Here is a 72,089-nt window from a genome sequence, read left to right as displayed (position 1 = left end):
GACCCTCAAAGAAGGAGGGCTCTACACCTTCCCCAAGGAAGAGACACCCCTCCAAAGAGAAATTCACAGCACCCATCTTTCCCAAGAAGCTCTGCTCTGCATCCTAGCAATATTGAAAACGCCTCATTCTGTCTACAATAACAGGTGAAATTTTTTTTCCTTTTAATTCTGAGAGAGGTCAAAATTGTTTAGGAACTCAGGATGCAAAGAACAAGATAGAGCACTCAGAACCTTGGTGATTTGAATCATTATTGTTTTACGGTGACCAGGTTCTAAATGCTCTACACATTCCCCAATGGAAAGACAGGGCACTAAGGAGAGTTAGACAGCATCAGTCTATCCCAGGCATCTTCGGTTTGCATCTTAGCAGGGCTTAAACTTCCTCACACTGTCCCCATTAACCAGTCCAAATTTTTTCCTTGCAATTCTGGGATTGCTGAGCAGTGTTAGAGAGCTCAGGATGAAAACGACAAGATAGAGCCCTGAGAACTTGGGTAGCTTCAAAGAGAACTGTTTTTTGGCGCCGCAGTTGTGAATACTCTCCACCTTCCTTAATGTAGAGACCAGCCACCAAAGAGAAATAGACAGCATATTTCGGTCTCTAGTAGCTCCTATGTGCACTCTTTTATGGTTCACAGCCCCTCTCGGTATCACCAGCCATAGGTCAAATGTTTTGTTTGAAATATTGGGAGAGCTGAGGAGGTTTTGGGAGCACAGGATGCAAATAATAAGTTGTGAGTGCTCCACACCATCCCAAAAGGAGACAAAAGCCGCTAAATAGAAATAGACTGCATTTTTCTCGCCCAGGCAACTCCTGTCTGCATCCATCAGGGCTTAATGTCCCTCACACTGTCCACAGAGCCCAGTCCAATTTGTTTCATCCAATTCTGGGAGAGTGGACCTGTGTTAGCGAGCTCAGGATGCAAACGACCAGATAGAGCACTCAGAAATTGGTGACCTTCAAACAGTTTTAAGGTCCAAAAGTGAGGAGGCTCTACTCCTTCTCCAAGGGAGAGACAATCCTCCAAAGATATACGGACAGCACCAACCTTTTCCACTAATCCCTAATCTACATCCTAGCAAGACTGAAAGTTCCATATACTGTCAACACGAGCAGGTCCAATTATATTCCTTGCAATTCTGGGAAAGCTGAAAAGTGTTTGGAAGCACAAGGATGCAAACGACAAGATAGAGTAACACAAAATTCGGCGCCTTAAAACAAAATTGTTTTTCAGGGCTCAAGTTCTCAATGATCTTCACCTTTCCCAAAGGAGAGACAAGCCTCTAAATAGAAATAGACCGCATCTTTCTAACTCAGGTTACTCCAGTCTGCATCCTAGCATGGCTGAAAGCCCCTTATACTGTCCTTCCACAGTAACCAGTCCAATATTTTTTTTCCAGTTCTCGGGGAGCTGACCAGTGTTAGCGAGATCAGCATGCAAACGAAAGTTTGAGTAAAGCAGAGAAAGTCAGATAAGGTGATGTTAATGAAATGAACCCTAAGATATGTATTCAAATGATTTTTATTTGCTTTCAAGCGATTGTTTATGACACATTCATAAGATCATTTCTTTTTTACTTTGTAAGTCCCTCCCCCATTGTATAACCACTGCTTTCACTGTATTTCATGTCGGTATAATTTGTGGCGGGGAAGGAAAAAAACATTTCGTTTAAATGGGGATACAGTTGGACCCATTGCAAAAATGCGATGTACAAGTCGTTACGTCCAAAACGAACTTTACAACTTTGGTTTGTGAGTGGTGGGGGGGTTGGGAGCAGGGAAGACTGTTGGGGAGGGTAAAAGGAGGATGGAAAAAGATGAGAAGGGGAAACAAAGGAGGACCTTACAATACTTTTAAAAAAATGTACTCATTATCTTGCACATGTAATGGTAACCCTTCTCTACATTGTTTTCACAAAATAAATAAGTGAACAAATAACTAAATTTAAAAACAGGAAAAGATGGAGCACTTAGAACTTGGAGACCTTGAAACAGTGTTAAGGCCCCCAAGCAATGAGGGTTTACTCCTTCCCCAAAGGAGGGACACACCTCCATAGAGAAATTGACAGCACCAATCTTTCCAAGAAGCTCTGGTCTGCATCCTAGCAAGACAGAAAATGTCTCATCCTGGCTACAATCACGGTTTCCGTTTTTTTCCTTACCACTGGGAAGGCTGAATCGTTTTTGAGATCTCAGGATGTAAATGACAAGATAGACCACTCAGACCTTTGGTGAGGTAAACAATATTGTATGGTGCGCAAGTTCTGAAGGCTCTACTATTCCTCAAAGGAGATAAAAGCCACTGAAGAGAAATAGACCGCATGGTTCTATCACAGGCAACAGCGGTCTGCATCCTAGCAGGGCTTGCAGCCCCTTACACTGTCCACAGTAACAAGTCCTAATTTTTTCTTGCAATTCAGGGTGGGCTGACCAGAGTTAGGATGCTCAGCATGTAAACGACAAGATAAAGCACTGAGAATGTGGGGAACTTTAAACAAAATTGTTTTATGGTGCCAAGGTTCTGAATGCTCCATGCTTTCGAAAAAGAAAAGACCATCCCCAGAAGAGAAATAGACAACATCGTTCGGTTTCTAGCAGCCCCTGTGTGCATCCTGGCATGGTTCAAAGCCCCTCTTGGTGTCACCATCCGCAGGTCAATCTTTTTTCCTTGCAATTTTGGGAGGGCTGTGGAAGGTTTGGGAGCACAGGAGGCAAACAACGAGAGAGTTCTCAGAATTTGGGCACCATAAAGAAAATTGTTTTAAGGTCTCCAAGTTCTGAGTGCTCTCAACTTTTCCCAAAAGTGAGACAAGCCACTTAGGAGACAAAGAAAGCATTGTTCTGTCCCAGGAAACTGTGCTCTGAATCTTAGCAGGACTTAATGTCCTTTGCACTATCCACAGTAAACAGTCCAAACTTTTTTCTGCCATTTCTGGGAGAAGTGACCAGTGTTAGGGAGCCCAGACACAAACGAAAAGTTAGAGTCCTCAGAATATGGGGACCCTAGAACAGTCTAAAGGCCCCCAAGGAAGGAGGGCTCCACACCTTCCCCAAGGAAGAGACATCCCTCCAAAGAGAAATTTGCAGCACCCATCTTTCCCAAGAAGCTCTGCTCTGTATAATAACAATATTGAAAGTGCCTCATTCTGTCTACAATAACAGGTGAATTTTTTTTCCTTTTAATTCTGAGAGAAGTCAAAAGTGTTTAGGAACTCAGGATACAAAGAACAAGATAGGGCACTCAGAACCTCGGCGATTTAAAACATTATTGTTTTACGGTGACCAGGTTCTAAATGCTCTACACATTCCCCAAAGGAAAGACAGGGCACTAAGGAGAGTTAGACAACATCAGGTTATCCCAGGCATCTTCGGTCTGCATCCTAGCAGGGCTTAAATCTCCTCACACTGTCCCCATTAACCAGTCCCAATTTTTTCCTTGCAATTCTGGGATTGCTGAGCAGTGTTAGGGAGCTGAGGATGAAAACGACAAGATGGAGCCCTGAGAACTTGGGTACCTGAAAACAGAAATGTTTTTTAGCGCCTCAGTTGTGAATAGTCTCCACCTCCCATAATGAAGAGACAAGCCACCAAAGAGAAATGGACAGAATATTTCGGTGTCTACTAGCTCCTATGTGCATCCTGGCATGGTTCACAGCCCCTCTCTGTATCACCAGCCATAGGTCAAAAGTTTTCTTTGAAATATTGGGAGAGCTGAGGAGGTTTTGAGTGCACAGGATGCAAATAACAAGAAAGACCACTTACGACTTGAGGACCCCAAAGGAGAGAAAAGCCGCTAAATAGAAATAGACTGCATTTTTCTTGCCCAGGCAACTCTGGTCTGAATCCTTCAGGGCTTAATGCCCCTCAAACTGTCCACAGTGCCCAGGCCAGGGTTCATTTCATTAACATCACCTTATCTGACTTTCTCTGCTTTACTCAAACTTTCGTTTGCATGCTGAACTCGCTAACACTGGTCAGTTCTCCCAGAATTGGAAGAAAAATATTGGATTGGTTACTGTGGATGGACAGTATAAGGGGCTTTCAGCCATGCTAGGATGCAGACTGGAGTAACCTGGGTTAGAAAGATGCGGTCTATTTCTATTTAGAGGTTTGTCTCTGCTTTTGGGACGGTGTAGATCATTGAGAATTTGAGCCCTGAAAAAAAATTTTGTTTTAAGGCGCCGATTTTCTGTGTTGCTCTATCTCCTCGTTTGCATCCTGTGCTTCCAAACACTTTCCAGTTCTCCCAGAATTGCGAGGAATATAATTGGACCTGTTATTGTTGACAGTATATGGAACTTTCAGTCTTGCTAGGATGTAGATTAGGGCTTAGTGGGAAAGGTCGGTGCTGTCTACATATCTTTGGAGGCTTGTCTCTCCATTGGGGAAGTAGTAGAGCCTCCTCACTTTGGGACCCTAAAACTGTTTTATGTTCACCAATTTCTAAGTGCTCTATCTTGTCGTTTACATCCTGAGCTCGCTAACACAGGTCAGCTCTCCCAGAATTGGATGAAACAAATGGGACTGGGCTCTGTGGACAGTGTGAGGGGCATTAAGCCCTGACGGATGCAGACCAGAATTGCCTGGGCGAGAAAAATTCAGTCTATTTCTATTTAGCGGCTTTTCTCTACTTTGGGGACGGCGTAGAGCATTAAAACAATTGTTTTAAGGTCCCCAAGTTGTGAGTGCTCTTTCTTGTTATTTGCATCCTGTGCTCCCAAAACCTCCTCACCTCTCCCAATATTTCAAAGAAAACATTTGACCTATGGCTGGTTATACCGAGAGGGGCTGTGAACCATGCCAGGATGTACATAGGAGCTACTAGAGACCGAAATATGCTGTTTATTTCTCTTTGGTGGCTTGTCTCTTCTTTATGGAAGGTGGAGAGTATTCACAACTGAGGCACGAAAAACAGTTGTTTTAAGGTACCCAAGTTCTCACGGCTCTACATCCTGAGCTCCCTAACACTGCTCAGCAGTCCCAGAATTGCAAGAAAAAAATTGGGACTGGTTAATGGGGACAGTGTAAGGAGGTTTAAGCCCTGCTAGCATGCAGACTGAAGATACCTGGGATAGACCGATGCTGTCTAACTCCCCTTAGTGGCCTGTTTTTCCTTTGGGGAATGTGTAGAACATTTAGAACCTGGTCACTGTAAAATATTAATGTTTTAAATCGCCGAGGTTCTGAGTGCCCTATCTCGTTCTTTGCATCCTGAGTTCCTAAACACTTTTGACCTCTCTCAGAATTAAAAGGAAAAAAAATTTCACCTGTCATTGTAGACAGAAAGAAGCACTTTTAATATTGCTAGGATGCAGAGCAGAGCTTCTTGGGAAAGATGGGTGCTGTGAATTTCTCTTTGGAGGGGTGTCTCTTCCTTGGGGAAGGTGTAGAGCCCTCCTTCTTTGAGGGTCTTAAGACTGTTCTAGGGTCCCCATATTCTGAGTACTCTATCTTATCGTTTGTACCTGGGCTCCCTAACACTGGTCACTTCTCCCAGAACTGGAAGAACAAAGTTTGGACAGTTTACTGTGGATTGTGCAAGGGTCATTAAGCCCTGCTAAGATTCAGAGCAAAGTTGCCTGGGACAGAACAATGATTTCTATTTATCATACGTGGCTTGTCTCGCTTTTAGGAAAAGTTGAGAGCACTCAGAATTGGAGCCCTTAAAACAATTTTTTATGGTCCCCAAATTCTGAGAACTCTCTCTTGTTGTTTGCATCGTCTGCTCCCAAACCCTCCACAGCTCTCCCAAAATTGCAAGGAAAAAAGTTTGACCTTCGGATGGTGACACCAAGAGGGGCTTTGGACCATGCCAGGATGCACACAGGGGCTGCTAGAAACAGAAAGGTGTTGTCTATTTCTCTTCGGGAGCTGGTTTTTTCTTTTTCGAAGGTATAGAGCATTCAGAACCTTGGCACCATAAAACAATTTTGTTTCAAGTTCCCCACATTCACAGTGCTCTGAGCATCCAAACACTGGTCAGCCCACCTTGAATTGCAAGGAATATAATTGGACCTGTTATTGTGGAGAGTATATGGAACTTTTGGTCTTCCTAGGATGTCGATTAGGGGTTAGTGGGAAAGGTCGGTGCTGTCTATATATCTTTGGAGGCTTGTCTCTGCATTGGGGAAGGAGTAGAGGCTCGTCTCTTTGGAACCTTAAAACTGTTTTAAGGTCACCAATTTCTGAGTGCTCTATCTTGTCGTTTACATCCTGAGCTCGCTAACACAGGTCAGCTCTCCCAGAATTGGATGAAACAAATTGGACTGGGCTCTGTGGACAATGTGAGGGGCAGTAAGCCCTGATGGATGCAGACCAGAGTGGCCTGGGCGAGAAAAATGCAGTCTACTTCTATTTAGCAGCTTTTCTCTCCTTTGGGGAAGATGTAGAGTAGGAACTACTTGGGGACTTTAAGACAATTGTTTCTATTTAGAGGCTTGTCTCTCCTTTGGGGAAGGTGTAGATCATTTAGAATTTGAGCCCTGAAAAACAATTTTGTTTTAAGGCGCCGAATTTCTGTGTTGCTCTATGTTGTCGATTGCATCCTGTGCTTCCAAACACTTGTCAGCTCTCCCAGAATTGCAAGGAATATTATAGTTTTAAGGTCCCCAAATCATGAGTGCTCTTTCTTGTTATTTGCATCCTGTGCTCCCAAAACCTCCTCAGCTCTCCCAATATTTCAAAGAAAACTTTTGACCTATGGCTGGTGATACCGAGAGGGGCTGTAAACGATGCCAGGATGCACATAGGAGCTACTAGAGACCGAATTAAGCTGTCTATTTCTCTTTGGTGGCTTGTCTCTTCATTATGGAAGGGGAGAGTATTCACAACCGAGGCGCCAAAAATAGTTCTGTTTTAAGGTACCCAAGTTCTCAGGGCTCTATATTGTCATTTTCATCTTGAGCTCCCTAACACTGCTCAGCAATCCCAGAATTGCAAGGAAAAAATTGGGACTGGTTAATAGGGACTTTGTGAGGAAGTTTAAGCCCTGCTAGGATGCAGACCGAAGATGCCTGGGATAGACCAATGCTGTCTAACTCTCCTTAGTGCCCTGTCTTTCCTTTGGGTAATGTGTAGAGGATTTAGAAGCTGGTCACTGTAAAACAATAATGATTTAAATCGCCGAGGTTCTGAGTGCTCTATCTTGTTCTTTGCGTCCTGAGTCCCTAAACACTTTTGACCTCTTTCTGAATTAAAAGGAAAAAGAATTTCACCTGTTATAGTAGACAGAATGAGGCACTTTCAATATTGCTAGGATGCAGGGCAGAGATTCTTGGGAAAGATGGGTGCTGTGAATTTCTCTTTGGAGGGGTGTCTCTTCCTTGGGGATGGTTTAGAGCCCCCCTTCTTTGGGGCCCTAAGACTGTTCTAGGGTCCCCATATTCTGAGTACTCTATCTTATAGTTTCTACCTCGGCTCCCTAACACTGGTCACTTCTCCCAGAATTGGAAGAACAAAGTTTGGACTGTTTACTGTGGATAGTACAAGGGTCATTAAGCCCTGCTAAGATTCAGAGCACAGTTCCCTCGGACAGAACAATGATTTCTATTTCTCCTAAGTGGCTGGTCTCGCTTTTGGGAAAAGTTGAGAGCACTCAGAACTTGGAGACCTTAAAACAATTTTCTTTATGGTGCCCAAATTCTGAGAAATCTCTTGTTGTTTGCATCCTGTGCTCCCAAACCCCCCACAGCTCTCCCAAAATTGCAAGGAAAAAAGATTGACCTGCGGATGGTGACTCCAAGAGGGGCTTTGAACCATGCCAGGATGCACACAGGGGCTGCTAGAAACCGAAGGATGTTGTCTATTTCTCTTCGGGGGCTGGTCCTTTCTTTTTCGAAGGTATAGAGCATTCAGAACCTTGGCGCCATAAAACAATTTGATTTTAAGTTCCCCACATTCTCAGTGCTCTATCTTGTCGTTTTCATCCTGAGCATCCTAACACTGGTCAGCCCACCGTTAATTGCAGGGAAAAAATTCGGACTTGTTACTGTGGACAGTGTAAGGGGCTTAAAGCCCTGCTAGGATGCAGACCGCTGTTGCCTGTGAAAGAACCATGCTGTCTATTTCTCTTTAGTCCCTTGTATCTCCTTTGAAGAATTGTAGAGACTTCAGAAGTTGGGCACCATACAATATTGTTTACCTCACCGAAGGTCTGAGTGCTCTATCTTGTCGTTTACATCCTGAGATCTCAAAAACTTTCCAGCCCTACCAGTGGTAAGGAAAAAAACAGAACCTGTGATTGTAGACAGGATGAGACACTTTCTGCCTTGTGAGGATGCAGACCAGAGCTTCTTGGGAAGATTGGTGCTGTCAATTTCACTATGGAGGCGTTTCCCTCCTTTGGGGAAGGAGTAAACCCTCATTGCTTGGGGACCTTCAAACTGCTTCAAGGTCCCCAAGTTCTGAGTGCTCCATCTTTTCTTGTTTTTAAATTTATTTATTTATTTATTTGTTCATTTTTTGGTGAAAACAATGTACAGAGGGGTGACAAGTACCTATGCAAAATAATGAGTACATTTTTTATAAAGTATTGTAACGTCCTCCTTTGTTTCAGCTTCCCATCTTTTCCTATCCTCCTCCTGCCCTCCCCCACAGTCCTTCCCGCTCCCATAACTTCCACCACTCATAAACCAAAGTTTTAAAGTTCATTTTGGACATAACAACTTGTACATCGCTTTTTTGCAATGGGTCCAACTGTATACCTATTTAAACGAACTGTTTTTCCCCTTCCCCTCCACAAATTATACCGACATGAAATACAGTGAAAGCAGTGGTTATACAATGGGGGAGGGACTTACAAAATAAAAAAGAAATGATCTTACGAATGTGTCATAAACAATCGCTTGAAAGCAAATAAAAAACATTTGAATACATATCTTAGGATTCAATTCACTAACATCACCTTATCTGACTTTCTCTGTTTTACTCAAACTTTCATTTGCATGCTGAACTCGATAACACTGGTCAGCTCTCCTAGAATGGGAGGAAAATAATTGGACTCATTACTGTGGATAGACAGTATAAGGGGCTTTCAGCCATGCAAGGATGCAGACCGGAGAAACCTGGTATAGAAAGATGTGGTCTATTTCTATTTAGAGGCTTTTCTCTCCTTTGGGAAGGTGTAGGTCATTGAGAATTTGAGCCCTTCAAAAGAATTTTATTTTAAGGCGCCGAATTTCTGTGTTGCTCTATCTTGTCGTTTGCATTATGTGCTTCCAAACACTTTTCACCTCTCCCAGAATTGCAAGGGTATAAATGGACCTCTTATTGTTGACAGTATATGGAACTTTCAGTCTTGCTAGGATGTCGATTTGGGCTTATTGGGAAATGTCGTTGCTGTCCATATAACTTTGGAGGCTTGTCTCTCCATTGGGGAAGGAGTAGAGCCTCCTCACTTTGGGACCTTAAAACTGTTTTAAGGTCACCAATTTCTGAGTGCTCTATCTTGTCGTTTGCATCCTGAACTCGCTAACACAGGTCAGCTCACCCAGAATTGGATGAAACAAATTGGACTGGGCTCTGTGGACAGTGTGAGGGGCATTAAGCCCTGATGGATGCAGACCAGAGTGGCCTGGGAGAGAAAAATGCAGTCTATTTCTATTTAGCGGCTTTTGTCTCCTTTGGGGATGGTGCAGAGCACTCACCACTTGGGGACCTTAAAACAATTGTTTTAAGTAGTGAGTGCTCTTTCTTGTTATTTGCATCCAGTGCTCCCAAAACCTCCTCAGCTCTCCCAATATTTCAAAGAAAACTCTGGTCCTATGGCTGGTGATACCGAGACGGGCTGTGAACCATGCCAGGATGCACATAGGAGCTACTAGAGGCCGAAATATACTGTCTATTTCTCTTTGGTGGTTCCTCTCTTCATTATGGAAGGTGGAGATTATTCACAACTGAGGCGCCAAAAACCAGTTCTGTTTTAAGTTATGCAAGTTCTCAGGGCTCTATCTTGTCGTTTTCATCCTGAGCTCCCTAACACTGCTCAGCAATCCCAGAATTGCAAGGAAAAAATTGGGACTGGTTAATGGGGACAGTGCGAGGAGGTTTAAGCCCGGCTAGGATGCCATAAAACAATTTTGTTTTAAGTTCCCCACATTCTCAGTGCTCTATCTTGAAGTTTTCATCCTGAGCATCCCAACACTGGTCAGCCCACCTGAATTGCAAGGAAAAAATTCGGACTTGTTACTGTGGACAGTGTAAGGGGCTTCAAGCCCTGCTAGGATGCAGATCGCTGTTGCCTGTCGTAGAATCATGCTGTGTATTTTTCGTTAGTGGCTTGTATCTCCTTTGAGGAATTGTAGAGCCTTCAGAACTTGGGCCCAATACAATATTGTTTACCTCACCGAAGGTCTGAGTGCTCTATCTTGTGGTTTACATCCTGAGATCTCAAAAACTTTTCAGCCCTCCCAGTGGTAAGGAAAAAAACGGAACCTGTGATTGTAGACAGGATGAGACACTTTCTGTCTTGCTAGGATGCAGACCAGAGCTTCTTGGGAAGATTGGTGCTGTCAATTTCTCTATGGAGGCATGTCCCTCCTTTGGGGAAGGAGTAAACCCTCATTGCTTGGGGGCCTTCAAACTCTTTCAAGGTCTGCAATTTCTGAGTTTTCCATCTTTTCTTGTTTTTAAATTTATTTATTTATTTGTTCATTAATTTTTTTGTGAAAACCATGTACATAGGGGTTTCAATTACATGTGCCAGATAATGAGTACATTTTTATACAGTATTGTAATGTCCTCCTTTGTTCCCTCTTCCCATCTTTTCCCATCCTCCTCCTGCCCTCCCCCACAGTCCTCGCCGCTCCCATGCCCCCCACCACTCACAAACCAAAGTTGTAAAGTTCGTTTTGGACATAACGACTTGCACGTTGCATTTTTGCAATGGGTCCAACTCTATCCCTATTTAAACGAATTGTTTTTCCCCTTCCCCTCCACAAATTATACCATCGTGAAATAATGTGAAAGCAGTGGTTATGCAATGGGGGAGGGACTTACAAAGTAAAAAAAAATTGATCTTATGAATGTGTCATAAACAATCACTTGAAAGCAAATAAAAACATTTGAATACATATCTTAGGGTTCATTTCATTAACATCACCTTATCTGACTTTCTCTGCTTTATGCAAACTTTGGTTTGCATGCTGAACTCGCTAACACTGGTCAGCTCTCCCAGAATTGGAAGAAAAAAGTTGGACTGATAACTGTGGATGGACAGTATAAGGGGTTTTCAGCCATGCAAGGATGCAGACCTGAGTAACCTGGGTTAGAAAAATGTGGTCTATTTCTATTTAGAGGCTTGTCTCTCCATTGGGGAAGTTGTAGATCATTGAGAATTTGAGCCCTGAAAAAAAATTTTGTTTTAAGGCGCTGAATTTCTGTGTTGCTCTAAGTTGTCGTTTGCATCCTGTGCTTCCAAACACTTTTCAGTTCTCCCAGAATTGCAAGGAATATTATTGGACCTGTTATTGTTGACAGTATATGGAACTTTCAGTCTTGCTAGGATGTAGATTAGGGCTTAGTGGGAAAGGTCGGTGCTGTCCATATATCTTTGAAGGCTTGTCTCTCCATTGGGGAAGGAGTAGAGCCTCCTCACTTTGGGACCTTAAAACTGTTTTAAGGTCACCAATTTCTGAGTGTTCTATCTTGTCGTTTGCATCCTGAGCTCACTAATACAGATCAGCTCTACCAGAATTGGATGAAACAAATTGGACTGGGCTCTGTGGACAGTGTGAGGGGCATTAAGCCCTGATGTATGCAGACCAGAGTTGCCTGGGTGAGAAAAATGCAGTCTATTTCTATTTAGTGGCTTTTCTCTCCTTTGGGGAAGTTGTAGAGCACTTTAAAGGTCCCCAAATTGTGAGTGCTCTTTGTTGTTATTTGCATCCTGTGCTCCCAAAACCTCCTCAGCTCTCCCACTATTTCAAAGAAAACTTTTGACCTATGTCTGGTGATACCGAGAGGGGCTGTGTACCATGCCAGGATGCACATAGGAGCTACTAGAGGCCGAAATATGCTGTCTAATTCTCTTTGGTGGCTTGTCTCTTCATTATGGAAAGTGGAGAGTTTTCACAACTGAGGTGCCAAAAAACAGTTCTGTTTTTAGGTACCCAAGTTCTCACGGCTCTATCTTGTCGTTTTCATCCTGAGCTCCTTATCACTGCTCAGCAATCCCAGAATTGCAAAGAAAAAATTAGGACTGGTTAATGGGGACAGTTTGAGGAGGTTTATGCCCTGCTAGGATGCAGACTGATGATGCCTGGGATAGATGGATGCTGTCTAACTCTCCTTAGTGCCCTGTCTTTCCTTTGGGGAATGTGTAGAGCTTCGAGGAGTAACTTGAACTTTTACTTTTGGCACTGTGTTAAAGTTTTGAGAACCTCATCTCAGTTTTGTAGGACGCGACCAACATACATCCATTGCTATGGATGGCACTGGATAGATAAGGCTCTAAGTAGTCCACCGTTGTGTTCATGCGAATGACCTCTGCGGGGAATATGCAGAATCAGGTTCTGAGTCCTTGCAACAGAACAGCGTTTCACTACGTTCAAGTCTTCTTAAGAAGAATTCCATATTCTTGCAGCCAGGAGGCTGCCAGGTGTTCCGGGTGCTTATCTCCTTGTAAATCCTCAGTGGTTTCTTCTACAGGCCTGAGGTTTGGTAATGTTACTCAGTTTGTATTACTGCACAATTGCGCCTGCAGTGTTCTGCAGTGGTTGCAAGCACTCAGAAGTGGCAGCCATTTATGCTTGCCCCCTAGGATGCTGCCAGCTGACTAGAAATATCTGCTTACCGTTCTTCCCACCTGAGTGTTACTGATTAGAGATTTTACCACTACACTCTCTTCACCCTGAGGAGTAAGTAGAACCTCTACTTATGAAACTGAATTGAAGTTTTGGGAAGCAGACCTCAGTTGTTTGGCACGTGGCAACTGTCCATCCATGCCTACCTATGGACGTCACTGGATATATCAGCCTCTAATTAGTCCACGTTTGTGTTCAGCCAAATGACCTATGCCAGGAACACTCAGAATGAGGTTTTGAGTTATTGCAACAGGAGAGTGTTTCACTACTATCAAGGCTTCTTAGGAAGAATTCCATTATCTTGCTGCCAGCAGGACTCCAGGTGTTCTGGATTAATATCTCCTTGTAAATCCTCCGTGGTTTCTTCTACACCCGTGAAGTTTGGCAAGGCTACGCAGTTTGCATTGATGCACAATTGTGCCAGCATAGCTCTGCCGCTGTTGCAAACATTCATACATGGCAGCCAGATATGCTGGACCCCTGTCCCCGTAGGACACTGCCTTCTGAGTGAGAATGTCTGCTTCCCGTTCTTCTCACCTGAGTGCTACGGATTACAGCTTTTATGGCTACACTCTACTCAACATGAGGAGTAAATTGACCCTCGACTTATGGCACTCTGTTAATGTTTTGAGAACCAGACCTCAGTGGTTTGGGACGCGACCAACCTCCATTCATTGCTATGGATGGCACTGGATATATCAGGCTCTAAGTAGTCCACCGTTGGGTTCAGGCGAATGACCTCGGCCGGGAACATGCAGAATCAGGTTCCGAGTTCTTGCAACAGAGTAACGTTTCACTACTTTTAAGTCTTCTTAGGAAGAATTCCAGATTCTGGTACCCGGCAGTCTGCAGAAGTGTTCTGGGTACAGATCTCCTTGTAAATCCTCAGTGGTTTCTTCTAAAGGCCTGATGTTTTTTCATTGTTACTCAGTTTGCATTGCTGCACAATTGCACCTGCAGATTTCTGCAGTGGATGCAAGCACTCAGAAGTGGCATCCATTTGTGCTTGTCCATCTAGATTGCTGCCAGCTCACTGGGAAAACCTGCTTTCGGTTATTCCGACCTGAGTGTTACTGATTAGAGCTTTTACCACTACAAGCTCTTCACCCTGAGGATTAAGTAGAACCTCTACTTATGACAATTTGTTTAAATTTTGAGAAGCAGACCTCAATTGTTTGGGACTCGGCCACTATCCAGCCATTCCTATGGACGGCACTGGATATATCAGGTTCTAATTAGTCCACGGTTATGTTCAGCTGAATGACTTCTGCCGGGAATACTCAGAATGAGGTTCTGAGTTATTGCCACAGAAGGGCATTTCACTACATTCAAGGCTTCTTAGGAAGAATTCCAGAATCTTGCTGCCGGCAGGCCTCCAGGTGTTCTTGGTTAATATCTCCTTGTAAATCCTCTGTGGTTTCTTCTAAACCCGTGAAGTTTGGCAAGGTTACAATGTTTGCTATGCTGCACAATTGTGCCTGCAGATCTCTGCCGCGGTTCCAAACATTCAGACGTGGCAGCCAGATATGCTTGTCCCTTGTCCCCGCAGGACACTGCCAGCTGACTGGGAATAACTGCTTTCCGTTCTTCTCATCTGAGTGCTATTGATGACAGCTTTTACGGCTACACTCCACTGAAACTGAGGAGTAAGTTGAACCTCTACTGATGGCATTCTGTTAAGGTTTTGAGAACCAGACCTCAGTTGTGTGGGACACGAACATCGTCTCCATCCATTGCTATGGATGGCACTGGATATATAAGGTTCTAAGTAGTCCACCATTGTGTTTAGCTGAATGACCTCTGCCAGGAACATGACGAATCAGGTTCTGATTTCTTGCAACAGAACAGCGTTTCACTACTTTCAAGTCTTCCTAGGAAGAATTCCAGGTTCTGGCAGCCGGTAGGCTGCCAGGTGTTCCGGGTTCATATCTCCTTGTAAATCCTCATTGGTTTCTTCTACTCCCCTGAAGTTTGGCAAAGTTACTCAGTTTGCATTGCTGCACAATTGCACCTGCAGAGTTCTGCAGTGGTTGCAAGCACTCAGAAGTGGCATCCATTTGTGCTTGTCCCCCGAGGTTTCTGCCACCTGACTGGGAATATCTCCTTTCTGTTCTTCCCACCTGAGTGTTACTGATTAGAGCTTTTACCACTACACTCTCTTCACCCTGAGGAGTAAGTAGAACCTCTACTTATGACACTTTTTGGCAGTTTTGAGGAGCAGACCTCAGGTATTTTGGACACTGCCACACTCCATCCATTACTATGGATGGCACTGGATATATCAGGTTCTAATTAGTCCACGGTTGTGTTCAGCCGAATGACCTCTGCTGGGAACACTCAGAATGAGGTTCTGAGTTTTTGCAACATAAGAGCGTTTCACTACTTTTAAGGCTTCTTATGAAGAATTTCAGAATCTTGCTACTGGCAGGCCTCCAGGTGTTCCGGGTTAATATCTCCTGGTAAATCCTCCGTGGTTTTTTCTGCACTCGTGAAGTTTCGCAATGTAACTCAGTTTGCATTACTACACAATTGCGCCTGCAGAGTTTTGCAGTGGTTGCAAGCACTCAGAATTGGCAGCCATTTGTGCTTGTCACCCTAGGATGCCGCCAGCTAACTGGGAATATCGGCTTCCCGTTATGCCCACCTGAGTGTGCCTGATTAGAGCTTTTACCACTACACTCTTTTCATCCTGAGGAGCAAGGAGAACTTCTATTTATCACACTGTGTGTAAGATTTGACAAGCAGACCTCAGTTGTTTGGGACGGGGCAACTGTCCATCCATTCGTTTTGCAGGAGCAGGATGAGGAGTGACCACTGAAGGCAGCTGATTGTGGCTAGGAGAAGCTGAGAGAATAACCATGCGGAACAAAAGGATGGCTTAGACTGGAGAAAAGAGAAAGTCTCTCTGTAGCTAACTTCTTTTGATTTACATGAATGCATGCAAAAAATTAAGTAGGTCCCATGTATCGTTGGGATGCAATGTCCCATTAAGGGACCATGTTGACTGATGTTCCAGTGAATATTGGGGCCAATTTGATTGCTTAAATATATATGTGTATGAGGTTTCATGTCTGGTACATGTTTAAGAACCTTTAGCATGTTTAAAAGGTATACAGAGGAGAACATTGGGGAATTTTAGAATATGCTCCTCCCATGATGAACAACTAACTGAGTTGATGCTAGAGATACCACAGGCTTCCAAATATGCTATGTGGTCAACTAACGTGGAGGAAGCAGGCAGTAAGAGTGGTCATCTCCATGCAATTTCTGATTCCCTTGGCGTATTTGGCCCGGTTACCTCAGCCAGGGGCTAAGGGATCAAAACTTGGTGTCAAGATTTTTCTCCGTGTAAAGTGATAATGAAAAAAGGACTCATCCTCCATTAAAGGAAAAGAAGTGCAAATTGGCTGCTGATGGGTATTTGAAAAGCATTCGTTCAGAAGAAAATTAACTCCACAGTTGTCTGGGTGGGCTTGGGATGAGGGCCAAGTCCCAGGGCAACTCAGATTCCCTGAAGAGAAGAGAAAAACCATCAGGAGCCTAGATCACAGTCATGGCAACAATAAAATAGAGGCAGCATTTCCAGAAGACCACAGGGTCAGTCACATAGAGCAAAGGATGCCCTATTACCAGAGGAGCTGACAAGGCCAATTCTGTTATGGAACAGGGTAAAATGGTGCCTGTCTTTATTCAGGAGCATTTTTATACATTCAAAGTACTAAGAGCAGGAAGTACTCCGTGCGGAAAGCTGCACAATGAAGATAGTGCTTAGGCAGGGTGGAGTTCAGGTCTAGCCAAAGGACATTAATACAACCAATCCTGGAGAAGCCAATGGGAGCCCAAGGAAGAGTTCTCTTTTTTTGTGAAAGGTAGGGTGGAGTCCTAGATCTGGTCTCAGGGGATTCCTCTGATGCAGCCAAGAGCTAAAGTAAGTGCTGAGGACTTAGGATGGAGACTGTCAAGCCAAAAATGGAGGAGAAATACTAACAGTTCCTTACTAAGGGATGCATTTCTCCCACACCACCTGCAAATTAGGTTCTCAGTTAGAAAATTAATGCTTTTATGCCTTCCTGAGAAAATGCTTCTCTAAAACTTAAGCAACATAGTACCCAAAATACAGATCCTTATCTCAAGCATAAGAATCTGTTTTATGATAGGATTCATTCTTATCTGGAAAGAATGCCAAAAACATAAAAAGTTCAATACTTAATATGGGTCTATGTAGTTGGTTTAGATATTGTTGGTTCAGTTTGGGTGTATCAATATTTGCTAGAAATTCTTCCATTTCTTCTGTATTCTCAAATTTGCTAGCATAAAGGTTACAAAAGTATTCCTTTATAATGTTCTGAATCTTTCTTGTTTTTGTTGTGATGTTCCCATTCTCATCTCTGATTTTATTAATTGCATTGTATTTCCTCTGCTTTTGTTCAAATTTGCTAGGAACCTGTCAATTTTGTTGATTTTTTTCAAAGAACCAACTCTGTTTTTTGATCCTTGCTATGTTTTTTGTCTCTAATTCATTCAATTCTGATTTAATTTTAATTATTTGTTTCCATATACTAGATTGGGGTTTGGCTTATTGCTCTTTTACAAGGAGCTTCAGGTGTTCATTAAATTGTTGGCTTCAGGTCTCTACAATTTGTTGATGTAGGAACTCAGAGTTACAGAATTTTCTTTTGTGGCTTTTAGTACTGAACTCTAGTCATATTCCATTTTGGTTTGAGAGAATGCAGGGAATAATTTCAATATTTGTTAATTTGTTTGTTTTTTTGTTAGTCCTGGGGCTTCAACTCAAGTCCTGGGTACTGTCCCTGAGCTTCTTTTGCTCAAGGCTAGCACTCTGCCACTTCATTCACAGCACCACTTCTGGCTTTTCCTGTGTATGTGGTACTGAGGAATCGAACCTAGGGCTTCATGCATGCTAGGCAAGCACTCTACCACTAAGGCACTTTACAAGTCCTATTTCTTAATTTGTATAGATTTGCCTTGTGACCTAAAATGTAGTCTATTTTAGAGAATGTTCTATGTGCTGCTGAGAAGAATGTATATTCTAATACTACTGAGTGAAATATTTTGTAGATGTTTGTTGTCTATTTGGTCTATGAAATTGTTTAAATATGAGGTTTCTTTGTTGAGTTTTTGCTGGGTTGATCTATCTAGCAGGGAAAGTGCTATGTTAAATTCACAAACAATGTCATTGGATAGATGTGTGATTTTAGGGAAAGTATTGTTTGTGGGATAAATTTGAGTGCTCTTTTAATTTGGTGTATAATAATTTAGAATTGTTATATCCTCCTGTAGGAGAGATTCTTTCATTATTATGTAATATTCTTCTTTATCTCTTCTCCCTACTTTTAATTTGAAGTCTATTTTGTCTGATATTAGGATTGTAACTCCTGCCTGTTTATGGGGCTGTTTGGTTGGTAGATTTTTTTTTACAGCCTTTCACTTTCAGAATATATTTATGTGGGCATGGTGTGTATCTTGAAGACAGCAGATAAAAGGATTTTGCTTTTTGATGCAACTACCCAATCTATGTCATTTAACTGGAGAGCTGTGCCCATTAATAGTTAAAGTTAGGATTGCCATGTCATCCAACCTTCTAAGGGGCTGTGCCTATTGAGTTCTTCTCTTTAATATTATATTGCAATTCCTAGCCAGAAAAATAAGGCAAGAGACAAACATAAAAAGGGATCCAAGTAGGTAAAGGGGAAGTAAAAATCTCCCTCTTGCAGATAACATGATCCTATACTTAAAAATATCCATAGACTCCTCTTCCAAGTTACATGAGCGAATCCAAAACTTTACCAAAGTAGCAAGGTATAAAATTAACCCACAAAAATCAGTAGATTTTTTGTATGCCAACAATGAGAAGAGTGAGCCTGAAATCAAAATAGCAAATCCTTCCAAAATAGGTTCTAAAAAATAAAATATCTAGGAATAAGCTTAACCAAAGAGGTCAGGAAACTCTAAGATGAAACTTAAAAAACTTACAAAAGAAAATTCAAGCTGATTTAAAGAAGTGGAAAACTTCCCATGCTCCTGGATTGGTAGAATTAACATCATAGAAATGTCAATAGTGCCCAAAGCTATCTACAGGTTCAACCTATCAATATCTCAACAACATTATTTAATGAAATAGAAGGAGCAACTCAAAAATTCATATGGAACAACAGAATACCCTGAATAGCAAAACAATTCTTAGCAGGAAGAACAGTGCTGGAGGAATATCAATACCAAACTTCAAACTCTATCCTAAAATTGTAGTTATAACAACAGCTTGGGGGCTGGGCACCAGTGGCTCACACCTGTAATCCTAGCAATTCAGGAGGCTGAGATCTGAGGATCGCTGTTCAAAGTCAGCCCAGGCAGGAAAGTCTGTGAGACTCTTATCTCCAATAAACCACTCAGAAAACCAGAAGTGTATAAGACACTATGTTGAAAAAGAACTTTACAACTTCGTGGGGGGAGGGAGGAGTTAGGGAGGTAGGGAAGGAAGGGATAGTAAAGGAAAAACTAAAGAGGAGGTAACAAAGATCAATAAGAAATTTACTCATTACCTTACTCATATAACTGTAACCCCTATGAACAGTATCTTTTTTGGTCGGTTGTGGGGCTTGAACTCTGGGCCTGGTTGCTGCCCCTGATCTCTTCAGCTCAAGGCTATCACTGTATTACTTGAGCCACAGTGCCACTTCCAGCTTTTTCTTCTTATAATTTGCTGAGGAATCGAACCCAGGACCTCAAGCAAGTGAGGCAAGCACTCTACCACTGAGCCACCTTCCCAACCCTATACAGTATCTTTACAATAAAAAACATTAAGAAAAATATTGAACCAACCCAGATGTCTTCCAATAGAGGAATGGATTAACAAAATGGAATTTTATGCTTCTATTAGAAAGAAGATGACACCACACCTTTCCTATGGAAATGGAAAGAATTTGAAATAAATTCATTTTAAGTGAAGTAAGCTAGACCCAAAGAAATATAGGGTCCATAGTTCCCTCCTTTATAATAATTAGTACATGTCTAGGATAGTCCTTAACAGAAGAAAATAACTCTTTAGCCACAAGAAGAGAACAATTGGCTGAAAGAAAAAAAGAAAGGTAAAAAAATCATTTTTGAACCTTAAGATGTACTGCAACTTCTCTTTGTGCCTTATTCTGTTTTTGCAGTATCTTTGGTTTGAACTCTTGCCTTTATATTGGTTAGACAGTTGAGCTAACCACTGAGAAACAATCCAGTCCTTTTGTGCCTTGTTCTATAAGAATTTTCTTCTCACATGTCTATGCATATTGCCGACTTCTTTTACAAAGATTAATGTGAGATGTATAGAAATTCTGCTCAGTGCCTTGGCCACTGGCTGTCTTGGTACTTATTCACTTTCCCCCTCTCTTTGTCTGGACATAAGGATATACAACAGATGACTAAGGTGAGAGGAATCCCCAACCTGTGATTACACAGCCTAAGTTTTAGAAATGGAATGTGAGGAATATGCTAATGTGGCCCAACCAAACAGCATGCTGGAGCAATATAGTTTCTGCAGCTTGCTTTTTATTTTGGTGGCACTAATGTTGGAACTTAGATCCCCGCATTTGCTAAGCTAGTACTTAGCCTCTTAGTCATATTTCCATCTGTGTTTTTCACTGTTTTTTGAATACAATCTCATTCCCTACCCAGTTAGCCACTGTAGTCAAAATCTGCCCATTTTAGATTTCTAGTCATGGCTGGGACTGTAGGCATGTGCTACTATGCTGAATATACAAGCACAGAGACAGTCTTGTGAGTTTTCTGCCCAGGCTGGGTCAGGGATCTTCCCAAATAAAGCTTCTCACACAGTTAGGATAACAACCATACATCCAGCTATAAGATGAGAAGGTGGTCTCTCAAATTAGCCTTGAGCACAAAAGCTCAGGGACAAACCCAGTTCCTGAGTTACAGCAATACAACTGACAAAATACTGTAGAAAAAGGATCTTACATAATCAAGGCTATTCAATCCCTAACCAGCTCTGCTTGAGGAGTTTAAATCTACCAAGCTATGAGTTCTTTGAGCATTAAGCTATTTATTCATTCCACCTACTTTCCCAATCAAGATTAAAATTTATGTATTGTACATATTTGAAAGTGTATATTTCTCAGAAACAAAGAAATTACAGTTGTGATTTTTTAAAAGTCAAATCTGCTAGCATACTTCCTTGTCTAGCCTAAGTCACCCTTTTGGTTCCAGTTTGTATTGTCCGCTCCTGAATCCTGGCCTCCCTCTAATCCCTTCCAACTCTGAGCACTTCCTCCCAAGGATCATGCTATGCTGATGCTGCCATGCTTCCTGGTGTGCTCCCTGAGATGCGTACCCAAAAAGTACCTTCTCTGCACCTGACAGCTGTTTATATTTAACAGAATAAGGTGAGTTCTATGGGGTTATGTGGTATTTGCTTTGCTAGATGAGAAGAGTGTAGAGAAACAGACAGGATCTCAAGAAAAGCAAGTTAAACCAAGTGCCAGTAGTTGATGCCTAGAATTCTGGCTACTCAGAAGGCTGACATAATGATTGTAGTTTGAAACCAGCTCAGGCAGGAATGTCTGTGAGACTCTTATCACCAATGAACAGGAGCAAGTAGAAGTGTGGCTTAAGTGATGTAATGTTAGTTTAAAATATATCTGAGACAACACCCAGATGCTGAGTTCAAGTCTTAGGACTGCTGCACACACAAGTGTTTTCCAACAGTTACATTTTAATCAAGAGTTTACCAGTGAGGAATATTTTTTCCATTCTGAGAAAGCTAATGCTTCACATAACATTTTAAACACATCATGTGGGCACTAAGTAAGGTGGGAACCCAAAGTGAGACTGCAGGCTGTGATGTGAAAGGCAGGGTTCTGGAAGGTGGCCTGATGGATCTCACATGTGAATCTCAAAATGAATCCTATGATCAGAGATTATTATTTCTCTTCTTCCATCTGTACATGGGGTTATGAATGCCTGCTTATCTTTTAGGATTCTCCTCAAGATTTCATAAAATTCTGGAAAAGAATCAGGGTACTGCACTACTCTGAAAGGTCACACTCATCAGCATGTGGTTGAAGGAAGAAAAGCAGGGAGCCTGAGTTACAGCCAGCAGCAGCGTGATTGGTCATGTAACAATATATGTCCATGGAAAGGCACCCACAGAGTGGGAGGAGGGATCTGTTACTGGGTGCATGGGGGTGTGACACTCCTGAAATGAGTACATTTTCAGGCAAAAGAACAAGCAGTCATTCTGACATGACTTTTTAAATTTACTCTTGTCTGCAATGGGTGGGGGGTAGGTTTGGAAAAGAATGAGAAACCTATTAATCTCTTCAAATCACCCAAAGACAACTCTGTACATGTTCGTTGCTTTGAAAAAATGTAAATCTTTCAAACTGTTTAACACTTTCAAACTCTCCTGTTAGGGAATAAAAGTCACCAAAGCATAAAGATTCCATTTTAGTCTCTTACATTTTAATTTCTTTGTGAGGTGTAACTGCTAGTGCTAGACAGTCTCCCTAAAGGATGGCATCCATGTAGTATCAGCCAATCTATTTGGATAAGGGGGAAATTGCTTGGATTGAATGACTAGAAATACTATGAATCCACTTCTGTTGTTGTTGTTTTGGTTGTTGTTGGTCCTGGGGCTTGAACATAGGGCCTGGGTGGTGATCCTGAGCTGTTAAGCTCAAGGCTAGAACCCTACCACTTGAGCTACAGCACCATTTGTAATTTTTGGTGATTCATTGGAAATAAGACTTTCTTGCCCAGGCTAGCTTTGAACTTTCATATTCACATTACAACCACCTGATTACCTAGGATTACAGACGATTGCAGGCAAGAGGCCCCTGCACAAAGTTATGAATCCCTTTTTGATTTCTCCTTTAGATTTATGCCACTGGGGAGGGAGACAAATAGCCATTTCACACTTTAAGTTCATCTTGCCCTTTCCCCTTTCATACTCTGCCTTTGTCATTCTCTGTCCTTTAGACTATCTGGAAGACATGGTGATGACCTTTAGCATTGCATGGTCCCAAGGTCATGTATAAATTATGTTTTAGGAACCCTTGCCCTGAAAACCACTTTTTTCACTCATTGGGCTTGGGCGCAGTCTCTGAGCCTCTATGTCCTCAAGGCTAGTGCTCTAACACTTGAGCCATTTCTGGCTTTCTCTGAATCATTTGTTAGAAATAAAAGCCTTACCTTCCACACTCTTGGATACGCAGACTTAATGTAGTGAAAATGGTAATACTGCAAAAATTAATATACAATGCAATTCCTATTAAAATCCCAATGAAGTACATTTCTGAAATACAGAAAACAGTCCAAAAATTCATATGGAACAATAAAAGACCTAGAATAACCAAAACAATTCTAGGCAAAAAAAAAAAAAAAAAACATAGGAAGCATCTCGATGCCGGACTTCAAACTCTACTATAGAGCCATAATAACAAAGACAGTATGGTACTGGCACAAAAACAGACCCGAAGACCAATGGAATAGAATAGAAGATCCAGAAATAAAACCACACACTTACAGTCAGCTGATATTTGACAAAGGAGCCAAAGACATACAGTGGAAGAAACACCGCCTCTTCAACCACTTGTGCTGGGAAAACTGGGAGGCCACATGCAAAACACTAAAAGTGGACCCCAGCCTATCACCGTGCACCAACATCAATTCAAAATGGATTAAAGATCTGAACATCAAACCTGAATCTCTGAAACTACTGCAGGACAGACTAAGAGAGACACTTGAGCTTATAGGCAGGAATTTCCTGCCTGTAGGCAGGAACTTCCTGAACAGAGTCCCAGGGTCACAACAAATTGGAGAGAGACTCGACAAATGGGACTACCTTAAAATAAAAAGCTTCTGCACAGCTAAAGCTCTAGTAACCAAACTAGAAAGAAAGCCAACTAAATGGGAAAAATATTTACCAGCAATATATCAGACAAAGAGTTAATATCCAGTATATACAGGGAACTCAAGAAACTAATCCCTCCCAGACCTAACAAACCAATTACTAAATGGGCAAGGGAACTAAAGAGGGACTTCTCAGAAGAAGAGATAAAGATGGCAAAGAAACACATGAGAAAATGTTCACCATCCTTGGTTGTGAAGGAAATGCAAATAAAGATAACCCTGAGATACTACCTTACCCCAATCAGAATGGCCCACATCCTAAAGTCAGCCAATGACAAATGCTGGAGGGGATACAGAGAAAGAGGAACCCTATTAAACTGCTGGTGGGAATGTACACTTATACAACCACTATGGAAAGCAGCCTGGAGGGTCCTCAGAAAGCTAAATATTAACCTCCCTTATGACCCATTCATACCACTTCTAGGCATCTATCCTGAACAACAGGAACCAGTATACAAGGACACATGCACCTCCATGTTTATTGCAGCACTGTTCCCAATAGCCAGGATATGGAAAAAAACCAGATGTCCCACCACAGATGAATGGATCCAAAAATTGTGGTATCTACACACAATAGAATATAATGCAGCCATCAGAAAGGACAAAGTAATGGCATTTTCAGGGAAATGGATAGAACTAGAAGAAATCATGTTGAGCAAGGTAAACCAAAAACAAAGAGACAAATGGCACATGGTCTCCTTGATAAGTGGATGTTAAATCCAAAATGTAAGGTGATATGACAAAATTAACAAGACTTAAGAAACAAAGGACTTCCACTCATCTGGTCGAATCACTACTAAATAACCCCACGCTGCTAAGCACATATATGTGCACACCGGAGGGAAAACAGAAGGATGACACAGAACTAAAGGGAATCAGGGAAAAACATACAACAGTGACACCCATCAGCTGCACTGGAAATTGACCAATGAACTAAGCAACTCAATAGCAGCGATGGGAGGGAGGGAACAAGTCGGAGAGAGGGAACAGCTGACGCTATGCAAAACAAAAGAAATGTACATATCGCCCAACGTGGAAGAAATAACTGTATTGCGAAGCTCATAGAACTCATAAATGTTATAGACCACAATAAAAAATTTGCTCCATGAAAGTTAAAATGTGTTTATGACTTAACTAAGCATCATCATCCCACAATACTGTTAAATTTGGGGAATTATGTAACCACTTAATCATAATAAAAATTTGAAAAAAAAAAAGAAATAAAAACCTCATAGACTTTGCTGCCCAGAATAATTTTGAACCTCCATCCACAAATCTCAGTAGTAGATGCTCAAATCTCTTGGGTAGCTTGGAGTAGAGGTGTGAGCTCCTAGCATCTGGCACTGACAATCTTCTTTATCTTTTTATCTTTAATGTAAATGTGTTTGGGAATTTGGTTTGAGCAGATGCCTGAATTCTGGGGTGGATTGTGACTTCAGTGTGGTGCTAGAGCATGCATGCATGCCTAACTTTAGGGCTGTCAAGTTTTTAGTGGTCGAAATGAAAGGATTTATTTGGATATAAAATGTTTCACCAACAATGGAAAATTGTCTTGGGAGGGTGAGTAGCCATGAGCGCCACAGTTCATTTTGAACACAATTTTTTCCTTAGCTCAACATAAGGTGTGTTCAATCAATCTTTATGATTTTTTCCCTAGCACTTAGTTAAACGTATCTGTGAGACTGTCTAGGATTCTTTGACTAGTTTTCAGCCTTAACTCCTTTAATTGTAGTATTATTTACATTATATAATATTCAAGTGTTTCATTTTTCAATTTCTTATTTTTCATCTTCCTTTTTCTATATCTCTCTTCTCCTTTTTCCTATTCTTTTCCTCTATCTGAATTTAGGTCTTGGTTATATTCCCTCTTTCCCACTCCCTCTCACCATCCTCTAATCTTATTTTCTCATCATAATTCTCCTTAAAGCTATTAATTTCTGGTCTTCTGACTCATTATTTGATTTTCTTAGTCTACTTATCCCTAGTTGTTTGTTGTGGAACTAGATTGTATTTGTTGAACTAGATTGTATCTGTACTCATTTTGACTGTGTCAAACAATCTGTGCAACTACAGGGCTCTGGTTGATGCTTAACTTAAAATAGAGTTCTAACATGGTATTGGTTTTGCTTTCATATCCAAATGGGCAGAACAAACCGGAAAAACACAGGCAAGTATAGGCATCTCAACTCCTGCTCATGTTAATCAAGAAAGAGTGCAGTTTATGAATAATCCAGAGCTGAGTTCCTTAAATCCTCTACAAACAATACTGGTAAACATGCTGAATGAAAATATTGAAAGCCTGCAAAGGACTCTGTGTGAGCATGATAGGGAAATGCATGAGCATGATAAAGCTAACCAAAATTTAATACAGGTATTACGTGAACGTGAGGAGAATAAACAAAGATTAATAGAGGCATTTATGGAATCAATCTACAAACAGACAGCTGGAGGAATCCAGGCAGGCAACAAAGGGAATGCTGAATGAAGCCCAACAGAAGGAAAGGGAGTCCAATGAAATTATAACCAATCGACCAAGGGATTTGAGAATGAATACTGAAAATCAAATTAAGAAGATAAGTCCATACAAGATCTAGAACAAAGCTCCAACAAATAATTCGAAGCCATCAAATCTGACCAATTAGAAGGAAAGGAAATACAAAACAAAGTGGAAAGTCTTGACAGTAGGTTAGCCCATTCAGAAGATCGAATCTCTGGGATTGAAGACAGAGTAGACATTATATTGAAAGAAAATACAAGTATTCAAGACAAAGCTAAGAAATACGATAGATATATTCAACATTAAGAAGACATCAGAAGCCCTAAATTAAGGCTAATAGGTATAGAGGAGGGCCTAGACAGAGAGGTGAAAGGTCTAGGAAATTTATTTAACAGGATCCTAGCAGAGAACTTCCCAAACATGCAAAAAGATAGACCCATTCAGATACAACAAGCCCTTAGAACCCGAAATAGTCCAGACCAGGACAGGACATCCCACTGTCACAATGTAATCCACACAGGATCAATTGCGTCCAAGGAAAGGATCCTTAAAGCTGTCAGGGAGAAAAGACCAATTACCTATGAAGTGAAACCAATCAGAATAACTTCAGATTTCTCAGCAGAGACAATAAAAGCAAGAAGAGCCTGGAATGAGATGTGCCATGCCGTAAAGACAAACAGCTCTCAACTAAAAATACTGTACCCAGCTAAACTCTTCTTCCTGACAGAATGACAAATAGAAACCTTCCACAGCAAAGAAGACTTAAAACAATATATATATACACCAAACCAGCCCTACAGAAGATATTTAAAGATGTCCTACACTTACAAAACGAACAACAGCATGATAAAGGTCAAGAAACAGCCCCAAACAGAGAATCAAAGTATCATAGGAAGAATCCAGATGACACAGCCCCCAAGAAGATTGATAACATGGCAGGAACTACCAAACACCTCTCAGTACTAACTATCAATATTAATGGATGCAACTCTCCAATTAAGTGACACAGATTGTCTAGTTGGATCATAAAGGAAGATACTTCTCTCTGCTTCCTTCAAGAGACACATTTTGCCCATCAAAACAAACATATTCTGAAAATGAAAGGCTGGAACAAAATCTACCAAGCAAAAAGCTCCCATAAACAAGCTGTATTTGCAATTCTAATATCAAATAAAATAGACTTCAAATTAAAATTAGCAAAAAGAGATAAAGAAGGTCATTACATATTAATGAAGGGGGTCTGTCCTTCAAGAGAATATTACAATTCTAATATCTATTCTCCAAATAATCCAAAATTAATCCAAATTTATCCAAAAACACTTCTTTCCCTAAACTCCAACACCACTATCCCTATTGGATAGATCAACCTGGCAAAAATTCAACAGAGAAACTTCAGATATAAGCAATTGCATAGATCAACTAAACTTAGCAGACATCTATCTGATACTTCACCCAGCAGCATCAGAATACATGTTCTTTTCAGCAAAAGATGGAACATTCTCCAAAGTAGACCAGATTTTAGGTTACAAAGCAAATTTTTCCAAATTCAGGAGCATTGATATTATGCCAAGCATTCTCTCAGACCACAAGGGGATAAAAATTAGAATTCAACTGCCATCAAAGAAAATCCTGTAACACATGGAGGCTGAAAACTACACTCTTGAACTACCATAGAAAAAATCAACAAAACCAAGAGTTGGTTCTTCAATAAAATTAATAAAATTGACAGACTCTTAGCAAATCTTATCAAAGGAGAGAACGCACCAAATAACCAAACTCAGAAATGAGAATGGAAACATTTCCACAGAAACCACCAAGATTCAGACCATTATAAGGGAATACTTCTCAACCCTTTTTGGTAATAAATTCGAGAATCTGGAATAAATGGAAAAATTTCTAGCAAACATTGACATGCCCAAACTAAACCACGATGATTTAAATCAATTTAACAGATCCATATCAAGCATCGAAATAGAAACAGTAATAAGAGACCTCCCACCCAAGAAAAGCCCACACCCAGAAGGATTTACATCTGAATTCTGCAAAGCCTTCAAAGCAGAACTCACATCAGTACTTGTTCAACTCTTCAGTGAAATTAAAAGTGAAAGTTCACCATAAAACTCTCTCTATAAAACTGTCAGCTCTCAATTATAGTTGATCTACGTTGTTGGTATTATTTTTTCTGCTTTTTATTTCCACTTTCTTTTATGACTTAATTTTCTAACAGTGTGGATTGTATTCATGGGACTGCAGGTCTTTGTGACATTAGTCACCTTGCAGATGTAAACTTTCTAATAAACATTCCCAATTCAACCTCTCAATATCTGGCTTCTCTGTATCTTGTTTACACTAACCACAGGAAGTTTCCATCCATCAGTTGGATCCAAAGAACACATCTCTAGCAATCGTCATGGCCTGCTTACTGCTTCACATCAGGTGAAACTGGGGAGGTTGTGGACTTCACAACATGAGAATAGTTTCTAACCACTTTATTAACTGAGGGAAAAAATGGAAAAGAAGAGTCTATCTAGCCACAGAGATAGTGAGTCCTAAGCTTTCCATGCCAAGGTTAGTGAGAATCATAGCAGTTTATCACCAGATTAATGGATCTTCAGCCAATGTCTTTATTAATAGTGTTAATGAATCCCTACATTTAATGATGTGTGTTGAAAAGTTTTTAATAAAATGCAAGATTTGTGTCATGAACTCACAGTGAGATTGAGCCATGAGAAGGAGATATTTCATCCTAGGCTCATTGTTTGCCCCTCTCATTTTTTCACAACATCACCCAGATGTTTCTGATTTGGTAGATTTTTGTCATAGTTGTTAATCTTTCAAATACCCAGAAGACATTTTTCCTTGCTAGGCTATGGTTTCTCTCTTTTGATTGCTCAGATTCTGAATCTGTCTGTGTAATGTCAGAGAATTTTCCTCATGATTCCTCCTAGGATTCATTTTCTGAGCACATTTTTTACATCATTATGAATGGACTGAGTTATAATGTAAACAGTACTGTGCATTCTGTGTCCCAGCTTCTCCATGAGATGCCTCTTCATCGAACACAAGTATAAACAATGGTAAATAGAAAAAGGACTGTGCCTTCCCCTGAACAGGTATGGCCTTCTGTGTTGGATGACTCACACTGTGTACAAAGTAACTTCTTACAAGAATTTTTACCATGAAAATTAAATATTAAAGGTATTTTAAAAAACCTTTCAAATGAGACTTGTTAAATGGCTGTGAGTTACTTTAGACTTGTTTTCCTGTACTCTTTAGGAAAAGCCAGCCAGTAATAAGGAAGAAATATATTCCAAGTGTCAGTAAATACTTTTAGCTTCAAATACTCTCAACATTTTCTCTCTCTCTTTCTCTCTTTTCTCTCTCTCTCTCTCTCTCTCTCTCTCTCTCTCTCTCTCTCTGTGTCGATCAGTCATGGGGGCTTGAATTCTAGGCCTGAGTGCTGTCCTTCAGCTCTTCAGCTCAAAGCTAGTGCTCTACCACTTGAGCTACAGCACCACTTCCAGTTTTTCTGGTGGTTTATTGGAGATAAGAGTCTCACAGAGTTTCCTGCCCGGGCTGGCTTTGAACCGTGATCCTCAGATCTCAGCCTCCTGAGTAGCTAGGATTACAGGCATGAGCCACCAGCATCCGGCTACTCAACATTTTCATTGGTAAGCCTTCAAAAAGTGTAAATCCACCTTTTCTCTCTAAATTTCTTCTGTAATAGCAAAGGATAACCCATTGCAAATATCTGTACTCTTCATTACTGACCTTGTTTCACTCTTCCTAAGAATTATAAATTTAGCAAACTCGGACTATAGATATTTATAAAATTAGCGGCCATGGAAAACTGTAGCTAGGCAATTGAGAATTGTCTCATTCATGACTTTTCCTGAAACTGTGTTCTGTTGAAAAGAGGCCTTATACTGCTTTGTTGAGGGACCAGAACTTAGAAATGTTATTTAATTCCTGTATAGGTTCTCTTCTGGGATAGTCTTTAGGTGTTTCTGCTATTCTTAAATTCTGTATCAGAAATTAAAGGCAGCCAGAAGCTTTCCTAGTTCAGGTTTTGTGTCTTAACTCTAGGTTGTACTTCACTATAAGATGGTGTAAGGTTTTAGATACCTCATTCTTTGAAGAACATCCAATTTGACAATCCTGCTGGAGATCAAGTGTTTTTGCATGATAAAAGGAAGTTCGAGGCAGAGCATGACATTCTGAACATTTAGAATTTTCCAGAATGTCTTCTACTTGGCGTGAAATAGGAAATTTTTTCCATATACTCTTCATGGCATTCAAATATCTTTATTTGAAGACATGGTAAAGAGGATCATAGAAACTACAGATATGGGTTTGATCTAAATGTCATGATGTTATGGACATAATTGTAAATGAAGTTCACTCTTAAAATTTATATTTTGTTCTGTACTGCATCTTATTTCTGTAATACTACCCTCTCAGGTGCTGAGATCTGAAAATAATTTTTAAAATCAGCCTAACCAGGAAATTCTGTGGTTCCCTTATCTTCAGTTAACCACAAAAGTACCTGGAGATGGAGGTTTGAACCAAGTCCTAGCCTTAATTCACAAAGCTCAGACACAAAGCCCAGGACCTGCTTTCAAGCCTTAGACCTGACACACAAAGAAACAAAAATTTATACAATATGTGCCCACTCACAATACATCCAAGGTAACAAATTGTATTGACTTACTATTGGATGAAAAAGGAACTTAATATAATAGGGATAAACACTGATGGCTGATGCCTAAAATCCTACACACTCAGGAGGTTGACATCTTCAAACTTAAGATTACATGTCAATTGAATTCCAGACTGTGCAGAAATGTCTGTGAGACACTTATCTCCATTCACCACCAAAGCTCTGAAGTAGAACTCTGTCACAAATGGCAGGTGATAGACTTGAGCACAAACAGCTCAAGGAAGTTTCTAGACTCTGAATTAAAGGTATAGCATGAGCACCAAAAATTTAAGTGTGTTCCTGAATGTTCATTTATAAATTTTCATAAAATATGTTACATCTTTCTTAGTTTCTGACACTGTGACAACGTGCCAGAGGAATCACTTTTTGTGTTTGATAGATGTATTTTGCTCCCTTTTGTGGAAGTTTCAATCAGTGCTTAATTGGCCTGCTACTTAGGCATCTTTGGTGAGAGGAATTGTTAAAGGAGCCTGTTGTGAGAAATAGAGATTCATCTCACAGCCAGTGGAAAAGTAAAAAAGGTATAGTGGTCATGGTGTTTCTATAACCCTATAAAATGTAGGGTTTTTGTTTGCAACATACTTTTAAGTTTTCAAAGAGGAATCTTCCTCCTTGCTCTTCACCATGTCACAAATAAATAGGAGACAACATATATCATAAATTCAACAAAGCTCCATACAGATGGCCAGTAGGTCTTAGTTTCTCACCATTAGTTTCTATCCTTTAAACATCCCCCATTTCTCAATAGTTTTGTAGGGTAGAGATCAAGATAATACAATACATGCCTTTGTGAACCACGGGATATGGAATCTATGACAGCATTCAATTAATCCACTGGACTTTAGCATAGAAATATTATGCTTACTAATCTAGTTCTTCAAAACCCTGAACTTTTTTGTTAGCTAATGGCCTGAACACTTACTGATGCAAATCTGTTTTTCTTCAGCCTCCAAACTCTGTCTTCAGTGAATGTTGGGGTCCTGGATTTAGCACTTCTCAAGAGAAAAAGCTGACTCTTGCTTTAATTGTACCACTTGCCCAGATAATGAAATTGCTAATGGCACAAGTAACTCTATGTCTTATAATTCTTCATCTCTCCCTAGTTTTTTCCAAACCAACTAAGGAAATGAAATAACTGTGTGTTAACATTATAGAGTTCTCATCTTTCTCTATCTTACTAATGTAATTGTGATAACTGATGGTATTCCTAGTTGAAATATCAGTTCACAATTTTAAGTTACAAATTGTATTAATATTTTCTAGTTGATTTAAGGCCAAATTATCTCCATGATTTGCCTCTTACCAATATCCATTAATATAATTTTTAACTCAATACATAAATTAAACACGAGTCTTAATTAGGGGCGTGTTTATCTTAAAACTTATATTGTGTCCACACAGAAAACATGCATTTTCATGTCTTTATTTTGCAGAGCCCAGAATTAATCATGTCACACAGTAAGTGCTCTGAAACGTGCATTTGGTTTAAGAAATGTGGATGAGTGTTGTACAAAGCATGACTATACAGAGTTAAATTATTTTCTCTGTTCCCATTGCTTCAAGGTGAGAAGAGACAAATATCATGAGATGAATTCAAGATGTGCCACAAAGGCTATGTCAAAGAGACATATATCAAAGTATAAAGTGCCATTTAGTGTATTTGATTGATTAATTAGAGGTAAGAACCTCATGGGTACTTTGCTGCTTGAGCTGGATTCAAACCACCATCTTCAAATCTCAGCCTCCTGACTAGCTAACATTAAAGACATAAGCCACCTATGCCTGGCAGTTTTTGAATTTTTAGGCATACTAACGTCCTGTCTACAGAGCATAATATTGCATAGTCCTCTAATACTTTTCATTAATATTTTCCTGTTCAAAAAGTTTCGCCTTTTACTATGATTCTTAGAGATTGTTTTCTTCAATACTTGGCTAGTTCCACTAACCCATTTACTTTTGCAATAATCCTGAGACTCTTTTATGAGACCTTTCTCTATGTCTTTGTCTCTGTCTCTCTGTATTTGTCCCTCTCCATTTCCTTGTCTCTCCTTCAACTCTCTCTCTTTCTGCTTCCCTTATATGTCTTTAGTCTACTAGGACTGGCTTGTATAAGCTACAAAAATGTACTTCAATTTAAGATTACATTGTATAGGATTTTTTTTACTTCTTTCAGAGAAAAATCTATGAAGCATAATACTTTGCTCCTTTATCACTAGAATATATTTAATTCAGTATTATTTAATCATTATTAAAAATAATTCATAATAATTGGTATATATCAAATACTTTTTAAGATTTTTTATTTTAATGATACAATATTTTGCATCCTGTTGAAACAGGAGAATGCTATGTGTCACATTTCAAAACTATTATTTGTTAAAAAAAAACGTACTATTTTTTTCAAATAGGTTAATTTAGTTGGTTCTATACTACTTTTACAAAATCACATAAGTACTTAAAACTTATTGCATTCATATTGCAGACAAAACTGCAATCATTGCTTGTCTCTTCTAATGGTTATTTCATGTTTATTATATTTAGTTAAATTTATGTATGCATTCTGGTATTTGGGTTTGAAGTCAGTGCCTCTCCTGTTCTTTAGCTTTTTCACTCAGGTTTGCTCTGTCACTTGAGCCACAGTTCCAGTACTGGATTTTTGATAGTTGGAAATAAGTGTCTCATGAACTTTCCTGCCAAGGCTAGCTTCAAACCTTGATTCTCAGAGCTTACAATCTTGAGTAACTAGGATTTTCTTCTCACATTTACCCTTCTAATAGATAAATGATGAGTGAAATACTGGTTAAATTAGAAAATACAACAATGTATTCCCCAAAAATGTATGCATGTTCTTTTTGGAGAGTTAATATTACTGGTAAAATACTGAATCCTTATTTTCTGATGTAGTCCATGAGGTTGCTGGGAGAGTATTTGATTTTAATTCTTTTGCATAGTATTTTGTGTTCCTCTCTAATTTCTTCTTAATTGGTTTTCACAAATTACACAACACGTTTTTCTCTTAAATGAAGAAATGAGAAGAATGTGCACATGGATCAAATGATGTGTTGAAGGAATTGTGGATGAATGACAGGCAGAGAGAGCATTAGTAGCACATAACATAAGTTCATGGATAACTATAGATAGAGGAACACAGGTAAGAAGACGGTAACAAAGAAATCTAGCCATATATAGAGAGCTGGAAAAATAATTTCTTCCTTATGTGTTTGGGCCAAACATTTTTTAATCCAGTGAGATAACAAACTAAAGATTATCCCACAGTTCATTTAATATACATGTTCAAATGTCAGCCTTCCTAAAAAAATGTACATAGAATTCTAAAACTAAAGATGTGTAAAAGAATTGTATGATTAAAACTAGAACTTAGGAGTCAGAAAATGAAAAAGAACCTGGAGATGGAAAGGCTTCCATTGAGTTGAAAGTGGCTGTAATTCCAGGGGCTGGGAAGGTGGCTCAGTGGTAGAGTGCTTACCTTGCAGGCATGAGGCCCTGGGTTCGATTCCTCAGCACCACATAAGCAGAAAAAGCCAGAAGTGGCGCTGTGGCTTAAGTGTTAGAGCACTAGCCTTGAGCTGAACGGCTGAGGAACAATGACCAGGCCCAGAATTCAGGGCCCATGACCGACCAAAAAAAAAAAAGTGGCTGTAATTTCAGAAGTACTCTATTGATTCAATCCTATATCACTGAAAATTCCAATGCATGTTTGTTTTTCAATAGAAAAATGAACCCTAAACCATCTTCTAATGGCAAACAACTATAACTGTAGTTGAGAATGAATAGATTGTTGAATTAATCTGAGCAGGGCAAAAATGTTTATGGGACCTCTTACATGGCTAGGGTCTAACAATGTAAGAGGTGGAGATTGAGGGAATCAGTTCCAGTCTAGCCCTGTGTGGATGTTTAGTCTCAATAGTGGTGCATTCCTATAATCACAGTTATGGTGAGAATGTAGAAAAGGATTAAGATCCATTTGTTTGCAGAGACAGGAAGCAACAATTTGTAAACAAAATATACACAGAGTGAACTGAGCATTGGTGGTTCATGACTATAAATCTAGATACTCAGGTACCTGAGATCTGAAGATTGCAGTTCAAAGCCAGCCAAGGCAAGAATGTCGGTGACGCTCTCATCTCCAATGGGTTACCCCAAATGGTGCTGTGGCTCAAAGTGGTAGAACACTAACCTGGAGTACAAAAGCACTGGGATATGGCCCAAGTCCAGATTTGAAGCCACAGGGACTGTCACAAAAATTACAAAGATTAGAAGAGACATGAAATGATTTTGATGGGGTAACACTACCATTTAGACTTCTTTGTGTAAATACTCTAGTATACAATCTGGTCTCATATGTCTCATAGCAGAAGTGTTAAGAAAATGAATGCTTGAAGCCAAATAACTTTGAAGCAATCAATTGCCCAGCAGTATATATCACATAAGGTAAATACCTTAAAAACTTTCATTGGAGAAGTTGGATTGGTTTCAGAAAATGCAAAATCTCAAGAAGGTTGCTACAGCTCTGGAACATGTAATGAGGATTTTTTTATGTACAAATTCTTCGTACAGTATCAGCATCTAATATAAGTCCAGGTGCTAGAGCTGGCTATGACTCTCACTATTAACCTAATGTTAGAATTACTACTAGAGGGGTCACAATGGAAATAGTCTAGCAATTTCCCTTTTTGTGGAGCAAAACTTGAATCTCTCCATTGATTGGACATCAAAAGTTAGGGTGAAAATAACACTGTTCATGGACTACATGCTGGACTCAGTGATGTAGCTAAATCCATCTCTGGCTTTTGATTCAGAACAAATGCTGGGGCTGATGATAGAGCAGCACGAGGCAACAAGGTGCTATATATTACTCTTATAATTCTTTCTAAAGACAAAGAAATGCTGATTCCATAAAATATCCAGTTTGCATCCTTCAAAGAGAAAATTCCATTGCCCTTTTTTGTATTTCAGGGTTTTCTTACTCCTGGCACAAGGCCAGTGTTGAAGTATCTTCCCAGGAGTGCCCTAAACATTCGATGTCCAGATATACTCTTCTTTTCAGCCCAGGGATGTGAACCATCAGGCTTAGCTTTGTTGGGCTCTTTGACCTCTACGGGCCAAGGGAAGGAGAGCATGGCATTCTAGGTCTGACCCAGATTTGCAGAGTTTCAGCTGAGGCAGGAGATGGTATATTGTAGCGATTCACAAATCTCTCAATGCTCATCCTGCTATGTCCCCGGAATACAAGTGATGGCACTTGAGGTACATAGGAGGCAACCCGAATCAAAAGAAAGACTATAAATTCCCTTCCTTATCACCGTATGGTTTCTGGGGATCAGAGACTGTTGCTGCCAGTTTAAAGAACATCACAACACAAGCTAAGCCCATCTGGCTGCCTAGGCATGGAAATTATGGGAAATCTAAATAGTGGTGCCAACCTCTTGGGAAAACCAAGTGTTATTAGCAGATCTAGACTTTTCTAAATGTTCCATACCCTCCTCTCTCTGTCATGACGATGGTTTGCCAATGGGCTCAGCTCTGAGTGCATTATCAACCGGAGCTCAAAACATGTACCCTCATGTATCTTCCTCCTGTGGAAAGAGCCCCATACCTCAGCACTCTAGGGCACAATGCAAACGTAAGGTATATTAAGTAGGTAGGTTTCACATGCTATTCAGGCAGGAAAAGTTCATTTACCAAACTGCTGCCCCCACAGTGCATGGTGGAGAGGCATAGCTGAAAGGAGAGACCCACCTCCAGACCAGGACTTATCTAGGCTGGGACAGTAAAAAGCAAGGCCAGGTGGGGGAAAGGTGTGGCCACATTAGATCTGAATCTGACCTCAGGCCTGGGACCCTTCTATGGTCAGATGGGAGGCATGACCAGAGGCAGCCCAGGATGTAACCTATCAGGAGGGTAGGTGACTGCTTTCAAGTATGCCAGTTACCTAGGTAACAGATACTGGGTGGAAACTTTGCCAGGAGGTAGGGAGGTGTCTGCACAGGGCCTGCATGGCCTGGAGCAGACCTCACAACAAATATCGCCATGCTGAAGAAAATTACCCAAACTCCAGACCAAAACAGACCGAGTTTGTGAGATGGTACTGTTATGTGAAGTTCAGACTGGAGTAGGGGAGAATTTTATTATGGCTAGAGTCCATGAGGATTTCACTCCTACTAAATCTATTTAGGAATTCTAGTGTTAATGACCAACTCCGGCCTGGGCCCCAGCAGAATTCAGGTTTTCCTGATCATAGTAGTAAACTATGCTTAGTGCCTGATGTAATGCTGTTGAAGTGTAGGTGGTTCATATCTATACATTGAATGAGGACAGTAAGCTGCTTTCCAGATAATCTGTGACTATGGTTTCTCTGTTGTAAACCGTCCTTGCTCTGTCTATATGTAGGTTAGCGATACTCCTTTCAGAGAGAAAGAGGTACCCTCTTCATACACAGGTTTTTTTTTGCCTCATGCCTCAGATAATTGAAGCTGGATCCAGAGAACATTGTGTTCAGAAGGAAGTAAATGATTCAAGAACATGCCACAGCCAGGGACTGACCACTTCACAGAAACAGCCTAATCCAGAATCTCTCTGGCCTCTGAGACAAGATGCTGGCAATAGACAATGAGGGTTCTGTTCTGAGCAATCCACTTCCCAGATTCTATTTCCTAGGCCTCACCTGCAGGTGAAAAATCTCCAGTCATTATAATTGTTATTTGAATTTGATCAGATGTTTCAGTTCCCGGTGGATGTTGGCAAACTACTGGTAGATGGACAGGAAGAATAGATTGAATGTTTTGAAGAATTCACTGACTTTAACATGTGAAGTGTAGTTACAGAACACCTTGTAAAATGCTCAACTCTGCCCATGTCACAATGACAACGTTATGCACCATGACATCCAAATCGCGTCAGGGATGACATTGTATACATATAATGATTCTAAGGAGATGCTTATGATGCATCTGTTACTAAAACAACAGATAAAAATATTTCCTGTATTGATCATTGTGATCAGAAATGCATTGAGTTTTTGTTAGTGTATGTAGACAATTTGTAAACTATTTAATATGTGTTAATTCTTAAAAACACTAAATGCATAAAGGCTTCACATTGCAATCTTCCATTTTGTATCCTGGAAACAAATGGTGGCTGCAGGGAGACTTCTAGTCTATGAACAAGGCAGGAACACTGGCTGCAAAGACTCAACATGTGTACACACAAGGTCATCAAATGTGGTGATTAACTGTTTCCACTGATAGAGATTCTCCTTTATGAACACAATATTTCAGTATGCCCTAAATTGTGAATGTTCCTTGTTTTTCTCGGCTCCAGAAATTTAGGAGCTAAAACTTAAGATACAGTACTATATTACAGATTAAAAAACTGATCAAACATTTTGTTTAGGCAATAACCTCATGATTAAAACTCAAATAGTTCAGTAAATAAGAGCAAGAACTGACAAGTGGGATTACGTCAAATTAAAACTTTCAGTACAACACATTAAAAAGGATTTAGTGTGAATAGATGGCCTACAAAATTGGCCAGCTAAATATCTGGCCTGTGATTATTAACCAGAATATTCAAAGAAATCATAAAACTAAACTCTTAAGGAATCAATTTGTCAAATAACACATTGGAAAATAACCTTAAAGATACTTGTCAAATACAGAATCTAAATGGATAATAAAATGCACAAAGAGATTTTCAGAATCCTTTGTATAAATGAAATGCACAGCCAAAGAACATTGAATTTTGCCACACTCCATTGACAATTTCTATCATCAAGAACACAAATAACAAATGCTGGCAAAAATGAAATGAAAGGGAGCACTGACACAAAATTCATGGGAATGTCATTCCATGCAACCACTATGGAAATGTATGTAGTTTCCTCAAGAAACGATAAGTAGATTTGGCATGTGAACCAATGCCACTACCTGTGAGACTGAGGTTCATTCCATGGATATATGGTCAGATATTAAAATACCTCTGGATAGCTAAGATATACTACCAAGAATTTTAAAAGTAAGGTCTAAAATTCTACATAAGATAACATATATAAAAGTATAAAAGAAAAAGCCAGGCACCAGTGGGTTATGCCTGTAATCCTAGCTAATCAAGAAGCTGTGATCTGAGGATCGAAGTTCAAAGCCAGCTAGGGAAGGAAATTCTTTGAGATTCTTATCTCCAATAATCCACCACAAAACTGTAAGTGGTGCTGTGGCTCAAATGGTAGAGTGATTGCCTTGTGCTAAAGAGCTGAGGGACAGCAGGCAGGTCCAGAGTTCAAACCCCACACCTGATCAGGAAAAAAAAAAAAACCTATTAAAGACCAGTGGAAACTTTGAAAATCTTTATCCACGTACTATTTTAAAGTATATATTTTAAAGTAAAGTATAAATTTTAAAGATATTCTGCTTTGTTTATATGTGTATGGTGATCCACCACTGTGACTTGTGAGGAGTGTGTTCACTGCTCTGAAGTAACTCTGTTCTATAGTGCCATGGAGATCTCTACATAGAATTTGGTTCTAATATCTTGTGACAAGTAGAAACAATATAGCTGGATTTGATACTGATATTGCTTGAGATAAAGAAGAAATTCCTCCACTACTACATATTCTCACACCAGTACATCATGAAAAATAATATAGTGATCTATGTTAGCAAGTTTATTAAAAATTGTCTGTGTGAAGGTTCAGAATGCAAATGTGAAGCTTAGTTTTGCGGTTGACTACCTAACTGAGGATATATTATAATATGTTGATCTTTGAATTTGTCAAAATATATGATGCAAATTCCACCCAGAGACCTTAATAAAATGCTTCTAATTTCAGCAGCAACATTGCTTCCTGGGAATATTTAAGTAGATGCAGTTGTGGAGGCCTGTGACCATGATATTTTAGAAATCTGCCTGGAACAACCGGCAATATTTTGTGGCTGCTATGGATATTTAATTTGTGAAATGACCCACAGGTGTGATGACCTAATAACTTAGATTCATATCCAGCTGGCATACATTTTTTTCTGTCCATTTCACCATGCACCTGGAATGGCATCCTCTGATGCAATCCAGTTGCATCATCCCAAATGGCTTTCATTCTAAGAGTTTCTTGACACAGATGTTGCACCAAATATATCAAAGTTAATTTCATCCCTACGGCCTCACTATCTGTGGTCTTGGAGGAAATCATAGCACCTGGGATGAAGGAGGAGAATCTTCAAACATGTTTTCCAATTTATGTTGTCCTCCTAGATTCAAGGCCTCAGATGCAGAGCCCCAGGGAAGAGTTTTACCCATTCTAACTGGAGACGTACAAGAGGTTTCCATGAAAGTTGGGCTACAGTACACAACTCTGTCAATAAAAAGATACATATGCACATATACAAAGATAAATGAACATATATTCTGGAAACTGTAGGACTCATTTCCAGCCAGGATTTCAGCTTGGCAGATGTGTCAGGGATGTGCCTTTTGACTTTCACAATCCTTCTCCAGCTTCCCCTTCTTGTTAGGTCCTCAGTTGGCACTACCTGCTTTTCTACAATGATGCAGAGAGCACACATGGATGGAGATATCATCATTGCTGGGTTTTTCCCTCTATACACATTGGGAACAGGTAGCAGTAATAGTGATGCTTCCGTACATGAAGAGAACAATCTGTGAGTAACTCATCAATTTAATTCGCTTTACTTTTCTGTTCTCAGGTTAGACAAACTATGAGGAAACTCTGTCTTCTCTACTCTGCCACCATTCGTATTGAATCAGAAACAGCTCAGTTACATTATGTTATCTTCCATCTACTGTTGAGTAAATTTCTACCTGCTTGTGTAATCTGGTTTCCTTCCATATAGCTTCTCTTTCCAGGGCTGTAATTGCATTACTTTACTCCAGTATCTTCTGCCCCACAGCAGTAACTGCAGAGGATGAACTGAAGTATCTAGAAACAACCCAAGTCATTATCATAAGTTATGTACTAAAAGGCTGCAGGCACGTTTTCTTCTGCACAGGCCAGTTGTCTCAGAACTTGTCTTTGGTAACATTTATATTTTGAGGACAATGAAAAAAATGTAGACTTCTGGCTCATTCTAGCACTAATTTGTCAAGAAGCTAATATCTAAGGATAAATGTTTGAAGGCAGCTGGGCATGAAAATCTATGAGACATGTATCTCCATTTACTCAGTCAGACTGGAAATGGTGCTGTGGCTGAAATGGCAGAATGCTATCTGAAGCAAAAATGATCAAAGACTGTCTAGTATCTGATTTCAAGCCCTTGGTCTCTCTGTTCTCTCTCTCTCTCTCTCTCTCTCTCTCTCTCTCTCTCTCTCTCTCTCTCTCTCTCTCTGTTATTTTAGACAAATTATGTTTCAAAATATGCACTGCACCATTATTTCATGTCACATATGCTCCATATTAACAAGCATTATCAAAGATCACTTATGGGAGAATTTTATCTGCCAAAGATGAGTTCTACTTTATGTGTGTACATGCATATACTTGGTTATTGATCTCAAGCAGAGTCACTAATGAATGGCTATACATGAAGAGAAAAAAAAATAGAAAGAAAAATGGCTACACAAACCTCCAAGTAACAAAGTAATTGGCTGTTGCATAATAGCTAATTTGATACTTACTTCAGGAGGAAATGTCATTGCCTCTATCATCTGCACTCCATTTCAAGTCCTGGTATAAGAAGTGAAACTGAGATAACTGTCCACAGACAAGAACAGAGATGGCATATAAGATAAATCTTATATATCACTACTAAGTTTGGTTATTTTTTTGTCTTTTGTGTTTGTCTAACTGCCTGGGCACTGTCGCTGAGCTTCTTTGCTCAATCTACTGCTCTAGTCTACATCTGGCACTTTAAGGTTTTTAAATAAAGAGGCTCACAGACATCCATGCCCAAGATGGCTTCAAAACATGACCCTCAGATCTCAACTTCCTAGTTATGTATAACAACAGGCATAAGGCATCTGTGCCTAGCTTAGCTTATTTTTCTTATTCCCCCCTATTTATCCATGTTTAGCTAATTTTCCTTCTCTTTGTTTCCCAAAACACGTTTCAGTACACTTTTTTCTTTGCTAATATAGACACATTAAGTATTATAGTTTCAGCTGATGGATTTCATAACTACCTACAGATATGAAGAGAAGTATAGTCTGCATGATATTGACTACAGATAGCTATATTTATTCATGAAGTCTTTATTGTAGATAAGTTTAACACTACAATTAGCCATCAGGATATGAGAGGTTTGATTCAACTCTACAGATGCGGATGTTACCACAATCTTTCTCAATTTCTGTATAATAGGTTGCTCATGCTTCATATCGGTTTCATATTGTAGTTCCACCCTGCATATCACAAAATTGGACTATAGCACTCACTCTATGTGTAAACAGTTCTATAACTTCTCACATATCCTTTGTTCTCTCCCATATCTATCATTTCTTCTGTTCATTTTTAGCTTCCTGATGTAGTTAGGATTAGAGATATGAGCCACTGGTGCTTGGCTTTTTCGGGAAGTCTGATGCTTATCACGTGAGCCACACCGGATTTCTGTCTTTTTGTTGATTAATGGGACATAAGTTTGTCATGAACTTTTTGCCCCAGTTGGCTTTCATTCAGCATTTGTAGTCAGAGCCTCCTAATGAGCTAGAATTTCAGGAATGAGCAAACAGTACAAGTAATTTTTATTTTCTGAGGTATCTCCAATCTTAAATTTCTATATATCATCACCAACAATGCAATTGGGGAGGTAAAATATCGTGTTTTTGCATGTGTGCAAACTATATTATGATGAGTTTCCATTGTGATATTTCCATACATGAACACAGTACATGTGAAATAAATTTACTTTTGGATTTTCTACTAAAGAAATTCAGTAATGATTTTCAGAAGCTGCCTCTGTGTTCCAGATCATCTGTGTGAAGAATTAGCTGGTTTGTTTTATACAGAGGTAGATCCAGGTACAAATGTACATGATGGACAAATAGGAATTTAAATTATCCACATGAATATAATTGAAAAGTCATCACTGAAATGAGAAGCCTCTAATTCCATGGCATTATGGGAACTGTACTGAGACAGAAATAAGCAATGAAAACACCAGATCATTCTATTTCCATAGAATGCTTTAAGGCACAAATATTCAGCCACTTTCCTTACAAAGTCTTTATTTTACTGTTGATTAATGAACAAGTTTATATATATATATAATAGCTGCTTGTTAACTTCTACTACAGGGGAGCAGCAGGTAATATATTTCTAGCATGCATCTCCAGCTCAAACCTCATCCCTGAGTTATTATATGCTTGATACCATGATTTAAAAATGCATATTCCCTCTGCCCATCTTCCAATTCAACTTAAACTTATCTGGCCGTACATATTCACCTTCATATTTTCCATTCCCTCATTTCCCATGTCCATTTTTCAGTTCCAGTGATACTTCATTTTTTTCTGCATGATGGGTGACTCATTTTATCTTTGATTTTTATTGTTCTGATTTCTCATATGGTTTAACATTTTTCTGTATTGGTTTTCCATTTGTAATTTTTAAATTTTAATGTATCTGCTTATGCGTTGGTTTCTTAACTGGATTTTTTCTACTAGTATTTAAATTTTTGGAACTATTTTACACTATGCTATTAATCACCTGTGAGATGAATAGGTAGAAGTAGTTTCAACCATTCATTTAGATGTCCCACTTTTTGATTTATTATGCTGAAACTTTTCAATTTCATGCTACCACAGCTACTTTTTTCTATTGTTGAGTAGAATTTAAGGACTTGCAAATAAGAAACAGTTTCTGTCACTTAGTCAACTTCAGAGCTAATTGTTGTTATTTTATGACTGGTTTGAGTTCTATTAAAGTTATATTGTATTTTTCTAATACTTGTAAAGTTTCAATCTCTTAATAACTGATCAACTTTTGAGTTATAAAAATACAGATTGAAGAAAAGGGTCAAATTTCAGTGTTTTTCAAATAGATAACCAGTTTCACATTGCCACACCTTTCTTAGGGTCCCATCTCTAGGCCAGGCATTTTTTTTGTCAACTTCTCAAAGAATCGGTTATCTGTAGTTATTTACATCTATTTCTTGGCCTTATATTTCACTGATATACTGTCTGCTTTCAACACAAAAATTTTTCTGCTCCTTGTATAGTTAGTATAAGAGAAAGGTTGGTGTGGTAATACTTCAGTGTTTTTCTTGTGTCTTAAGATAGGTCTAGCTAATGGACAATTTCCTTTTCCATAAAATTTAGTCTTGATTCTGTTTGTGTGAAAGAAGTGATAGGAAATGGGATGGAGACTCTACTGAATCTGTAGATGTTTTCCAGTAATATGATTATTTTCAGCATTATGATTCAGCTCATCCAGAATTCTGGGAGGTACGTGTTGATTTCTTCTGTGATTGCTCATGATTTTTACTTCAGTCTTATCAACCATTTGTTTTTGTACAAGCTGCTTTTGATTCATTGCTCATTGCTACTGTGTTTTTAATTGCAATTTTTCTATTTGATTTCATTCCTTCTACTAATTTGGGGTTGCATTTCTAATTCCTTGAGCTACAGGGTAAGTTGTTCTTCCAGAACATGCTATCTTGATTTAAGCAAGGTTGTTAGATTCTTTCCTTCCTGGGCTTTCTAAAACTATAGATTTATTATAAGCTATTGTAATTTTCATTTGTTCTAAGGATCATTTTACTTCCTGTACTTTGTCTTAAAAACAGTTCACTTTATCAATTTTTTAATTACGTTGAATACTTTATTATTTAAATATTTTATAATTGTCAGAAAATAAATTCCTTCGATAATTCTTGTTTGGGCCTATTTTGCTCGTTAAATTCTAGCATTACTGTAATGTAATCTGCATGTATGCACAATATACTTTAAAAGAAATTAAAATTTGTCAGGTGTTTTGTCTCTTCTGGAGAATGTTTAGTATGTTGATGAATCAAGTATTATTCAATAGAAGTTGGTTGTAATATTATTTTTTATACATTTTCATTGTAAAAATAGTGTACAAAGGGGTTACAGTTATATGAGTAAGGTAATGAGTACATTTTATAGAGCAATGTTACCTCCTCCTTTGTTTTTCCTCTACCGTCCCTTCTCTTCCCGTCTCCCTAACTCTCCCTCCCTCATTCCCACAAGTTGTAAAGTTTGTTTACAATATAGTGTCATGTACATGTCATTGTTACAGTGTGTCAACCTATATCCTATTTAAACATTTTGTTTTTTTCGTTCCCCTTCTTATATCAGAAAAGTGTATACACAAGATGCAGGGAACCGGAATCAAATATGGTGAAAACAGGTTATACTGTTGGGAAGGAACATACTAAAGAAACAAAAATATCACATAGTATATTATAAATATATTTAAAAAAACAATAGCAAGAAAGAAAAAAACTACCCATGTCCCTGTCTCGGGGTTCATTTCACTTAACATCATCTTATATAGTCATATGCACATAGCTTTTGACCTTTTCTGCTTGTCCTAGACATATACTAGTTATTGCAAATAAGGGAAAGCAAGGGACCTATGATTATTAATTCGGGTTTACTTCACTTAATATATTTTTTCCAATTCTTTCCATTTCCTAACAAATGGGGCAATGCCATTCTTATGGAGACATAAAATTCCATCTATCTATCTATCTATCTATCTATCTATCTATCTATCTATCTATCTATCTATCTATCTATATCACATTTTCTCGATCCATTCATCTACTGAGGGGCATTTGGGTTGGTTCCTTATCTTAGCTATGGTAAATAATGCTGCGATAAGCATAGTTGTGCTGGTAGTTTCAGTATGGCCTTGTTTGTGATCATTTGGGAAAATGCCCAAAAGTGGGATTGCTGGGTCATAGGGGAGCTGTATATGGAGTCTTTTGAGGAACCTCCATACGGCTTTCCAGAGTGGTTGAACAAGTTTACATTCTCACAAATAATGCAGTAGGGTTCCCTTTTGGCCACATCCCCTCCAGTATCTGTTGTCATTAGATTTCTAGATTATAGCCATTCTAACTTGGGTGAAGTAGAATTTCAATGTTGTTTTGATTTGCATTTCTTTTATGGCTGGAGAAGTTGAGCATTTCTTCATGTGTCTATTGGCCATTCTTATTTCCTCTTCAGAGAAGTTTCTCTTTAAGTCTTTAGCCCACTTATTTATTAGGAAATTGGTTCTTTGAGGATTTGTTGTGGGGGGATTTCATTTTTTCAGTTCTAAGTATATTGTCCATTGTATGGCTAGTGTGATCTTCTCCCAATCCGTGGACTTGCTATTTACCTTGCTAGCTATGTTCTTTGCCTTGCAGAAGCTCTTAGTTTCAAGTAATCCCATTTGTCCAACCTTTCTTTGATTTATTGTGTTTCTGGGTCTCCATTTAAAAAGTTTCGACCTGGGGCTGGGAAGGTGGCTCAGTGGTAGAGCACTTGCCTTGCATGCTCAAGGCCCTGGGTTCGATTCCTCAGCACCACATAAGCAAAAAGAAAAAGCCGGAAGTGGTGCTGTGGCTCAAGTGATAGAGCGCTAGCCTTGATCTGAAGAGCTGAGGGGCAGCGCCCAGGCCCAGAGTTCAGGCCCCACGACCGGACCCCCCCCCCAAAAAAAAGTTTCGACCTGTGCCAAGGAGCCGTAGAATTTCTCCTATTCTTTCCTGTAATGTTTTCAGGGTGTCTGCTTTGACTCAACAGTCTTTGATCCATTTGGAGTTGATTCTGATCCAGGGTGCTATATAAGGATCTACCTTAGTTTTCTACAGGTGATTGACCAATTTTGTGGTTGTAATATTCTTTTGCAATATGTGTGGCTCATATAATCAAGGATGAAATTTAATTCTCATGTCTTCCTCTTAATTTTGTCTGGAAGATCTCTCCATGCAATTTTCAGTCTGATTCTTTAATTTTGTGGTTAGGTTGTATGAAAACAAACACTTAGAATTGCTATTTCATCTTGTTGATTTGATCCTTTTACCATGACATAAAAATTGTGTCGCTTTTTATATATCATTAACGTCTGTTTGATGTGTTGTGTTATAGATACTTCTGCATTTTAATTTCATTTGTATGGACTGTCTTAGTGTACTTTTTCAATTTTTTGTTATTGTAAAATTGATGTACAGAGCAATTACAGTTACCTAAGTCAGGTACTGAGTATATTAATTTTTGAATGGTGCTGATTCTTCCATCATTTTCTCTCATTTCCCCAATATATATTTAAGTTTCAAACCATTGTATGTAGAGTATCATGCCTGCAATATTTCTCCATTTGTCCCACCATGTCTGTGCTCCCCTGCTTACTCTCACCAAAATAGTCTTACATACAAGAACGAAATAAGAAACAATGACAAAGGAGAAAAAAGAAACAAACTCAAAAGACAAAATAACAAAAATATCATTATTATATCTAGGGAGGTTATTTAATAAACATCATTTTTATGATCACATATACACACATACATATTAAGCATATGTGATGCTTTCCTGAGAATATTCTTATGTGGTCTCATTATGTGAATGTTTATAATCCTGTATAACTTGTCATGTCCAAGTGTACATTTGTATTTTTTACCATCCAGTGTGTTTACTTGCAGATATAATGTTGATATATATTATGGATATATTTTAGTTATAACAATGAGGGAAACCATGCAACCTATGTTTCTTTTGGACTGACTTAATTCATTTAATATTATATTTTCAAGTACTGCCATTTCCTTGTCGAGCTAGCAATATCATTCTTTCACATGGAATTACACAATGACATTTTGCATTTATACACCACACTTTCTTGAACAATTCAACTTCTGAGAGGAATCTGATTTGAATCCATATCTTAGATAATGTGAACATTGCTTTAATAAACTGATTAGACTGAGATCTTCAGTTGCCTTGTTTTTGTTCTATTGGATGAATGCCCAAGAGTGTAATAGCTGGTTCAAAGGGAAGCTCTATGTTAACTTTTTTTCTTATTGTGAAAATACCGTACAAAGGGGATCCAATAACATGGGCAAGGTAATGAGTGCATTTCTTATCAAGCATTGTTGCCTCCTCCTTTGTTTCCCCTTACCATACCTTCCCATCTCCCCACCCACCCTTTCACTCCCTCACACCCATCTCCCCGTGCCAAAGTTGTAAAGCTCATTTTTCAACATATGGTCTTGTATATCTCATTGTTGCAATGGGTCAATATTCCCCTCCACAATTTATACCAACATCAAATACAGTGAAAACAAAGGTTATACCATGGAGGAGGACATACAAAGCCACAAAGAAATATCTTATAAATATGTTACAAATAATAGCAAGAAAGAAAAACCATTTGAGTCCTTATCTTGGGGTTCATTGTGCCTAACATCAACATATCTGACCGTTTCTGCTTGTCTCAGATCTATGCTAGTTATTGCAAATTAGAGAAACCATGGGACCTATGTTTCTTTGGGCTGGCTTACTTAATATAATTTTTTCCAAGTCTTTCCATTTCCTAACAAATGGGGCAATGTCATTCTTTCAGATGGAGGCATAGAATTCCATTATGGATATATACCACATTTTCTTGATCCATTCATCTACTGAGGGGCATCTGGATTGGTTCCATCTCTTAGCAATGGTAAATAATGCGGCAATAAACATAATTGTGCTGGTAGTTTTAGGATGGTCTCGTTTGTGATCATTTGGGTAAATACCCAGAAATGGGATTGCTGGGTCAAAGAAGAGCTCTATGTGGAGTCTTTTGAGGAACCTCCATATTACTTTCCAAAGTGGTTGACCAAGTTTACACTCCCATCATCAATGTGGTAGGGTTCCCTTCTGTCCACATCCCCTCCAGCATCTGTTTTTTATTAGAGTTCTTGATTATAGGCATTCTAACTGGTTGAGGAGGAATTTCAATGTTGATTTGATTTGCATTTCTTTTATGACTAGGGAGGTTGAGCATTTCTTCATGTGTCTATTGGCCATCCTTCTTTTCTCTTGAGAGAAGTTTCTCTGTAAGTCTTTAGCCCACTTATTTATTGGACAGTTGTTTCTTTGAGGATTTCTTGTTGGGGTATTAATTTTTTGAGGTCCAGGTATATTTTATTTTATTTTATTGTCAGTCGTGGGGCTTGATCTCTGGGCTTGGGTGCTGTCCCTCAGCTCTTCAGCTCAAGGCAAGCGATCTACATCATGCGCCACAGCACCCCTTCCGATTTCTAGTGGTTTATTGGAGATACGAATCTCATGGAGCTTCCTACCCGGGCTGGCTTTGAACTGTGATCCTCAGATCTCAGCCTCCAGAATAGCTAGGATTACAGGCGTGAGCTACCAACACCCAGCTTCTAGGTATATGTTAGACATGAGACCCTTGTCCATTGTATGGCTAGTGAAGATCTTGTCCCAATCCATGGGCTTTCTATTGATCTTGATAGCTATGTCTTTTGCCATGCAGAAGCATTTCATTTTCATGCAATCCCATTTGTCCAACCTTTCTTTGATCGGTTGTGTTTATGGGTCTCTATTAAGAAAATTTCGGCCTGTGCCAAGGAGTCCTAGGGTTTCTCCTATTCCATCCTGTAATGTTTACAGAGTGTCTTCTTTGACTCTGAGGTGTTTGATCCATTTGGAGTTAATTCTGGTTAAGGGTGATAGATAAAGCTATAGTTTTTCTTTTCTGCAAGTGATTAACTAATTTTGCCAGCACCATTTACTGAAGAGACTGTCTTTCTTACATTGTATTTTTTAGCTCCTTTATCGAAGATTAGATGGCTATAGGTCTGTGGGTTCATTTCTGGGTTTTCAATACTATTCCATTGGTCCTGAAGTCTGTTCTTGTGCCAGTACCAAGCTGTTTTGATTAATATGGCATTGTAGAACAGTTGAAATTTGGAATTGATATTCCTCCAGCATTGTTCTTATTGTTGAAGATTGTTTTTGCTGTTGGGGGTCTTTTATTGTTCCATATGAATTTTTGGATTGACTCTTCTATATCCTTGAAGAATAAGGTTGGAATATTGATACGTATCGCATTGAATTTATAGATGGCCTTGGGAAGTATCGCCACTTTCATGATGCTGATCCTTCCAATCCAGGAGCATGGAAGGTTTTGCCACTTTCTAAGTCTGTTTTGATTTCTTTTTTCAGGTTTTGAAAGTTTTAATCAGAGAGGTCTTTCTCTTCTTTGGTTAAGTTAATTCCTAGGTATTTTATTTTTTGTGGGGTTATTACAAATGGAGTTGCTTTCCTGATTTCAGCCATGCTTTTCTCATTGGCAGCATATAGAAGAGCCATTGATTTTTGAGAGTTGATTTTATACCCTGCTATTTTGTCAAAGTTTTGAATCAGCTTGAGTAATTTGGGAGTGGAGTCTTTGGGATTCTTTAAATACAAGATCATGTCATCTGCAAAGAGGGAGAGTTTTACTTCATCTTTCCCTATTTGGATCCCTTTAATGTTTGCATCTTGTCTTATTACTGTAGCTAGGCATTCTAATACTAAATTGAAGAGAAGTGGAGAGAGTGGACATCCTTGTCTTGGCTATAGTTTTTCACCATTAAGTATAATGCTTGCTGTAGGTTTGTCATATACAACCTTTATAGTATTGAGGAATGTTCCCTCGATTCTGAATTTTTCCAGAACCTCCATCCTCAAGAGGTGCTGGATCTTGTCAAATGCTTTCTCTGCATCTATTGAGATAACTATGTGGTTCTTATCCTTGCTCCTGTTGATGTGATAAATTATATTAATTGATTTGCGTATATTGAACCAGCTTTGCATCACTGAAATGAATCCTATTTGATCATGATGTATGATTTTTTGGATGAATTTTTTAATTCAATTGACCAAAATTTTGTTGAGAAATTTTGCAACAATGCTCATCAAAGAAATGGGCCTATAGTTCTCTTTCTTTGATGAGTCCCTGTCTGGTTTTGGAATGAGGGTTATGATGGCTTCCTAGAATGAATTCGGTAATGAACTTTCTCTTTCAATTTCATTGAAGAGTTGGAGGAGTATTGGTGTGAGCTCTGCTTTGAAGGCCTTGTAGAATTCCACTGTAAATCCATCTGGTCCTGGGCTTTCTTGGATGCGAGGTCTCTTATTGCTGTTTCTATTTCAGTGCTTGATATGGGCCTGTTAAAATGGTTTAACTCATCTTGATTTAGTTTCGGCAAGTTGATATTTGCTAGGAAAAGATCCATTTCTGCCAAGTTCTCAAACTTATTGGCATAAAGGTTTGAGAAGGATTCCCTTATAACATTCTGAATCTTGGTTCTTTCTGCAGTGATGTTTTCATTCTCATCTCTGAGTTTACTTATTTGGGTGTGTTCTCTTTTTCTGATAAGACTTGGTAAGGGTCTGTCAATTTTGTTAATCTTTTCGAAGAAGCAATTCTTTGTTTTGATTCTTTCTTTGTTTTGGGGGGGGGTACTAATTCGTTTATTTCTGATTTAACTTTAATGGATTGGGGTTTATCTTGCTGCTCTTTTTCAAGGAGGTTCAGATGTCTCATCAAATTTTTGGTTTCAGATCTCTCCAATTTGTTGATGTAGGAACTCAGAGGTATAAACTTGCCTCTGAATACTGCCTTTGCTGTGTCCCAGAGGAGATGGTAATTTGTGTGTTAATTTTTGTTGAATATCATGAACACTTGAATTTCCTTTCTAATCTCTTCCATGACCCACTGGTGATTCAACATTGTGTTGTTCAGCCTCCATGTGTTACCGGACTTTCTTTGGTGGCTTTTGGTGTTGAGTTCTAATTTCATTCCCTTGAGGTCTAAGAGAATGCACGGTATAACTTCAATGTTTCTGAATTTGTACAAGTTTGCTTTGTGACCTAAAATGTGGTCTATTTTGGAAAATGTTCCATGTGCTGCTAAGAAAAACTTGTATTCTGATGCTGCTGGATGATATATTCTTAGATGTCTGTTAAATCTATTTGATTTTTCCAGTTGTTTAGATCTTTGATTTGTCTGTTGAATTTTTGCGAGTTGATCTACGTAGTGGGGATAGTGGTGTGTTAAAATCCCCAACAATTAATGTCTTTGGATCTAAGTGGCATTTGTGGGAAAGAAGTGTTTCTTGGATAAATTTGGGTGCTCTGTTGTTTGGCGAATACTTATTTATCATTGTAATATCCTCCTGAAGGAGAGATCCCCTAATTAGTATGTAGCGATCTTATTTATCTCTTATCACTAATTTTTATTTGCCGTATTTTATCAGATATTAAGATTGGAACTCCCGCCTGTTTATGCGGGCCATTTGCTTGGTAGATTTTGTCCAGCCTTCACATTCAAAATGTGTTTGTTTTTATGGACAAGGAGTGACTCCTGAAGGCAGCAGATAGAAATGTCTTGCTTTTCAATCTAACTAGAAAGTCTATGTTGCTTAATTGGAGAGTTCAGTCCGTTAATGTTGAGAGTTAAGACTGAGAGGTGTTTGGGAGTTCCTGCCATGTTATCCACCATTAGGGGGCTAGGCAACTGGGTCCTTCCTATGGTTCTTGGATTCTCAGTTTGGGTGTGGTTTCTTGGCCTTTATTGTGGTCTTGTTGGTTTTCTATGTGTAGGACATCTTTAAGTATCTTGACATCTTTAAGTATCTTTTGTAGGGCTGGTTTGGTGGAGATATATTGTTTCAATTTTTCTTTGCTATGGAAGGTTTTTATTTGACCTTTGGTTATGAAGTAGATTTTAGCTGGGTTCAGTATTCTTGGTTGATAGTTGTTTGTCTTTAGGGCATGGCATACATCATTCCAGGCTCTTCTTGCTTTAATTGTGTCTGCCTAGAAATCTGAGGTGATTCTAATTGGTTTCCCTTTTTAGGTGATTGATCTTTTCTCTTTGGCAGCATTAATTATCTTTCCTTGGTCCTAATTTATCCTGTACGGATTGTAATGTGACAGTGGGATATCTTTGTTTTGGTCTATTTGTGGTTCTAATAGCTTCTTGTATCTGAATAGGCCTATCTTTTTAGATGTTTGGGAAGTCTCTGCTAGGATCCTGCTAAATAAATTTCCTAGACCATTAACTTCTGTCTCTAGTTGCTCCTCTATACCCATTATCCTCAGAGTAGGCCTTCTGATGGTGTCTTCCAAATGCTGAATAGATCTATCATATTTCTTGGATTTGTCTTGGATAGTTGTATGTTCTTTCTCTATAATATCTAGGTTGTGTTCAATCCCTGAGATTCGATCTTCTGCATGGTCTAACCTACTCTCAAGACTTTATACTTTGTTTTGTTATTTCTTTTCCTTCTAATTGGTCAGCTATAATGGTTTCAAATTCTTTGTTCGAGCTTTGTTTTAGATCTTGTATGACCTTCTTTACTTCTTTAATTTAGTGTTCAGTGTTTATTCTTAAATCACTTAGTTGATTGGTTATGGTTTCCTTGGACTCCCATTGCTTCTGTCGGACCCCATTCAGCACTCCCTTTGTGGTCTCCCTGAATTCTTTAAGCTGTCTGTTTATGGATTCCATGAATGCCTCTATTGATCTTTGTCTATTCTCATCCCTTTCTTGCAATTCCTGTATTACTCTTTGATTAGCTTCTTCACATTCACGCAATCCCTGTAGTATTCTTTGAGTGTTCACAGCCTGCTCACGCCATTCCTGACTTTCTCTTTGTCTGTTCTCAGCCTCCCCATGCAATTCTTGTATTAAGTTTTGACTGTTTTTGATTAATAAGTATTTGTTTAATGAATTTTGGTGCTTCAGTGTTTGGTGCATGGATATTTAAAATTGTTATATGCTCCTGAAGGAGAGTTATAGTTATTAATCTGTAATGCCCTTTTTTGTTTATTCCCAATAATTTTAATATGACATTTATTTCATCTGATATTAGGAATACTACTCCAACCTGTTTACGGGAGCATTTGCTTGAAAGATATTCAAGGCATTCAATTTGAGAATGTTCATTTTTGTTGGCAAGATGTGTGTCTTGTGGATGGCAGATGGATAGGTCTTACTTTTTTATCCAATTCCCAAATCTGTGCCATTTATTTGGATAATTGTCCATTAACATTCAGAGTTGAGACGTTTTTGGTAACTCCTGACATGTTATCCATCTGCTAGGTGGCTGTGCCTTATCGTTTCCTGTTATTTTGATCTGGCTCTCTAATAAAGAGTGTTCTCAACCACTATTGTATGTGGGTTGGTTTTATATACGTAGGACATCTTTAGTTTCTGTGCTTGCTTGATGGAGAAAGTTATTTCAATTATTCTTGTTATGAAGTTTTATATTTCTCCCTCAGTTATGAAGGAGTGTTTTACTGGATACATTATTCTTGGTTGGTAATTGTTTGCATACACCATTTCAAGCTCTCCTTGCTTTCATGGTCGCAGATGAAAAATTTGTATCTATTCTGACAAGTTTTCCTTCATTAGTAATCAATTATTCCTTTCTGATAGCTTCCAGGATCCTTTCCTTGGACTCTATTGAACCTGTGGGAATTACAGTGTTGAGTAGCATATTCTTTTATGATCTGGTCTGTTTGGATTTCTAAGGTTCTAAGGCTTCTTGAACCAGAATGTGTCTATATTTTTCCATGGTCAGGAGTTGTTCTGCTATACTTCTACTAGATATGTTTCCTATCTCTTTAATAGCTGACTTTCCTACTTCCTGAATATGTAATCTTAAAGTGGGCCATTTGATTGATCCCTAAAGCTCTTGCCAGCTCCTTTGCTGTTAATTTCCATGAATTATCTACATCTTCACTCATATCATTTTGCCAAGAGAAGATATATTCCTTGCACCCGTTTTCATCTGTGATATTTGTTTAGCTTTATCTTTGTGGATGCCATGAAATCTTCTACTAATCTACTGAGTCTAATCATGCTCAGCATTTGTCCTGTGTATGTTTTCTTTCTTTTCATAAGCATTTTCATCACCCCGTTTTCAAATCATTTTTAGAACTAACTTCTAGGTCCTTCATTATCTTCACTATAGCCTGGTTACTTTCTGTAAGAATTATGCTTCCTTTGATTGATATTTTTCTTGCATTTCTATAGATTTTTTTCTGTCCATTTTGAATCACTTGCATTTTCATGTGGTCTCCATTATTTCCTTCTTGGAACTGTGTATGTTTATTTCAGTGTATTAATTTCTTTATAATGTTCCCACCCACAGACTTAACTTTGCACACATAGACATGACAAAAGAGAAAGTCAGGTATTTTGATCTTCTTTATTCCTCTATGTTCTTTTCTTTACAATATCTCAATCTAAATATATTAGGAAAAGAGTAATGATTTATTTTAATTTCCCATGGTGGCTTTGGACAATGGATTTCAATGTAAAGTTTCCTCAAAAATTCTTTTCTCATCCTCCATGTTGAAGGTTCCTTTTTCTATAATTAATACCTTGGAGTTGGATGACAGCCTATGGCTTCATTACAAAAATAACAATAAAATTCCTCCACCTGATATTTAAGCTCTTGTTCTGGTTGATATTTCAGGAAGAACTGATGATTTTTGTTGGGTTTGTGAGCAGAATCTTCATTAAATGACACTTTCCTTCTGAAAGATTCTATTAAATTGAAGATTTGTTAGTTCAACCTGCAATATAACCAAATAGCATAACTGAGTGACTGAAACAGATTTTTCACACAGGTGGAGGTAGTCACCCTCCAAGGTGAAGGCAACAGAATATTTTGTGTTTCATCAAAGCCTCCCTAGTTTTTAATGGAATATTTTTTATGGGCTGTATGATTATGGTAGTGGAGGTGAAGCAAGCTCTCAGCTTAACTAAGTTTCTGAATGTCATTCCTGACAAATTCCTTTCATGTCCTTATATAAACTTATATACAAACACAAAATGCTATATTCATATTTCATCCCAATTGGAGAGAAGCAAGTATTGATTACACAAAAGTCATAATTTTGAAATGCTTTTCCTGAATTGGTATGCTCATTATGCAGGTTTTCCTTCAAAAACTACCAGTTTGTTTTGTCCTTGGCTTTTGCTATTGAAGAGATCAACAAAAACCCTAATCTTTTACATAATTTGACTCTGGGATTTAATATCTATGATTTTCTATATGGAACATGGACAGCATTTATAAATCCCTTTACTTGCCTCTTTGGGAACTACAAGATTCCGAACTATAACTGTATGAGAGACAATCAGCCTATAGCAGTACTTACAGGAACTTCAGGAGCAATATCTTCCCAGATTGGGACACTGTTGGGCCTCTACAGGTTTCCACAGGTGAGAGTGGGAGGGTTGGGGAATATTAAGAATGCCTAATTTGGTGCTAAGTCAGGTTTTGGAAGAGAATGATAGGAAGAGCCTTGATTTATGAACCTTGCAATTTTGTCATACCAGAGAGTAAGTATTCAAAGGTAAATATGAACTTTATAGTCTGATTAGTTTGAAAAAAGGCTGAAAAGATACAGCTGAAAAAGTTATTTTGGAGTTTTAAACCTTAACATTGATGTTCTTTAAGAAATCAGAAAATGGAATATGATTTTAAAATGTCATGGCATGCTTGGCTTGATGCTGATGGCTCACATCTCTAATCCTATTGACTCAGGAAACATTTCTAAATCACCAGAGAAAAAGCAGGCAGTAGCATGTGTATCAAGTGGTAGAATGCTACCTTTAAGAAAAAAAAGCCAAGAACTACATAAGATCCTGTTACTGGGCCTTTACTACTACTACTACTACTACTACTACTACTCACACACACACACACACACACACACACACACACACACACACACACACACACACATGCAGGCTCATGTGTAAGATGTATTGAATGAAAAAGTCAGGCTCAGAAAGAGAAAGGAGGTAATGTTCTCCCACATGTGGAAGAGGAAGAAGGAATAGACGAGTGGGAGAAAACAACATAATATACAATGTACATATGTGAAAATGGAACTAAGAAAGTCAGTGAATATGTAGGGTCGATATAGCTTACAGGAGTTGAAGGAAACAGTGACAAGGTTTAAGAGTTTTTGTAAAACAAATTGATATGTTGTAAAATAATTTTAAAAATTAAAAATTTATTTCTTTCAAAAAGTAAATGGAAAACATACCTTCCATCTACTTTACATGGTTATATAACATCATGACTGGGATTATGATGGATGAAAATCTTTTCTTTCATGCTGCATCATATTCTTATTCCCTTTAGCTTACCTCTGGGCCTTTTGATCATGTTCTGAGTGACAATAACATGTTTCCTGGTCTTTATCAGATGGCCCCAAGAGACACATCAATAGCCAGTGCCATGGTCTTATTATTACTTCACTTCAGCTGGAATTGGGTGGGACTGATAACTTTACAAGATGAGAATGGTTTATGGATTCTTCCTGCATTGAAAGAAGAGATGACCAAGAACAGAGTTTGTGTAGCTGTTGAGCTAACATTCCCAAATTATGCCATCTCGAATATTTTCAAAATCATGGCACATTATAACCAGATAAATAAATCTTCAGCAAATGTAGTCATCATATATGCTGATAATGAATTCATGCATTATTTAATGATGTGTATTGAACAAATATTAATAAAAGGAAAAGTTTTTATCATGAACACTCAATGGGATTCAACCCTGAGAAAAAGATATTTCATTCCAGGTTCATTCCATGTACCTCTCATTTTTTCACACCATCGCCCAGATGTTTCTGGATTCACAGATTTTCTCAAATCAGTTAACCCTTCTAAATACCCAAAAGACTTTTTTCTTGCTCGGCTGTGGTTTCTCTCTTTTAATTGCTCAGGTTCTGAGTCTGACATTGTAAAGTGGGAGAACTGTCCTCATGATGCCTCCTTGGACTGGTTGCCTAAACACACATTTGACAAGACAATGTCTAGGGACAGTTACACTATCTACAATGCTGTGTATGCTGTGGCCCAGGCTCTCCATGAGATGCTGCTTCACCAAACAGAAACACAAACAATGAGAAATAGAAAAGTGATGGTGCTTTCCCCTGCACAGGTAAGGTCTTCTTTATTGGATGTCACACACCAAAAGAAAGTTAATTCATAGAGAGATTTCTTACTCTATGAAATTAAATATTTGAGGTATTGTCTGAAAACCCAAGATACTATACTTCTTTAAATATCTGTGAGAATCTCTAGACATGTGTTCATGTGCTCTTCATGAAAAGCAGGCCAGGAACAAGGACAAGATATATTCCATGTTTCTAAAAATTCTTCAGTTACAAATCACCTCAACATGCTAATAGTCAATGTTTTGAAAGCTATAAATAATGTTTTACTCTGCATTTCCTAAGTAATTGCAAATGGTGACCTTCTGCACAGAATTATCTATATTTTTAATAAGTGATTGAGTTTTGTTCTATTTTATGTATTAAAATTTTACCAAGCTCAAAATAAAGGTAATCACAAAATTAGTGGATGTGGAAAACCATAGGTAGGTAGGTGAATGAAAATTGTTCCACTTATGACTATTTACAAGGAATTGGTTTCCTCTTGAAAAGAGGCCTTCTATTTCCTTGCTGAGTGAACAGGATTACCAACACTGTTGAACCTATGGGAATTACAATGTGGAATTGATGATCTGGTCTGTTTGGATTTCTAAGGTTCTAAGGCTTCTTGAACCAGAATGTGTCTATATTTTTCCATGGTCAGGAGTTGTTCTGCTATACTTCTACTAGATATGTTTCCTATCTCTTTAATAGCTGACTTTCCTACTTCCTGAATATGTAATCTTAAAGTGGGCCATTTGATTGATCCCTAAAGCTCTTGCCAGCTCCTTTGCTGTTAATTTCCATGAATTATCTACATCTTCACTCATATCATTTTGCCAAGAGAAGATATATTCCTTGCACCCGTTTTCATCTGTGATATTTGTTTAGCTTTATCTTTGTGGATGCCATGAAATCTTCTACTAATCTACTGAGTCTAATCATGCTCAGCATTTGTCCTGTGTATGTTTTCTTTCTTTTCATAAGCATTTTCATCACCCCGTTTTCAAATCATTTTTAGAACTAACTTCTAGGTCCTTCATTATCTTCACTATAGCCTGGTTACTTTCTGTAAGAATTATGCTTCCTTTGATTGATATTTTTCTTGCATTTCTATAGATTTTTTTCTGTCCATTTTGAATCACTTGCATTTTCATGTGCTCTCTATTATTTCCTTCTTGGAACTGTGTATGTTTATTTCAGTATATTAATTTCTTTATAATGTTCCCACCCACAGACTTAACGTTGCACACGTAGATATGACAAAAGAGAAAGTCAGGTATTTTGATCTTTATTCCTCTATGTGCTTTTCTTTACAGTATCTCAATCTAAATATATTAGGAAGAGAGTAATGATTATTTTAATTTCCCATGGTGGCTTTGTACAATATATTTCAATGTAAAGTTTCCTCAAAAATTCTTTTCTCATCCTCCATGTTGAAGGATCCTTTCTCTATAATTAATATCTTGGAGTTGGATGACAACCTATGACTTCATTACATAAATAACAATAAAATTCCCTCAGAAAGACTATTTTTATTCTTTGATAGATTTTCTTCTGTGTAACTTCGTTACATATCTTTAATATTCTTAAATTCTGAATCAGAAATTAAGGGAGACAGAAAATTATCTTACTTCACATTTTCCATCTTAACTCTGGGGTGTACTTCACCGTAATATGATGTTTCCCTTTTAGCTACATTCTTTTCTGAAGAATATCCAGTTTCACAATCCTGCTGGAGATCAAGTGATTCTTCATGAGAAAAAGAAATTGGTGGCAGAGTATGATATTGTGAACATTTGGAATTTTCCAGAAGGTCTTCATTTTGAGATGAAAGTAGGAAAGTTTTCCCCATATACTCCGCATGGTCATCAACTGACTTTATCTGAAGATCTGGTAGAGTGGACAATAGGAACTACAAAGGTTGTTTGGATTCAACTGTAATGACTTTAATGATATATAAGTAAACAAATTTTATCCTTAAAATTTATACCTGGTTGAATGCCAGTATCTTGCACCTATAATACAGTTACATAGCTGGCTGAATATAATTTTTACAAAGCTGTGCTAAAAAGCAAGGCTTTGACACTCACCTTTAATTAACCATCATTAAAGCTGGAAGTGTAGCAGTATATTACCCATCAGTGCTAGTAGTAAGCAACATAGCTCAGATACACAGCATAGGCTCTCATTTCAAGACAATTCTGCCCCCCAACACACACACAATTTATACCCTATATGCTTACTAAAATCCTAGTATTGTATATTTAAAATATTTCCACATAAGAAATTGTATTGGCCAACATAAGAAATTGTATTGGATATGAAAAGAACAGCATAATTTAACAGGGCTGGGATATGGGTGTTTATGCTTCTAATCCTGTCTACTCAGGTGTCTGACAGCCTCAGATCTAAGACTACTAAAGGTTTGTTTAAAGCTCAACTGTGCACAAAAATCTATGCGAATCTCATCTCAATTAACCACAAAAAAGCTCAAGTGGAAATTTGGCTCAAGTAGTAAAATGCTAATTTGAGCACAAAAAGCTCAAGATCAGTGCCCAGAGTATGAGTTCAAGACCCAGGATTAGCTCCTATAAATAAGTTAACAGTGCATTTCTAAAAGTTTGCTGAGAATGTTATTATAAATTCTGAATTGCATTTTTCGTGGCAAGTTTCTATGCTGCGACAAAGTATTAGAGCAATCACTTTATGTGTTTTACAAGTTTATTTCGCTCCCTCTTGTGGAAATTCTATTCAATGGTTACTTGCCTGCTGCTTAGGCACCTTTGCTGAGAGGAATCAGTGAAAGAGCCCAAGCAAAACCAAGATTCCCATCACATGGACACTGTATAAATAAGAAGATAGGATGGGTGTGGTGTTCAAATAACAGGGAGGCCTGTGCGTTATTTTACAACATACTTTTCAAGCTTCAAAGAGGATACTTTCTCCTTACTCTTCATAGGTCACAAATGAGTAGTAAACAAATAATGACATGAATTCAAGGAAAGTCCATAGGGCTGGCCATTAGGACTTACTTTCTCACCATTAATTGCCAACTTTTAAAGTTCTCACACTTCTTAAGAATTCAATAGTCTTGGTAGAGATCAAGGTTATAGGACATAAGCCACTTGTGGTATGATGTGGAATCTATACTGACACTGAATTAACTGACCAGATTCATGTGCATAAAATACTATGCTTAATAATTTTATGGTTTAAAATAATGGAAATATTGGAGTGTCAGGTAAAAGTCTGAACAGTTACTGAAACAGATCTGATTTTCCTCAGCCTCCTCACTCTGTCTGCAGTGAAAGTTGTGGTCCAGGATTCAGGAAATCCCCTCAAGAGGAAAAGGCTGCCTGTTGCTATGATTGTATCCCTTGCTCAGAGAACGAGATGGCTAATGGAACAGGCAAGTTCATGACTTGGGGAGAAATTTATATTCTCTCCTAGTGTCCCCAAATCCATGCAATGAAAAAGTTGTGTAGTAGGATAGCAACATCGAAGAGTTCCTTCCTTCACTTTAGTAGTTTAATTGTGAACTTAGAGGATGCTGTTTTTTGGAGAAAAAAAACAATTCACGGGCTCTGAATTTTGTGTAGGATTAATTTTTTACACTCTCTTGTATGTATGTTTATTCAACTAATCACTAATGTAAGTTTAACATCCATCATATTAAGTGCAAAGTTTTTAAAAAGATGAGATCTCCATTTTACTCAAAATTAACGTTAAAATACAAAGAAAACAGAGACCTTGCTCATCTTTATTTCCCGGTGCCCAGGACATTCTTTCAACAGAGAATTTGCTGTGGATTGAGTAAGATGCAGGAACAAGGTTTGTGAACAGAATGACTTTACAACAGCAATTTGATTTTATGTTGCCCAATTCATGACAGGCAAATTGGAGAGACAAATATAACAACTGCAAGAAATAGCTTCAGTGCTCCTATTTATATTGTTCAGAGACATACAGGGAAGTACAAGCCCTATGATGCACGCTTTTAGATGAGGGGTTTGAAAAGTGCACACATGGCTGAGAAAAGTTATGGCAACATGAGGAAGTCTGGAAATATTTTTGATGGGATGTTAGAAATGGCAAGAAATTATGTGTGTGATAGACACTTTGGGCATAAAAACTTTCTGTTGGTGTGGATTAGGGGTAGAGTGCTTTCCCAGCATGCATGAAGTCCCAGGTTCAATGCCTCAGTACCACATAAACAGAAAAAACCAGAAGTGGTGCTGTGGCTCAAGTAATAGAGTGCTAGTCTTGAGTGAAAGAAGATCAGGGACAGCATCCGTGGCCAGAATTCAAGCCTTATGATCCACAAAAAAAGCAAATATTCCCAACTATTACCAATATGTTCAGTATCTATTTTTTAACCAGTCCTGGGGCTTGAATTCAGAGCTTGGGGACTGTTCCTAAGTTACCCTCACTCAAGGCTAGTGCTCTACCACTTGAGCTACAGTGCCATTTCTGATTTTCTGGTGGTTAATATGAGATAAAAGCCTCATGGACTTTCCTACATAGGCTGGCTTTGAACCATGATCCTCAGATCTCAGCGTCTTGAGTGACTACTACTACACATGTAAGCCACTGGCACCTGACTAATATTTGCTTATATCCAGTAAGTATTGACAAGTTAATATTATCTCTATGCAGGGATTTTCTAATATCCTTTTAAGTATTGAAAAGGGACAGATGCTTATGATGATTATTTGATTTCCTCACCAGATATGGAACAATGTGTGAAATGCCCTGGTTATCAATATGCCAACACAGAGAGAAACCAGTGTCTTCAAAGAGCTGCAAGTTTCCTGGCTTATGGAGAGCCCTTAGGGATGGCCTTGGCCTGCATGGCTCTTTGTTTATCTACACTCACAGCATTTGTTCTTGGAGTCTTTGTGAAACATCGGAACACCCCCATTGTCAAGGCTAATAACCAGGCTCTCAGCTACATCCTGCTCATCTCCCTCATTTTCTGTTTTCTCTGTTCTTTGTTCTTTATCGGCTGCCCCAACACAGTCACCTGCATTCTACAGCAAACCATATTTGGAGTTGCATTCACGGTAGCTGTTTCTGCTGCCTTGGCCAAAACTGTAACTGTGGTTCTAGCTTTCAAGGTCACATCTCCAGGGAGAAGGTTGAGGTGGTTGCTGCTATCAGGGGCTCCTAACTTCATCATTCCCATCTGCACTTTGATCCAGGTGACTTTCTGTGTACTCTGACTGGGGACTTCACCTCCATTCATTGATACAGATGCCCACTCTGAACATGGCCATGTCATCATTGTGTGTAACAAGGGCTCCCTTACTGCTTTCTATTCTGTCTTGGGATACTTGGTTCTCCTGGCCCTAGCCAGCTTCATTGTGGCTTTCCTGGCCAGGAACCTGCCTGACTCCTTCAATGAAGCAAAGTTCCTAACCTTCAGCATGCTGGTGTTCTGCAGTGTCTGGCTCACTTTTGTGCCTGTCTACCATAGTGCCAAGGGGAAAGTCATGGCAGCTACAGAGGTCTTTTCCATATTGGCTTCCAGTGCAGGGCTCCTGGGCTGCATCTTTGTCCCCAAGTGCTACATCATCTTGTTAAGGCCAGAAAGAAATTTTCTGCATGGCTTCCGGGATATAACACACCATGAGAAATAAGCCCTCAAGATAAAACTTACATGTATGATCAAATATGTAGAAGGCTAATAGTAAATTCTGCATTACATTTTTCCATCTGATATTAGTTTATATTGCTGAAATCAATTCGATGAATAAGTGATTCATTCGTTTCTCTAGTAGTGGTAAAGCCACAAATTGTAGCCAGAGCCAGTAATTTTGAATTTCATTCTATAGATTTTTTGTTCTTAACATGTACTCTGCACTTGTCCAATTATCATCATTAGTATATTTACACTGTTTCTAGTATTCTAATTGGATTTTTAATCATTTGCTTAATTTTTTTTGTTGCCAGTCCTGGGTCTTGATCTTAAATCCTGGGTACTGTCCCTGAGTTTGTTTATTTATTTGTTTGTTTGTTTAAGGCTGGTGCTTTATATTTGAGCCACAGCTTCACTTTTAGCTATGTAATCGTTAACTAGAAATATTATTCTCTTGACCATCCTGCCCAAGTTAACTTTAAACCATTATAAACAAATCTTAGCATCCTGTGCAGCTGAGTTAATGGATATTTTTCCAAAAGTTAAAGTAAATTATCTTCCTACTTTTTCATCATCATTATTCTTAATCACAACTCATTATAATTGTCCAAAAAGTTCCATATTTTAATATACTCAATAGAGTTTATTTTGCTTCATAGTTGTGTATTTCCATTCACACATCTGCCTTTTTCTATATTCCTTAATCTATTTTGTTGTATCAGTCTCCCACATCCTCTCTTATTTCATTCACTTTTGCTTTCATTTTATTCTCTTTCTTCTTCCATCTCCCTCTCTCCTTAGCCTATATTGTTTTAGAATTTCAAGAATGCCTTTATATGCTACAAAAATACAATTCATTTGTATATCATAATGTATTGTCTTTATGAAGTAATAGCTGAGGAACTTAGAGACTCATAAAAGGTCCATTATCCATGGCTGGATATACTTTTCAAGTTATTTTTGTTTAATCACTTAAAATATTATTTAAATTCTATCTCTATATACATTTTTCTTCTTATATTATCAATTGATGCTGTATCTGTTGGTACCAAGTAAATGTTACCTTTGCAATATTTCAGTTTTATGAGAAATGTATTATTCGTTATGAAACAGACAGATATTGGTTTCTCTACTAAGTTTAAAGTAACACATGACTATGACATACTGTAACATGTTATGTCTTTCTGTTCACTCCTTTGGTTTATTGATTTTTACTACTATTAGGTAGTTCTACAAAAGCCATCACTTCAACATATCAATTTATGGGTACACTGACATATGATCTACTGCAAGAGTGATTATATGTTAAAAATGGACTTATATTGCTTTGATTTTAAATTGGAATTATTGACCAAATAAAAAAGCTGCATTGTGTTTATATTCCTTGCAAAAGGAATACTACTTAGCAAATATTACTGCTATTGGTTAGTAAAACACTGATTACCCACTTAGTAGGAAGCAGTTCACACTTATCACATCTTTCTTGTATGTGCTTATTTACTTTTATTTGTATCTCTTATTCTTTTTGCTGCATTTTTATCATATCTTAAGAGGTACATAATGATCTATTATGCAGAAGTGAGAATGCATTTTGACCAAGAGGAAGGAAAGCAATTTATCAAGTTTGAGAAAGAATAAAGAGATAAGGGATGATTCTTAAGACATCCTGTCAATATTCAGCATATGTTATAGTAAATTGCATAGCTCAACCTCTGGTGTGACATTGGTGATAATAAGGCAAAGAAAAGATGATATTCAAAGGATTAATAACCACTTAAATGAGGAGTCATGAGCTGAGCAGGGCACTTCAACTGGTAGTAATATCCTAGAGTAAATATACACATACAATATTTTATGTATATATGTAGTGAGTATTTACTAATGGAGGCAGAAGTGTCGGTTGTCTTAGTTCTCTCACACCTCCACAGGATATCTTCATTTGAGGCACAAAACAGCATAAAACTCTATCATCCTGGAAAAATGCTGCTATATACTTTTACTTTATAGTTCCTCCTGGAAGGATAAAGAAGACCATGCACTCTTTTACACGCACACACATACACACACACACACACACACACACACACACACACACACACAAATAAAGATGAACAACTCTGAAAGATGCAAGGAATTATTATAAAATCCAAACCATAGCATCCATACTGGTGATAGAAACAAGAATCAATCAGAAACTGGTGGCTCACTGTAATCCAAGCTATACAGTATGCTGAGATATGAGAATGGTAGTTTAAATCCATCCCTGGCAGGAAATCCATGAGACAATAATCTCCAATTAATGATCATAGAACCAGAAGAGGAATTGTTGGTCAATTTGTTTGAGTGTCAGCCTTGAGCAAAAAAGGGCTCATGGACAGTACTTCTGCCATGAATTTAAGATCTACAACCCTATCCCCCCCCAAAGAAAACAACTCATATAAACGCTAAGTTCTTTCATATAAAATCTCTAAAAACAAAGACAAAAAAATCAAATGTATTTTGGAGATATGCTGAAGGAAGAAAGAAACCAAATTTGAAAACAGTTCAGGAAGCTTTTTGATACTTTAAAAAAAACTCTAAAACCTACAAGAAGCATACCGAGCATAGTGATGCTGGAAGATGCCCTGACTATGGGCTGCAGAACTCCAGATAAGGTTGTTTATAGATCATTAAGCTACTTGCGTGTTACTAAGCTCTTGTCAAAGAAAAACCTCCGAAGAATCACTGCATAATGGTAGCTCTCTATGCAAATATCTGTCATCACATTGGTTGCTACTTGATCAGTTCTTCAAGGGAAAACAAGTCAAAGTATTCCTATCAGATCAGGAAGAGCTATAACATACATGAGAATGAGGTTTCCAGAAAAATTAAGCAAGGCACATAGTTTTTGAGAGAATTTTCACCTTTCTTTTAAAACTGCTGTTCAAATGAACTATACACCACATACAGCTATATTTCCTATAGTATAGTTGTTAGAAGTGAAGGGAAACATTCTGTATTAGCCCTCTATTTTTTAAGAAAGACCATGGACTGAAGAAAACATTTTAGTTGTGTTACCCAAATTTGAAGATGGTAAAAGCATAATAAAAAGGCTGTAGACAACCAAACAATAAAATGAAGCCATGTTATAATATATTAATGCCACAGAAACTACCTCATAAGGACTGAAATAAAGTAAAAAGTACCCAAGTAAGTTACCCCTCCTACTAATCATCTGGAAGTATATACTACATTCTGACATAATTCCATTGGAGTACCTTGACACACACACTTTTGGTCATTCTCAAACAATCTGATTTCAGTGACAAGTGAAAATCTAGTCTCACCTCTTTGGCCTCAATTCTTCTACCTAAAAGAAAGGAAGGTTTAAAGGAAAGAGGGAGAGTTTAGTTACTCTTCTTACTCTAACTTGATTCCCTACTTCTATAAAAGTAAAAGCTTAACACTGTTTTCTTAGAAGCAAGACATGAAAAGTTTTGTAAAACTTTGGTCTGAAATATAGGACTAAGCAGGGCCTTGAAAATATATTGCATTCCTTAGTCTCCCACATTGAAATTATAGTAAAATTGAAATACAGTTTTACCAAGAAAAGTTCATTCAGGTGTAGTGAATCCTTGGAATGAACTTAATACTTCCACATCTAGCTTAAATCTAGGGGGAAAAAAACAAAAACACTTGAGTTTATGGCCTAAGTTTAAATAGTTACATTGAATTGCAAACGTAAGTAGTTTGAATTTTTTGTTTTCCTAAAGAATGCAACACACACACTTAAACATCCTTTTTTTGTTATTGTTGTTCATCATGGAACTTGAACTCTGGACTTGGGCGCTATATCCCTTAGCTCTTCAGCTCAAGGCGAGCACTCTAGCACTTGAGCCACAATGTCACTTCTGGTTTTCTAGTGTTTTATTGGAGATAAGAGTCCCACTGACTTTCCTGCCTGAGATGCCTTTGAACCGTGAGCTTCAGATCTCAGCCTCCTGAGTAGCTAGGATTACATGAGTGAGGCACCAACGCCTGGCTTTAAACATCCTTGATTTTAAATAAAAATAAATTTATACTAAAGAAATAAGAACAAACAAAAATAACCTGTACCATGTAATTACATTGACATACAGAGGAAATCCTCTGATAATAGAGAAAACAGGTAAAGTAAACACATTGAAACTTTGGGGTTTTGCCTACGTTCTGCTGTAAAACAAACAAAACACATTTCACAAATACTTAACCGCCTCAGAAATTTCCACAACCAGATTCCTATATTGGAAAAAAGTGAACCTGATTACAGAACTTATGACACTTTACCATGAAAATATCCCATTTCCAATGACTGGCATAATGTATGAAATGAAATCATAATATATGAAAATAAAATGTAAATATAAATAGCATAAATATGAATAACGAAAAAGTAAATTATTAATTGCGTTGTAACAATTTAAGACAAATCTTAGACACAAGACTAATTCAACAACACTTTCTAGCAACTGTCAGTGTGTTTTATTCTATAGTGTGCAGAGGCACTATAGAAAAAAGCCTTAGTTAAGAAATGTACGCATTATCCTGTCCCTGTAATTGTAACCCTTCTGTACAGTATGTTCACAAATAAAATAAAATTAAATTTAAAATAAAATAAAATAATTGTAAGCATAAAAAAAAAGAAAAAAGCCTTAGTAACAAGAGGAAATTTTTGTATAAAAATTTTTGTATAAGAAATATCAACAAAGATTTAGAAATCATCAAAAGTACTAAAAAGAAAATATGTTTTGTAATGTCACTTAAATGAAGTTGCTCAATGGAGAACTAGACAAAAAGAATACAAATTTTCATGTATGCAAAAGTTTACATCTGGTAAGCTAACAAATAAACTTTTTCTGCAAGATTAGATGAATAATGAAAATATTTCAGAATCCATGATTGGCAAAACCAAGAGCGATGGTAAAGCTATATGAAATTAAATAGCCTGGCATCACTGGTTCATGCCTGCAATCCAACCTACTCAAGAGACTTAGATCTTAAGATCTTAATTTGAATTCAGCCCAGGCAGGAAAGTCTATAAGAGTCTTATCTCCAGTAAATTACTCAGAAATATCCAGAAGTGGTGCTGTGGCTCAATTGGTACAGTGCTCCCTTCAAGCAAAAAGAGGCTGAGGGACACCACCCAGGCCCTGAGTTCAAGTTGCAGGAACAAGAAAGAAAGGAAGGAAGGAGGAAAAGGAGAAGGGAACGAAGGATAGACAGAAGGAAAGAATGAAGAAAGGATGAAAAAAGAAGGAACGAAGGTAGGGAAGGAGGGAGGAATGTAGGAAGGAAGGTATCCATCCCTTGGTTCTCTCTTTCACAGAACAAAGCAGTCATTAAACACTCTCCTAGAGACAGTGAAGGTGTTGTCCTGCAATGTTATTTTTCTTCCAACACTTCTGATACAAAACCTGTGTTGTTTTTTAAAGCAACTTCATTCTCCAACCACAACTGTATGTCCCACAGTGCAATTCTGACACCACCTCAACTTAGAATAGTTCATACATATTCAGATTTAAATCCCACCAAACTGACTCCAGTACTGCAAACCATGGGTTCATTCTGTCCAGTCACCAGTCTTCTTACTAAAGTGATAGAGTGCTGGCACCTAAGTCATCTCATTAACATCAATTCTTACCATGTTGGAGTATGATTATGAAAAAATAAGATCTCCTATTGCTCACAATATTCTAGACCTTCCACATAGACTAGTCCTTAAAAATCATTCTACACTTCTACAACAACTATCAAATATAAAAATCTATTGTACAACAGACAGGACCTCAAGGTGTGTTTCAGACTGACATTTCTCAGCCTTCCTCAATTGCAACAAATTATACTGTCTGGAAAAACTACCTCATGACCAAAAGGAACAATTGAAATGGTTTTCCCAACAACTGTAATCCATCTGGGTAAGTAGCTATGCTTACAGGACTCTGAATCCAGCCTTTCTGCTTAAAAGTGTCATAGAGCCAGCAAAAATCCAAAAAAAAATATTTTAAACACTCCACCCCACTTGACCCTATGCCTTGTAAATTTCTAGTGTTATTTCAATGAAATGAAGGTTGAACTAATCCGTTGAATAACTGTGAAGTTAGCTATCCCAAAGCTCAAATTTTATTTTTGAAAAACAGCTTTGAAACTTTTTAACAACATGTCTACACCTCTACTAAAGCCTAAAGCATCAAATTCATCCTTAACTGTCACCCTAATCACAGGATAATCACAATTACAAAGGTTGTCTAGGCTTAAGAAGAGCTGATTTTGCCCCATTCCATCATCTGTCATTAGTAGAAATTTTGTTTTTGAAACACTATGTCTACAAAGAATCAGTAGACTTAACAGATCAGAGGTGTGAAGACCTCCCTTTCCACTTCAAAGTTACCCATGTGCCTGGATCCCCTTTTTGAAGGGTTCAGTGATGTGGGGAAACATGAATCTCAGGGTCTTGATCAGCAAGTGCTGATAGGATACACTGGAAGATTTAGAAAAAATAAGTCCCAAGAAAGAGGGGAGGAGCAAAAACAATCACTGGCTGAGCTCTATAATTTGGGTTTTCAATGGCATTTGCATCAATTTATAAAGTTATGCTATTCTAAAATTGGGTTTGGTGGTGTCTTGGTAGCATCTTGAAGATCAAGAGTCTCATGTATGAGAGGCAACAACTTTTTGCCAGAGCTATACAACCACTTTCAGTGTCTTTCTGGAGCTATGTTTCCACATTTTAGCAAGATAAAATATCTTCTCATGAGTGATACTGCCAGCTCATCACATGGAAGTTGACCTCTAACCACTCCTCATTGAAGATAACTTTCACTACAGGGCAAGAATAGGCATGTCTACCCTTCATATCTACAGCAGTGATCAGACATGTGGTATCCAGTGTTGGCTTGGGGCATACTACTAGGTATACAATGTCTACCATTTTGCCACTACAACTAGGATCAGGGACTGTGCACTGGAAACCCACTGTTATATGTATGCTCCCCGGAACCACCGGAGTTAAAACTATGGACACAGAAATACAGAATTATCCCAACAAGGGATACTATGCACAAAGCTGAGCCATTAACCAAAAAATCTGGCAAACAAGCATACAGATCTGGCAGGCTGTCCACCAATTTATTCCTAATGCAGCATGAGTTGCTACTTTTCTCTTATTGGTTACTGTGATTGCTACTCTGCTCATGATTGGCATTTTGGATAGGGTAAAATGTATTTCTATAACGTGACATTGAAATAAGATTAAAAGTACAGAGGTAATCTCAAAATATAGATACATCCACTGCTATTTGTTGACAAGTCCAAAATATGTCATTATTCTACCTTGAAAAAAAAAGTTTAAGACAAATCTTTACATTTCCTACCAAACCCGGCAGGAAAGTCTCTTATCTCTAATTAATCTACAGAAAAATCCAGAAGTGACACTGTGTCTCAAGAGATAGAGCAGTAGCCTTCAGCCAAAGGAGCTCAGGGACATTGTCCAGGCCTGGATTTCATGCTTCAGGACTGGATCTGCGCAGGAAACAGACCAATAATATGAGTTCCAAGTGTGCCTTCCCAAAGTTCAGTGCCTAGATATATTCTGGAAGCATCTCAGCACCAAACACTGGAGATCAGACTATGTGACAGTGGTGCTTCAAATCTTCCTTCCTGACAGTGTTCTCCAAGCACTGTGGATGTGTCTTTCCCAACTATTCCTTGACTCATACCCAACAAACAGTTGTAATGTACTCCAAACTCCTTTTCACCTGTTAGCATCAGTGTAAATGGCAATAGGACCAAAAGAGACTCTTGTCCAACCCCCAAACAGGAAGGAATTAACAGATACCCAGTAGCTTCTACAAGCCAGGCCAAATCTGGGCTTTACAATGTAGGATTAGATGGCCGAGCCTACACTCCTGACTTGGTATCCTGAGGTTCAGAGCACAGAAATGAAACCAACTGCCTCACATGTGGCTTTTTCTCCTAGCTTTGAGAAACATTTACAGGATGGAGTGCCATGGACAGCAGTGCCAGCATAAGGAAGAATAGGATACTGCTTCTTTCATAGTTGAAGATTTGGATGAGAAAATGTGTCCTCTCCACTGTGCCATTTCATTTGTGAGTAGATCCTGGTGGTTCCATGTGTAATATCACAAAGAATCTGGCAGTGAGATTAGCTCCAAGGCTAAAAGTTTACTTTGCCTCACAGCCATTCAACCTAAATTCAAGTGTGATTACAGGCTAAGAAACAGCCTCCCTGTGTTTGAGACAGCAAATTCTCTCCCAGGGAATTGATTTCCTTCACTGCTATGACCTCCTTTCTGCAAACTATGTAATAAGTCTTATTTTAAGAAGTGTCAAGAATGTCTGCCCCAATTTGAGTCAGGGTTACACTATCTTGTACATGATCTACTTTATTATCGTTTCTTCTCCTTGGGATATATCTTCTCACTGACCTCTCAACCTGAACTAGCTACATTCCTACCTTGAGGCTGGGCACACTGGTCCATCCCTTTATTCAGACTGGGCTATGAGCACTGCCCTTGTCTCTTATCAAA

At 38.4% G+C, this 72,089-nt stretch overlaps 1 protein-coding gene across 1 annotated transcript; it reads left to right on the top strand.

The window, feature by feature from the left end:
• The first annotated feature begins 40,523 nt into the window (after window positions 1–40,523).
• On the top strand, window positions 40,524–63,526 carry LOC122122912 (vomeronasal type-2 receptor 116-like). Its single transcript, XM_042697348.1, has 7 exons — window positions 40,524–40,621; window positions 55,866–56,154; window positions 57,086–57,892; window positions 59,580–59,720; window positions 61,173–61,296; window positions 62,616–63,088; window positions 63,185–63,526. Exons 1-7 carry the CDS (start codon window positions 40,524–40,526, stop codon window positions 63,524–63,526), a joined length of 2,274 nt encoding a protein of 757 aa, XP_042553282.1.
• Window positions 63,527–72,089: the final 8,563 nt, after the last annotated feature.

This window comes from Dipodomys spectabilis, unplaced genomic scaffold (assembly GCF_019054845.1).
Source record: "Dipodomys spectabilis isolate Male_0828 unplaced genomic scaffold, ASM1905484v1 ptg000216l, whole genome shotgun sequence".
Lineage (NCBI taxonomy): Eukaryota > Metazoa > Chordata > Mammalia > Rodentia > Heteromyidae > Dipodomys > Dipodomys spectabilis.
This window is presented reverse-complemented; position numbering and strand designations above follow the sequence as displayed.

Excerpts from the sequence above, each read along its gene's own strand:
- LOC122122912 (XM_042697348.1), top strand. The coding sequence starts at position 40,524 with ATGGATGGAGATATCATCATTGCTGGGTTTTTCCCTCTATACACATTG. Across the intron at positions 56,155-57,085 it reads GCCTCTACAGGTTTCCACAG|CTTACCTCTGGGCCTTTTGA; the intron begins GTGAGAGTGGGA and ends TATTCCCTTTAG. Across the intron at positions 57,893-59,579 it reads TGGTGCTTTCCCCTGCACAG|CTACATTCTTTTCTGAAGAA; the intron begins GTAAGGTCTTCT and ends TTTCCCTTTTAG.